The sequence below is a fragment of the Olea europaea genome, chromosome 8 (genome assembly GCF_002742605.1).
Source record: "Olea europaea var. sylvestris chromosome 8, O_europaea_v1, whole genome shotgun sequence".
NCBI classification, from domain to species: Eukaryota; Viridiplantae; Streptophyta; class Magnoliopsida; order Lamiales; family Oleaceae; genus Olea; species Olea europaea.
In genome coordinates, this window is record NC_036244.1 from 1,440,843 (window position 1) to 1,498,284 (window position 57,442).

The window sequence follows — 57,442 nt, forward strand, 5'->3', positions numbered from 1 at the left end:
GATTATTGTTCGTGGTTGTGGTGGTGGAAGAGAAGGAGAAGGAGAAGGGAGAAAGATTTTTTTTAATTTTTAATATTTTAATAATTTATTTGAACATATTTACAATTTTTTAAAAAAATTTGAGAGTATGATTGAAATTTGTTCTTTATTTTTCCTTTTTTTTTGTTTATGTAAATAGAATGATATATTTGTCATTTTATATTTTTAATTGAGAAATTGGATAAAAATGGATAAAAACGATGGTTTCCACTAGTAAAAGATGAAAATAAGAGTGAAAATGTCAAAAAAGACAGGTAAAGATGTTTTGCACAATGATATTGAAAGGTAGAAAGGTAATTACCCTTATATGGATCTCATACGACTTGGAATAATAATGACAATGAACCAGGGCAACACTCTATGTCCTCGTCTCGTCGAGATTTTTGGAAGGTAGAAATGGATAGGCAAGGTGGAAAGGAGATTAAAATATCTCAATTTTTTTTTAATATAATTTTCTATTTAAATAATATTTAAATTTAAAAAAAATAAAAAAGTAAAAAATAATATTCGACACGGATTCGAGGCGAATACATGTTCTGGCCCTTCCCCACCCATTTGCAATAGAACAATATATAGGGATGTAAATTGAGTTTGTCGGCTCGAATAGCTCGTGGCTCGATTGGGCAGGCTCATGGCTCGGAGGCACCGAGCCCCATTTCAGGTGTCAACTTGAGCCCGGATTGGCTTGATAAATAATAAAAATATAAATGACAGCAAAAAAAATAAATAAATTATACACCTAAATTTAAAACTACCTTGACAGGCAGCTTGTTAAGACAGCAAATTTGTTGCCAATTAAGGTGGCTACGACACATATTTGCTACCAGTTAAGGCATAGGCAGCTGCTTTGCTACCGGCTAAGGGAGCTATCTAGGAATTATTTGAAAAAAAAAAAATGTTTGGCTCGGTAAGGTTCGAGTCGAAAGCTCAAGTTGAACCTAGATTTTTTAGCCAAGCAAAAGCTCAGGTTCCAAAAAAAGCTAGCATCATTTTACTCGAGTCGAGCTTAAGTCTCGAGTTTCTGCTTTCGAGCCGGCTCAACTCGATTAGTTGACATACCTAACAATATATGACGGAACGGAATATCTTAGCATACCTAAAATGAAACACTTATTTAAACTAAAATGTAACATTACTCTTTCCTATATTCCTCTAATAATAACGGGACGTTAACATTTTATAATAATCTCAACCATAAAATATTTTATTGTGCTACTTTGCTTTATTTTCCTTGTATGAAAAACCCTTTTTCCCTCGTGGCAATCTTGATAGTCAGTTGTTGAGAACATCATTTTAAAAGTTAAAATAGGGTTGAACTCTTCAACATTTCAAGTAGCGTGGTTTGAGTTCTTAACTTTTAAAAAGTGTCACGAGTCCCCCATCTATTTAAATATATAAATGTAGATCCTTAAAAGAAGAAAACCATCAATATAGATGTTAAAATTGCATATCAATTCAGGTGATTTAATGCTGGACATTAAATGATTTTGACGAATTGTGAAAAGAATAAATAACATGTTGTTTTCCATTTTATTTTACCTTTCTAGAAATAATTAATGTTATACTTACAAATTAAATGACATACAGATGACGGATGTGGTCCCATATATACGAACTTGGCATCGATTATTTAATTGGATTGAGCTAATTAATCAAGCAACATTGTCTTGAGCTTGGAGCTCGGTTCATTAGCCCACTTAATGTCACCAACGCATTTGAACACCAAGATATTGTTTTATTTAACCCAAGACAAATCTCATTATTCAATCTCTTGCACTCATATCATATCTTATCCAATCGTTGATTGAACCGTCGGATTACAAACGGTCATTGGACTTTTTTTTTCAGTCGGCAACCTTTGTTTTCTAACTAGATGTTCCAGTGTGCTGGTGACGTCTACGTGAAGGGGAGATGGCCGAGATTCTATTGGTGCATTTTTTGAGGTCAACAACTCCTTTTTGATTTTTATTTTATGGTGACTGTATGAGTGTTTTAGATGCAAAGAGGCCATCATTTTGTCTCACTTTAATCAAGATGTTCTTTTCTAATCATGCTACCAAAAAATTAATACAAGTTACAGTTATTTTCAAACATTTCAAAACTTTAATTTAGGGGGGCTGGGCTGTACCCCCACCCCCACTCAGGCCCAAGAGCTTTTTTTTTTTTTTTAAGGTATTTTTTATTTATTTTTTTGGTAAAAAACCAATTTTTTATGTGTAAAATTATTTTTTTGGCGTAGTAGTCCGGTCTTGGATCCAATTCTGGATTCGTCCCTAACTTTAATCATTTTGGACATATCTCACAATGAATATTGAGGGATGTACAAAATTGTTTAAATATCGTCTGATTCAATAGATACCTGATCAAAATCGATAAGTTTTCGATTTGAATGGTTCGATTTAGTTTTTAAAATTAGCAAATGGCATAAATCAATTTGGCATATATACATAGATATTCATTTCAATTTTTGGAAATTTCTGTTAAACCTTGAAATATTGATCTAATATATACACACATTATAACTAATTAACTAAGCCTTATTCCCATCGAATTTCACTCATTCAATTCGTTGCCAGGTGTAAACCAATCTATGTAGACAATTTCGATCACCATGAACGATAATGTTAATCAACTCACTAGGGAAGAATAAATACTCAAACTCAATCCGTCTCCATGGTGGAAGATCAGCAAAATTGTGCAATTAATTTGAATCAATTTTGCACAACCTAAACCTAATCAATAATAGACAAAGAATTATAAATATTAAATAAACAAGAAAACTTATAAATCAAGAAGGAAAAATCTATGTATACTCATCACCATGCTCAATTCTGGGCATGGTCCGAGTACTAGATGCAGTATGAGCACTTATATGCCCTACCATTGAAACTTGCAGAGCTTCCTCTTCGTACGCCCTCCTTTCAAGTTCGTCCATTCTTGCCTTCTTCTTTGCGTTAACAAACATTGCGATCAGCAACAAACTCAGAAGAAACGCCCCTAATGCAGCCCCAATCGTGCTTCCAATCGTTATCTTCCACTTGCTTAAAGTCGTCTTTTTCAATGGTGATTCGACTACCAATCCAAAATGACCATATCTTGTTGCAACACAAATATTATGGGACGCTTGATTAGCCAGTGTCACTTTTCCATCATGATAAAAACTTGCACATAAGGGTATCCCTGATGTGATATTGAGCCTTGTCGTATTGCTGAAATCTATAGTTATTGGTTTTTTCCCGGCCTGAATCTGAAGCTCAGATGGAGTACTAAGTTTTATGCTGTCACCAACGTTATATGCTAGTAGGCCTAAAACAGGCGAAATAAGTTGATAACCTGATAACTCATAATTATCAGAGTATATAGATGACCAGTTAGATCCAAGATTTTGTCTAATTATCAGAACTCTTTCAATGCAAGGATTCACAGTTACACCTATTCCAAGATGGAATTCCTTAATTTTGGCACCGTACCTTTGAAGACTACCACAACGATATCGCACTGTATCGACTGTTATGCCTGAGAGATTTGCTGGTAACTTGATCTGGTGCAGTTCACCTGTTCTAAAGTATTTTTTGTATGATTTGAAAGTGTAATCTCTAATGACAAGATCGAGAAGCCGGGCCGATTTTATTTCTTGGGTTTGAATTTGAAGGGCTGATAAAGATGCAAATGAAAGAACAACCAAAGTGAAAGGGAGAAGGAAACCCATTTAAGTTAGTTTTCTTGTCCTATTTTCAGGCTCAAACATGAGAACAGCAGAATTTTGAATTCTGCGGAGGTTTTTAGAATGATCTGAGGTTACTTCTATGTTAAAATGAAATTATATGTTGTTGGTGGAAGCGAAAATTTTGGGTCAAAGTGTGGCTTTAGGCGCGAGGGAAGTGAGAAAATTTAATACCATTTGTTCAAATGATTTGTGTTCGAATGTGAGTATTTTTTATAAGTGCATTGATTGAAAATGCCATGATCAATGTATTCTAATATAGATGTGAACACTATAAGAATCATGATTAATGAGGCCCAATAACGTGACCTAAGAGAAAGTTTATAAATGAATTACAGAAAAGTTGGGAAATTTTAATTATGACTAAATTGGGAGAATCTAGCTTAATAAAAACTCGTATGATCAAGACTACTAGGAAGGTCGATTGTTTTGCTAAATTTTGCAAGTATGTTTTCATAGTTTAGTAATAAAGACTTAAGTAAAGTATCGTTCCACGAAGATTATGTCTTTAATTAGACTTCAATTTAGATTAACTTTAACCGAAATATCAAACCATGTTTTAGATTTATAATTACATATTAAACCTATAACCAACTAAATTCCAATCTAATTGACTAACTAAGATGCATTTATGTGACCCAATTAATGATAATCGCCAAGACTTCGAATTCTACCTAAATTTTTCAATTTTAATAATATCAATTCCATAATTTAACAACTCTTGCTTGAATTTAACTATCAACATTCCTATTTATTAATCTTTCTCGAGTAATATTAAAACTATCGTCACATACGATCCTAATATATATCTATGAAGGATACAAACAAAAGAAAATATATTAAATTACAAGAACATTCAATGAGATCGTACAGCGTATGACATTAAATATCTATTTTTTTATTGGACTTTACAATAATTGTTACTACAAGCTATAATTTCTATTCTTTCTTCCCGAACAAAATAAAAGTCACAAATTAATTCAATTGTCGGCCAAGTAATTTAAAAACATTGAAAACCTAACAATTATTCAAATTAAAATTTAGAATTTAATATTAAAACACCAAACTGTAGGATTCTCCGTTGTCCTAGCGTCTATACATTAGCTGAGCATCACATCACCCATAATTCACGTGTAGAAAGAAGAAATATAATCTTGATCAACTCTTGAATCTTTTGAAAAGGTCTTGAATAATCTTCTGGAACCATGTTCTCTCCGTCCCCCACAACCCCCGCCCCCCGGGAAAAAAATAAAATAAAATAAAAAAATAATAATAATCCAAGCAATTGTATGAAATTTACTTAGATTAAGAAATTAAATCTGGACAACCTCGAATAACCATGCTGTCGCAAGGTACAGATCTTTAAAATTGCATGGTTATGCCTTCAAACATGCTGACATCGTTTTTCATTGCTTGCATTCATGAGGTCTAAAGCCTGACGATCACAGGGTTCATTCTTTCTCTCCAGATGTTTAATTAGCTGGTTCCCAATTTAACCTTTGGTGGTCCAACTTGGTCATCATTTTAAGCCTCAATTATGATATTGAAAGTTCCAAAATACCCCACTTTTATCACGAAATGTTATAATCATTCGAAATTGATTCGTTTCAAGTTCTGAAAGTGTGCAATTTAGTCCAAGAACTTTTCAAAACTTGAATTTCTCCTTAGAAACTTATGATTTTCTTCAAGTAGTTCTCATTTTTCTTCTTATCACCCCCGTGCCATGCGATTAGTCATTAATAGCTTCTAATCAAATCTAAATTAAGCTCAAAATCATTTTTTTTGGCGATAATTTCCTCCAAGTCTGGGTTTCTCCTATAATTAACATAATTAAAATATAATAGGTAGATATACCCTCGGAGAGTAGTAATTAATAAAGTCTAAAACCACGGATCAGCATGTAAAATACCTTATCATTGATGATGAAAATTTACACTTATAAGTCAATGACTCAAGTGCAACAGATCAACCGACACAACACGTCACAATAAAAGTGAATAAACTTATAAGTTCAGCAAGAACTTAAGATGTGATCGACGATCAAGGACAGAGCAGATAACTCTTCATACCAAGCAACGATTGTGTTCAAATTCACACAACTTAACTAATGCTCGCATGAAACGAGGTCATAGTAGTGTGTAGGAATTGAAAGAAACTAAAATTTTACTAAATCCTTTCACAAAATACATAAATCCTCCATGTTGAAATCAAAGAGAAAATTAAAAGTGGAAGCGCATCTTGATCCATAGATGTGAATATTTTGAACAGGTTATGATCTTCCAATTGATATGTAATTTCTTGGAATTTTTTCTCTGTTGATGGGGATGCAGAGAAAATGAAATTACGAACAATTGGGAATCATGACCCCATTATAAATAAATGTATTAAGCAATTATTATCTTTGTGTTATTTCAAAATGGCCTCTCATCAATTTAAAATAACATTTTTTGGTCTCTACACTTTATTCACGTAGCATTTAATACTCATTAGTCCAAAAAATTGACGTTACGGATCACTTTATTTGACTAAGCTTAAAATAGCACAACACAATTTAATAAATATACATGTGTGGCCCCATACATTGAAATTTTTCCAACAATCTCCCACTGGACCATACATGTAATATTATAAATGTGCACCGCTTTATGAGCTCAAAATACTGCTATCATTTTTAATGGTATTTCCAAACAATCTTATCAAACAGATATATTGATATATGATCAAAGCGATTTTCGTCACATTTAGTATGACTAAATCCATCAATGGTCATGTACACCGATACAACCAAATGATATAAATCAATCATAGGAGTGTAACATGAAAATTACATGTTAAGTGATCCGAACATGTCTATTGCCAACTAGTCCACCCTTATTTCTTAAGTGAGATCAATACAGAACATAATAACATAGTGAAATGAACTGAATACTTTATTTTTGTACAAAAAAATCCAAATACACAAATATATCCAAAAACTAAACGTAATGTAATAAGAATACGAACTCCCACTAAAATATGATATCCTCAAGAAATACAGCACCTATACAAGCAGTGTGCTCATGAAAGATCTTGGGTGGCAATCCCTTAGTAAGCATATCCGCAATCATGGAGTTTGTCCCCATGTGTTCTATAGAAATCTGTCCACTCTGTACTCTTTCCTTCACAACTAGGAACTTAATGTTGATGTGTTTTGACTTAGATAAGCTATTGTTGTTGTTGGAATACATTACTGTTGAGCCATTATCACAATATAACTTTAGAGGTCTTTTTATGTCATTCAAAATGTGCAAACCAGTAACAAAGTTTCAAAGCCATATTCCATGATTAGATGCCTCATAGCATGCTACAAACTCTGCTATCATGGTAGAAAAGTTATGAGTGTCTGTTTGGCACTCTTCTAGGAAATAGCTCATCCAGCTAGCAAATAGATATAGTCTGATGTGGATCTCTTACTATCTTGGCATCCAGCAAAATTAGAATCGGAGCACCCTGTGATCTCTAACTAATTCGATCTACTATATGAAAGTATGTAATCATTTGTTCTCTTTAAATACCTCATAACCATTTTAGCTGCTTTCCACTGATCCATCCCAATGTCGCTTAAATATCTGCCTAGTATTCCAACAATGAATGCTATGTCTGGATGTATACAAAGTTGAGCATATATTAGACTCCCCACAGCTGATACATATGGAATCTTCTACATTTCCTTAACTTTAAGGTCATTTTGCTAGTATTGTTTAAGACTAAATTTGTCTCCCTTAGCGACAGGGGTGTCATATGGTTTACAGTTTTGCTTGCCTAACTTCTTAAATATTTTATCGATATAGGTTTTTTGTGACAATTCAAGAATACCTCGAAAGCGATCCCAATATATTCGAATTCCTAGTACAAAATAGGCGTCATCAAGATTTTTCATCTCAAAATTCCTTAATAAAACCCTTTGTTTTCGTACAACATGCCTATATCATTAGTTGCAAGAAATATGTCATCAACACACAAAGTCAGAAAAGTATGCTTACTTCCACTGAACTTGTGATACACACAATTATCAATGACATTCATCTCAAAGCCAAATGGTATAATGAATTGATGAAATTTATAGTACCATTGACAAGAAGCTTGCTTGAGCCCATATATAGATTTCTTTAATTTACAAACCATATTCTTCGGGACTCCTGACACAAAGTTTTCTGATTGCACTATATAGATTGTCTCATAAATGTCGCCATTGAGAAACGTCATCTTAACATCTATCTAATGTAACTCAAGGTCAAAGGACATAATTGTCCTAAAAGAATCTTTTGTTGAAATTGGAGAAAAAAGTCTCTTTGAAGTTGATGCCTTCCTTTTGGGTAAAGTCTTTAGCAAGACGAGCCTTATATCTTTTCACATTACCATTTGAATCCCTCTTGGTTTTAAAAATTCATTTACAACCAATATGCTTTAGACTTTCGAGTAATGGGACAATATCATAAACTTTATTGTCTTGCAGAGACTTATTCTCCCATTCATGGCATCAATCCACTTTTGAGAGTTAGAACCTTGCATGGCCTGATGGACATTGATTGGATCATCTTTCACCATTCCATTATTTTCCTCATGTTCTTGGAGAAATACTATAAAATCATCCGGAATAGCACTTTTCTTCTCTCTCATGATTTCCTTAATGGTATTGGTTCTTGAGGTTGTTGAGTTTGTATTTCTTGGATAATTACCTCATTTTGGATGGGAGGTTCTTCAACATTGTCTTGTTGAGATTCTGGATATACTTCTTGATCAATGATAGTTATAGAAACCTATATATCGTCAAAAGCAATAGTAGGAATCAAAATCGATCCTTCCTTAATTTTTTCTTTAAAGACAATGTCTCTAACCTTATTTCTCCCCCAAACTCAACATCCTAAAAAATGTTGCAATCCCTGTTTCAAAAATTGACTTAAGTGTAGGATCATAAAATTTATAACCCCTAGATTGCTCAAAATAATGAATAAAATAGTTGTTCACTGTTTTGGAGTCCAATTCTTTTCATGTGGCCTATAAGGTCTAGCCTCAGCTAGACATCTTCAATTGTGAAAATGCTTTAGATTAGGCTTTCTACATGTCCAAAGCTCATACGGTGTTTTGGCAATAGCCTTAGTTGATACTCTGTTCAGAATATAAGTTGCGGTTTTTAATGCCTCTCCCTAGAGTGGTTTTGGTAAGGTGGAATGACTAATCATACTCCTTACCATGTCATTATTCGTCTTTCAACTACACTATTCATGCTAGGCAATCTTGACATGGTGTATTGTAGGACGATTCCAAATTCCTCTAGGTATTTAGCAAATGGTCCTCGACATTATTCACCTGAACCGTCATATCCGTCGTTGTACTCACTACCATAGTTAGACCTAATACTCTTTATCCTTTTGTTGAGTTGATTATCAACCTCAGTTTTAAAAGCTTTGAACACGTCTAGTGACTCAGAATTTTCATTGTTGAGATATAGGTACCCATAAAATGAGTAATCATCTATGAATGATATAAAATATTGTTGACCATTCCAAGAAGCCGTTGGAAATGACCAACAAATATATGCGTGTATCAATTCTAAGACGTCCAATGTTCTCTTAGCACCTATCTCCTTGTTTTGGTCTATTTTTCCTTGATATAGACAATACATCAAAATTCGTGAAGTTAAGGGAATCCAGAATACCATCCGACACAAGTCGTACTGTAGCTTTTGAGATGTGACCTAAGCGCTAATGTCATAATTTTGCTGAATTCTCTTTATTTAATTTGTGTTTAGCACCAAGTGATTTCACATTCAAGGTCTCATTATATGATGCAAAAATATAAAGCAAATATAGGCTGTCATATGTACATAATGAACCAGTACCAATAACATTGGAACTTAATGAAAGACTAAATTGATTGTTTCCAAATGAACAACAGTTTATAGATTTGCCCAACGAAGTACAAAAATTAAATTTCGTCTAAAAGATGGTACAACAAAAGTGTCTTTCAAATCCAAATAATTGCAAGTTCCTAATAATAACCTAAAAGTGTCTATTGCATCAACTTCCATCGTGTCATCACCCACATAGATGTATCTTTCACCATCACTTGACTTTCGATAGCTCAGACAGCCCTGCATAGAAACACTTATATGAGTAGTAGTACCAAAATCTATCCACCAAGTGTTTCTAAGTACTGAAGCTAAATTATCCTCAAAACAGACCAAAGTAATAATTGTACTTTTCTTTGCACGCCATGTATGATATTTGGTACAGTTCTTCTTCACATGTCCAGTCTTATTGCAAAAGAAACAAGTTCCTTTATCTTCCTTCCATTTCTCTTGGGACAGCTTCATATTCCTTCTTTTTTTCTTGTCATTATCCTTAGAAGTGCTTGCCAAATGAGTGCTTTTAGTTCTTTCTTACTTTAGCATTTCTTCCTCTTGCACACAATATGAAATGAGCTCATTTAGAGACCATTTCTCCTTCTGACAATTATAACTGATCTAAAATTGACTAAACTGTGCAAGAAGCGAAATCAATATCAAATGTACGAGCAAGTCATCAGATAGCTCAAGCTTTAGCCCTTTAAGTTTAGAAGCAATGTGAAACATCTCCATGATGTACTCTCTTATGTTCTCCTTGCCTTTATACTTCATTGAAATCAAGCTTTACAAAAGCGTACTTGTTTCAACCTTATCATTTTTCGCAAAACACTTCCCAATTTCGGCGAGAAACTCCTTGGTATTAGTTACCCCTTCGGATTCTACACCTCTAAAGACTTCTAAAATGCCATGCTTAATGATCATTAGACTCGTACGATTCGAGTGATCCCACTTTTCAAAGTTCTTCTTTTCATCGGGTGAACTTTCTTTCGTAAAAGGGGTGGATTCCTCAATCCAAAATGCAAGGTCAAAATTCATGCAACCAAGAACAATCAAAATGTTCTTCTTTCGATCCTTGAAATTTGTCATATTAAGCGTGGGAATAGAATTAACATTTACAGATATAGTAGTAACAGATGAATTAGTTGTACAGAAAACAAAAATAAAGAAATAATCATGATCATATCAATATCCACATTTAATGAAATAAATTCAAATAAAGGTAAGCCCTATCCCAAGATACCTGGTGCAACATTTATATCAAGTCTTTGGATAGTAATATTAATTGCAAGTGGTAACTTGGTATAATGATCAAACATTAACAATAACTCTTGCTAAATTTTAAACCCATCTTTGGATGGATTTATTATTCACATGAAAACTTTATAATTGTCACACGTTTATCACCACAAGTGTATAATTCGGTCAAATATTAACATTCCTTTAGGCTGGTTACTACCCGCATGAACACACACACACACACGCACACGCACACGCACAAAACATCTAAACATCCCAAACAAACCAATCTACATGAAAGGGGTCACTTTGGTGACATGTTGTTTCAATTAATTTATTTAAAATGCTAGATAATCTTAATTTATCATAAATGATTTACCAAAATATTTGAATTTGATTATCCCACATAATTAAATCTCAAAAGAGTCCTTAGTACCAAAATGTGAGAAAGAGAATCATCAATTTTGCATCATTAGATGCATTTTGAACTTTAGGGACCTAAGGGTTAATAATTCAAAACTTTAAGGGTCGAAATTTGAAAAATTTAAAACTTTGAGGGCCAATTTGAATTAATTATAAACATTGAGGGCTTTAATTGTAAAATTCAGAACTTTAATGGCCCAAATTAAATAATTTTCAAACTTTAGGGATTGAATTATTAAACCTAGAGCTTCAAAGGTCCAACTTGATGTATTTCAAACTTTAAGGACTAAAATGTAAAATTATATTTTTAAATATAACTAACCCTAATCTTAAATTGCAAGCAAGGGCCTGAGATTATCAAAATTGCACCTTAGGCCACCGTCCCCAAAATCCATCCCAATCTTTCTCTTTCTCCCTCTTTCCCAAGCCCCATCAGCGCCGCCCCAGAACAGCAGCTCCCGGCGCTGCTGCACCTTAACACTAGTTTCGACTACAACACAAGCCAGAAATTCCCCCCTTTTTTTTGAAACTTTAAAAAACCATAAACCGAATTTCCATAAATTCTTAATCCTAATCTTTACAAATAACCATAAACAACATGCCAAATAATTTTCAAATTCAACAAAAACAGATCCCAAATTGTTAAATCTGAAAACTTGAAATATTGCAAGTAAATTCTATATAATCGTATGGTAGAAGATCAAATAACCCAAATATTCAGAATTGTTAGAACCTTAGTTCTTGTAATTTCTCAAAGATTCAAAATTGAGTGCTCTGATACCTCTTGTAGGAATTGAAAGGAATCAAAATTTTACCAAGTCCTTTCACAAAATAAATAAATCCTCCATGTTGAAATCAAAGAGAAAATTAATAGCGGAAGCGTATCTTGATTTATAGATGTGAGTGTTTTGAATGGGTTATGATCTTTCAATTGATACATAATTCCTTGAAATTTTTTCTCTGTTGATGGGGATGCAGAGAAAATGAAATCACGTACAATTGAGGACCATAATCCCATGATAAATAATTATATTAAGCAGTTATTACCTTTGTGTTATTTCAAATTGGCCCCTCGTTAATTTAAAATAATATTTTCCGATCTCTACACTTTATTCCTATAACATTTAATACCCATTAGTCCAAATATTGACTTTATCGGATCACTTTTTTGACTAAACCTTAAAATAACACCACACATTTTAATATATATACATGTGTGGTCCCATAAGTTGGAATTTTTCCAATAGAGTGACATTGACTCAGTACATAGACGTGTCATTCGAAACAAATGCATCTAAAGGTAGTCTCTGTTGCACTTTTGACCTGATTGGCCAAACAATACCTTTTCTTAATAAGGATTAAAAATTCAATTTTTTTTTCTATTTTATGAGAATTAAGATAAGTACTTTGAATTATCCATTCCATCTAATACAATTTATTTATTTGCATGCTTGCCTTCAAATGAATTACAAGGCTTTTGAGGGGGGTAGAATTAGATGAATAAAGGTATGAGTAATGATTTTGGAGTGTGGAGTCATGATGAAATGAAGTCAAAAGGAAATGAAATTGGGACGGCGTGCTTGAAGAAAATAGAAAGAAAGCAAAGAGACATGTCTCCCACTTCTATAATTTTGTGGGCTAGCATGCATAACAATTCATTCTTTACAATTTAGGGGCCTTTATATTTTTCAATAGACAAACCTTCCCCTTTTTTGAATCTTTTAGGGAACCACTGGGCAAGTCATTATGATGTGTGGTTTCTTGGGTAATATGAGAAAAAATTCTTTCTTTATTCTCTTCAAAGTCGAAAAGAATGTTCATCTGATGAGTGGTTCCTTGGATAATACAAGCCATTTTCTTTCCTAGAATTTGAGGTTACGAAATTTTGTGGTATGTTAGGTAAAAGTAGGTTGCCAGGAAAAAATAAGTTAAAAACCTATTAATCTAATAAAAAATAAAAATGTAGTTGAAATTTATAAGTTCATGTATAGAGATAAAATGTACTCACTAGAATATTTAAGGACTTTTTAAGTTGTTCTTTCTTATCATATCATCAAACTTTCATATGACACGTAAAATTGTCATATCTTTCATCCGACAAAGATCAGATACAATATCAATGTCAAAGAGAAGAAATTAGATGCCTTGGCTTAAAAAAAAAAAATGGAAGAAGGGAAAGAAAGAAAGAAAGAAAAAGAAAGGAAATTATATTCGTGCATTACATGCATATATCTCAATGGAAGTTGACATTACTACTATAAGTCAATCCCACTTGCCAATTTGAGGGGGCAACATTCCATGCAATAATAGTTTCATGGGATGTGTATGAAGTTATCTTGAAAGAAAGGGCTTGGCCTCCAAGAGTTGCAAATGCTTGATATGAAGCCCCCCAGTTGTGGCTCATGCTTATCCACCCTGTCTTGCTTCCCTTAACCCACATTTGGGTGATATCGCCACCTCCGGCGACGTTCATCACATACACGAGCAGCCAGTAGCCGTTTCCTTGGAAGGTGAATCGAAGGCCGCCTTTCCTAACACATGGCACTCTACAACAAGAATTTGACATGGTGAATGTGTTGTTAGAGATGACATAGCTTGTGTTTAAAAGTGTTATGCAATCTTAGTATGAAATAGTAAAGATGAAGTTGTGGATCGAAACTAATATGATTTATTGTGAAAGATTTAGTAGCATTGGGCATTCTAATAAGAGCGATAACTAATATCGTATCTATTGAGAATAAATTTTAATTTGTCCCAGCAAGATTTTGTCTACATCTTGTGATAATTTTGTAGAATATTTGACTTTAATTTATTTATTATTATTATTATTTTTATGGCAATTTGATATTTTTTCTATTGAAGTTTGTAGTGTTTCAATACAATTTAAGAATTATGTGATTTTCTATGCAAGTAAATGGGCTTTCATAAGATATCAATCTTAAGAAATCCAATTATAATTTGATGTATAAGTAAAATTATACCTGCGGAACACGATAGGTACAATACCGGCCTTCCACTGTGCAATTTTCATGAATGCGGGCTTAGACATGTCGAAATGTGTCCGAGGCGGGTTGCACCAGCCACCGTTATTCGAGTCCTTAGCCCAGTTGGGAGGGCAGAGGTTTGTGGCGGTGATGGTGGTGCTTGGTGAGCCTCTATAGCACCACTGCGACTTAGCACACCTTATCTGGAAGCATTGACCGCATCCATACCCATTGTTGAATAGTACAGAGCTCAATGCGGCCGTGGCGGTACCATAACCACTGTTGAACAAATTTCCATACCCGCATGCTCCACCTGTTGACGTCAAATTAATGAGACACTATATATATTTGTATTAAACTAATTGAAGAACCTAATGGATCCAACTTATAGATGGACCCGAACCCATGTTGGTTATGTGGTTTCATCATTTTGGGTGTAATAGCTTCAAAGTTAGATAGTTTATGAAGTCCCCTCATCAGACAGGTCCACGTCTCCTTTCAAAGGAGAGGCCTTGGCATTTTGCATAATTAAAAACTAGAAATCAAGATTAGGACCATATCGGGTGCCAATCTTTGTCGGGCTCCCTAGGCCTATGCAGCCCTGGTCTAGGTATGCCCAGGTTAGACAAGGATTGTGAGTGGAATGGCCCACCTCTATAGCCAAGTCAACACGGTCAAGCTATAGGGGCCGTAGACCAGTACACACAAGCCTATATTTTAGAAGGGAAAGAAAAACGAAACGGTCTCTTTGACATTTCTAGATCAGTAGGACGAAACAAACTTGTATACTACTGAATATAATCATGCCAACAAGTAATAAGTCAAAAAATAAGTTGGCACACACCCATTGTCTCGGCAGCAGTTTCGTCACCATAAAACGTGGCATAGGCGAGTTTCCATGCGGTAGGACGAAATACGGGCACATAATACGCCGCAGTTGCTTTGCCTACTACTGCTATTACCAAGAAGAAGATAAAGCACCATGAATGAAGAGCTGCCATGGCTGTTGTCGTAAACTGTTCCAAGAGTCGTTAAAAACTGTACAAAATTTAATGCCTATTGGAGTTGAAAATGATAAGCTTTATATAGTTTAAGGCTTTAGAATATGTCATAGTGTCTACGTGACCCTCACGAACTTGGGGCATCTCAAGTCAACATAGGAATTTTTAATTATAAGCAATATTTGTGTATGTCTGACTTTATCTTGTAACACTTGGTGAAAAAAAATGTTTGTTAAATCCTATAATTTATGAAAACGTGCTGGCAGCTCACTTGGTAAGCCATGGTATTTTTTTCCCTTCTTTTGGTACGGTATTTAACAATGAATAATGCAATGAATGGAGTCTACTATTAATAAATAATAAGAATTCATTAGTTTGTCAATGGTCCATGCCCAACTATCGAGCTATAACAAGAAAATTTACATAAAAAACAGAATGTTTTCCATCTGGTGAACAAATATATCAATATTTTTGTTTGATTGAATGAAAATTTGGTAGAACAAAAAATGGGGTCATTAAACAAAAAAGAAAATTCAAATAAAACGATGTTTATTTTTTATATCGAAAAAGTCGAGAATGTTCAGAAAATAGTTACATAAGAGATAAATAATGATATTTATCAGTTATCATATCCAGTCTTATAAAAAGTTCAACCAATTTCTTTGGTTAAGAAATAATATTGTTATTGAAAGCTTGATAGGTTTTAGGAAAAAAATAAGGTTGTACTCATGACCTTTTACGCAGTATGGTTACTGACCTAAGCCTCCAAAAGTGAGGTTCTGAGTCTTAAATCTATTAAATACGTGGAAGATATCCAAGTGATGTAAATCGTCAAATTGCACACAATTTCACGTAAGTTATAGTTGGATATTAAAATAGCTATTAATAAAATATTGATGACTTTCATCGCGTAAAAAGCACTTGTGATTTTAATGTCCATATAGATGGTTTCAATCACATGAGTACCCAGATTAAGAATTGTTTGAGTGCGGCATACCAAACATATTAAGAAAAGAAATCTAAAATCTTGTCCATCGTATTGACTCTAAACCCATTTCTTTCTGCATCATATAATGAAAACTAGGCAAAAAAAAAAAAAAAAAAAAAAAAAAGAGAGAGAGAGAGAGAGAGAGAGTAAATGACTAATTGTGCAAGAGACTGCTGAGAGTGCACAAATAGTATGAGATGATTGTACTTTTAACTAAATGATGTTCTTCAAAATAGTCAAGCATCTGTGTTCAACAGCGTACAAACCTGTATAAAATTTACAAATGACGTTATGAAAATACTCGAAATACAAATATCTATAGACATAAAAAGCCGTTATTCAGCAACCAAATTGTATCTACACTAAAAACTCTTCTCTGTGTCTTCAGACTCGCACCATTTCATTAGTTCTTGCATTCAAATCCATTAGTGCCTGCCGTATACCAACTCTCAACACAAGAACAAATTGTGCACCCATTTTCATGCAGATATGTTTCCAAGTTACAAATAATTAAAATTTAATAAGGATGATTTAAAGCCCGTTTGGCAAGATTTCTGCTTCCGACAATTTCTTAGTCTTATAAACAGCTTTAAACTTATCAAAAGCTTTGCCAAATGGACTTAATGCAAATTCAATGTAGTTTCCTGCTTCCTAATGAATAAAGAAAAATGATTAAGCTAGGGTCACTATAATGTCCAAGAAGTGATGAAGAAAAGAATGAAATGATAGAAATTCCATATGCATTAACAGTCGGCAGTTTAATGTATGCAATGGTGTACACAAGGCCAGCATGTGTTTTTATACGATTAAGTTCTTTTACATAATCAAAATTTTCAAAATACAGTAAGGTGTAGGCAACCTGTAGCTATGCATTTGTTCAAAATCATAGTCCCCTTAGATTATGTATAATTTCTTGCTGTCACTGGAAATTCTTGTACAAAATGACCTTTTTGTAAGTAAATAATCATTTATTACAAATAGTCGATTTTTTTCAGCTCTTTTCTGTGTTCAGTGATTTGTTTTAGTAGAATCATTATATTTAGATTTGTTGATCTACGTATTCCTAATTCACTTTAGTTCCTAAACTCTCAGGTTGGTCACGTCAATATCCACTTTCTCCATCCTACTCTATATATTTTTTGGTTGTAAACCATAAAGTTATATTACTCGGTTAAGAATGTCTAAAGAGGGTACATACCTCAACTCATGCTTCACTTCCTTCGGGCAATGTAATCAGTCGTGTACTTGAATCATACACCATTTCTGTCCCGCAACTGAAGAATAATTTACCAATGGTCAAGATTATTGCAATAAGTAAAACCATTAGATCAAATAGGAGTCGCCAAAATAATACAGCAAATGCCTAATGAATGCTTGATACTACTATCCTTACTTTGAGCATTTTACATTGTTGGTTGAACCACCGCTAGATATAGACAATATGGTCCCGAAGAAGGAAATATTCTCCGTGCCACAGTTCGGACAGGGTCCCTGAACCAATAAATATGATTGCTTGAATTTTTCTTTCTAATATATATATATATATATATATATATATATATATATATATATGTGCAAAATTGAAAAAATATTGTAAGTATCATCCTTATTTTGACTGTTTATAACAATCTTACCGATAAGATCAGGAAATCTTTGACGATAGTGTTTGTAAAGGTAAAAGATAACCACAGAATCAAAGGCAAAGCTGCAAACCATGTGAAAATGAAACCGAAGGGCTCGGGAAGCTGCAGAGATATTAAAGTATTGAATTAGAATATGACTAAAAGGAATTACTGAACTGAGAACATAAGCCAAAAATTCAACTACATTTTCGAATTCCTGTAACTGTATCATCAACTGTGGGAAAGAGGAATCTCAACAGGAATACAAAAAGTAAAGGGAATCAATTTTCACCTCCAATAGATAGGTGATTTCAAACCCAGTCAAATCATCAAGGAAGAAAAACCTAGAAATGGCATGGGATAAAAAAGCTGTTAGCTCAAGTATTTCTTTCCCTCAATGTGTAAAGTTTCTCTTTACATTCCTGAGGTTAGCCCTTTATGATGATCAATGAAACTATTTGATGTAATAGTATTTCGTAAAGGTTAAGTAGACTGATCGAAGAAACAACTTAAAGGAGCATAGTATCAATTAGTTTCTTTATCTTGAAGCTCGTACAAGTGTATTCATGCAAGTGACACTTACAATCCTAATGCAACAACTGCAGCTGGGACGTTTATGAGAAACATCTTGAGGTAGTCAACAGAAAGGTCACTATAAACCTGCAGGTAGGAGATCGGTCAAATCTTAGTAAGAACCTGTATATGCCAAATGTGAACTTGACTGTCCACACTCATTATATTCTAATAAAGAACCAATGCATATTCACAAATAACCAATACTAGAAAGAAAGAAGAAAACAATGTGGAAACAACCTTAAGCAATCCTTGAAGAACTAACATCATCATTCATTCCAAGAGTGCAGGCTAAGGCTTATGAAATCGTTATTTTGGAAAGGAAAATATATGACCTTGGTGTTTGAATGGCTAACTGGAAATCCATTAAATAGGAAGACTAAATATAAATTTATCCCACAAAGCCTTTCCCTCCTATTTCATCTGAACCTGCTCTTGGAAGTATCAGTTTATCTATATTCTACTTAAAGGCACTGATAACATTAATCACAAAGAAGCTCATCAACTAAGTTTTTCAATTACCTTTCACATGAAGAATTGAACCATCAATAAGTTTTCTTAGTGAACTTGGTCCTGATGTCAACGTCCCAGGACTAGATATGTGGCCAAATGTCAAATTTAGCAAAATTTTAAATCAAGTAAAACTTGTTCAAAGAGCAATTATATACAACAAAGATCATCGCTGATATCGTTTTTGAGTGGAGTGTAAAATATTGAATAACAATTCTATACTTTCATCCAAGTGTCAAATGTATGACATAAGTACTCCCAACACCTTCAAAAGGGTTAAAGAAAAGTAAATTTAAGAAAGAAAGATTGATATTCAAGCTCACGTGTTTGCAAAACATAACTGAGCAATGCATAATTGCATACGTAATAGAAGAACAAACCTTTCTACTTCGAAGGCTACAACGAGGACCCTCAACTACAATTTCACTCGCGTCCATCTAAGAAGATCAAAAGAAACAGGGTAGTAAAATGAGACGATTAAGAATTACATAAAGTGAATTACCACAAATGCTGATTGTCTTAAAATTTCACAAGAAATTGAGATAAAATACAACATATTTTACTTAAAGAAATGTTCTTCCAGGAATCCTGATTTATATGGAACAATCATTTCCAATGATTATAAAGTTGTTTTCTAAGTCGGAATATGTATACGACATCATTTCTCACAAACCTTGAGTTTCAGTTTAAGTTCATCATACTCTTTATCACTCATTATTGGATTCCCAGATACATAAGCCATTGAAGCTTCCAAAAACCTCTGCTCGTCTGCACCTGCAATACTAAAAAGCAAATTACTACCACAGGGATCTAGTAAATGTCACAAATGAATAGGATGAAAGTAAGAAGATTGAAATTCTTATTTACTTAGCATCACGACACTACTTCCTTCCCACATAAGTTCTTCCTTAAGATTATCAAATTCCTCATTTGACATGATAGATTTTCCTTCATAGTAGAATGCCTGTAATGAAGTAAAAATTCAGAACATATATTCTATTACAGAAACAATTAAGATTACATACGAATGAAAATGTACGAGAAGAGATGGGCAAGTTTGTTCTGTAGGGGTCCTCTGTTCATACTTGAAGTGCTTGGAGAAATTCTTGTTCCATCTCCCCAAGAGATTTTTTCTGTTTTTTATCTAAGCTACAATAGGGCAAGACATTGCTGTCGACCACCTCATCTCCTTGAACCTGACCTGAAAATAAACAAGCTGTCAATCAAAGCAACCCATAATGCAAGCGCTACCATGCGTTGTTTGGAAGCATTTGTGAGTACCAGGTTGCTGTAATACAGAGATGAAATCAATATTGGCACTCTCCAAGGAAAGAATAAACCCAAGTTAATGCTAATCCATGTTTCAAACAATACTAAGGTGTTAGACAGATTTCCAGGTTTGCATTTCCCTCAAATGCAAAGATTTTTAGCAATGATCGTGTAACCTCATCTTAAAGCTTAAAATGTTATGGAGCAAATGAAATTCTTCAATGAGATAAACCTTAACACAGATTTCCAGAAAATAAAATTTAGAAATAAACCATGTATAAAGCATTGGAGTTCCATTTTTAAAGGCCAATATTATCCTTTATTAAGAGAAATAGTCTTAAGTCCTCATATTGTTTATTGTTTGTATCTTTAGTTGACTAGGGATTTATCCTAAACATACCCATGATGGTACACAAATGGAATCCGTTTGCTTATTTCCGTCTTACTGAGAAATTGCTTGTTTCTCAATGAGTTCTTATAACTAGTTTGTTGTTTGCTTCTCGACAACAAGATGCCAATAGGGTTGAAAGCAAAGCAATTTTCTTGGTAGAAACGACTAGAAATCAATATACCCCCGTCTCAAAACTTGAAGTTTCAGTCACCAAAAAGGGTCATCAAGAAAAAAATTAAAAAGTAGTACTTAATTCAAATTCTGATCCCTGACCTTGCTGATCAGTAGAGGCCCGAGGAGAAAAAAACAACAATCTGCGTTTAATGGACAACTTTCTGCTGTTAAAATGAATCGACTGAACTCCTGAAGCAGAAGAAGGCAGAGAAGGAGAAGCAGACACAGAAATAATTGGTTTTCTGAATGAGGCAGGGACGAATCTTGGGTTTGTTATACTGAACCCAAGTTTGGTGGCCATTTCTGGCGGGGGAGGGGGTTGCGGTGGAAGGAGTGGATGGATTGCTAAGATTTTGGAACGGATTATGCATTATGTAATTGGGCATGGGAAGTCCGGTGGTTTTGGTGGGAAGAAGGGACAGCTCAAAGATAAGGCAACTGAAGAATGTGTGGAGGGGAATTAAGACACTGTTTGTCTTGATTTCAAGAAAATCTGTTTTTTCTGGGATGTTACAAAAACTGCCAAGTCAGCATCTTAGTCTGAAAAATCTGGGATCTTGTTAGAATGACGCGTAGATGGACAATCACATGAGTTGATGTGTACAGACTGCGACGGACAGCATATTTCTTGACGAGAGTGAGTGATGGAGTTCGAATTCGTACGGGAGAGAAATTTGTTAGAAGAAATAACATTATCTAAAGGGAGGAATTGTTTAGAAATATTTATTTTTGAATGATTTGTGAACAAATATAAGATAAAATGTCCTCTTCAGAGGCGATGCTGTGCTATTTAACGAGGTTTTCATGATCAGCCTCCTTGCCTCAGAGCCTCTGCAGTGGAAAAGACGATGGCCATTTGATCTTTCATTCGGGCAGCCTCCATCTTTAGTCCCTCCAACTGTTTCCTCGTGTCCTTCAACTCTCTCTCCAGAGTGCCGACAGAAGCAATAAAGCTCATCGATGGCCCTCCGACACTTAGCCTCCTCCATCAGGGAGTTGCCTAGCTACCAGACTACATGCTGACCTTACAATGTGAAGGTCCCTTAGTTTTTCTAAGTTTTTATCATTGATTTTCTTTCTCCAAAGTTGCCACTCCACTATCCAGGGTCCAATACATCTGGTTGGCCATGACAAGAATTGCAGGCTCGGCCAGAAGCATCTCCAGCACCTTTGGTTCCAGCTCCTGACGGTTTAACTTCAGAACAAAGGAGCCATTGTCCGAATTAGCTAGGCTTATTTCGGTGTTTCTTGCTTGGAGCCTCTCCCTCTGAGGTGGGTTCAATAGTTGAATGAGGTCTATGAAGTCCTTTTGTCTGATTGACTTGGTAATACAAAAGAACGAGTTCACAATATTATAGTCCTGGAAATAAAGAGAAAATGTGATGCCTATTTGAAAAATTGTCTTTTGAACTAATGCATATCATGAGCATAAGTGCATGATGTTTGCATATTATGTACTAGCACATTCCTTGTCTTTTCTCACTTTTCAAATGATGAGATTCAAGACGATAGCCTAGAGCAAGATGAGCTCAGTACAAATAAAGTAAAAAATTTACTTTTAGTTCGAATTAAAGTTAACTTAATGGTGTTAGGTTTAGTAGGTAATCATTTCTACAAATTATTGCCATTACTTTTATTAATGGTAGGTAACTGTAGCACTTCTAAGCCTAGTGTTAGATTTGCGGTGAACACACAAATGAAACCAGGTGGTATTCAAGGTTTAAATAGATACAAATGTTAGAACGAACGCTATTTGAAGGAATAATGTGTGGTTTCTATTATCTTGGTTTACAAAAATGATTAATAGCTCAAGGCATCGTGTACACTGAGTAGTTAAGTAAATTTGATAGATTCTCACTAGATGATTTCTAAAGTCAAACTATTGATCCAGATGTAGATTTTTTTTTTTTTCCTTTTTTTTGTAAATCCAATTTCTATTGTTGGAAATTGTTACTTTTGAAGATATTCAAATATAATATAATTTAAGAAGTTGTGTTGGATTAAAGAGTTGTTTCTTTTAATCTGAAAGTCTATTGGCAATAGTTACGTCTTGTAACAAAATTTCGTAAGAAGATATATCAAGAAATCTATGAAGATAGAATTAACATAGTAAAGGACTTATTGTCAAAGATTTGTATCCGTTCTTCTAATTGTTGGACCCTTTTCATGTTCATGTCTTTTATATTATAAGGCGCTGTATAAGGTGGATTCGTAATTGGTTTGGTTATTACTGGATGGAACACTGATGGCACTTCCATCAATGAGCATGAATGTGTACTCATTATGTTTCCATTGCCATCACTAATAGAAGCTCCAACGTTGATCATCGGCGAATCTATAGACCCCACTGCCCCTACTATTGACACACTAAAAGTGCAGCTTAAATCAAACAGCCCAAAGAGTGAAGTCCAATTGGGGAGTCCAGGATAAAGGTCCAAACAGGATTATTGATGAATGCAGTGGAAGCCCACGAACACAGTAACATCATCGCCCAAACTTGCAAGATGCCCAGAATCTGAGCGAATGGAGTGCCTTACGGTCGCCCAAAGCGATGACCCCGTTCTTGCCCAAACCTTCGAATCGTCCAAGATCTTAGCAAACATAAAATATTATGGTTATCCAGAATAGCAGTTATTAAGTAATCTTATCACATTCCACGATTCAAGGAGCCCAGTTGAAGGCGATTGAATGACAAAGAGTAATGGCAGCAGTTAGAGATGGCAGTTCCACGACAAGTTAGCCACCATAAAGAAAGTGGATAGTTATAAAGCGATCAAGCAGTTTCCAAGCAGTTTGTCACGAGATAATCATCAAGGGAATATAAAAAGGAAGAGGAGACATAGAGAAGAGGAGAATAAAAAACACTCTCAAATAGAAAATATGTAATTTCAATTTCTTAGTTTAAATTTAAACACTTCTTTTAGTACTCGTGTGCTTGCACCCCTTGGAAGCATTCTGTTTATTTCCAATTGTAAATCATCGCCAATAAATCACCCCTTTTTGGGACTTTGTCTCAGGAAGTTTGTTCCTTACACAATCGTCTAATCCCTTTTTAATTGTTAACGACTACCCACGCGAAACAATTTGGCACGTCCAGTGGGACATTAGTGTTTGGTGTTGAGGATACAAAAAGTGAAATAATATGCCTCACAAATCTGATAAAGAAGCAGCAAGTCAGGGAGGGGTCCAGTATGTGATTGAGCGATATGAGGAACAGCAAAGCTCTCCACAAACAGAGTGACAGAGTCAGAGCAATCACAGCTGTTACGAACCAATGACAGAGTTGAGTCCTCGAACCATGCGTGCATTGCTTTGAGAACTCACACAGGATGTCGTTGTACAGGTAAATCTACGAAATGTTCATAATATGAAAAGATTTACCCAGAATAAGAATGCACATTATGACAACATGGCCAAACAACTGAATACATTAAATGAAATAATGAATAAGTTAGTAGGCCAAATTTGTCAGCCAGTTGTGCCTATTGCAAGTCACTTTCAAGCTAGGACAATTGTATGACATAATTCCCCAGTCCTAAGTCCAAATCAAGGGATAGAACCACCTTTTGGTCCATCTACTTCAAACCAGAGGGATTGTGTAATGCCAAATCAAAATAGTGGTAATGGTACATCAAACTTGGGGGTAACCTAAATGTAAGAGACAATGTCCTAAATAATAGACAGAATACCCCATGTGTTAATGATAGAATAATTATTCAGGCTAATAGTAACAATGGCCCAAATCATAGCAACTTTGTTGCCAACCAAGGACCAAATATCAGGCCTCAGGCAAATCAACCGATGAACGAACCCGTAGGAATTCCATATGACCCCAATGTCATGTTGAGAAATCAAATTATGGAAATAATACAGGATCAAATAGCTTTCAGGGTACGTCCTGTCATTAGGCCGACTTACACAAAGACATATCCTGATTGGGTAGACCAAGCATATCCATGGCCTAGAGGGTATAAAGTGCCAGAATTCTCATTATTTATCGGTTTAGGAGAGATGTCTACTCTAGAACACATAGGACGATTCACATTGCAAAGTGGTGAAGTAACCGACTACCATAAAATGAGATTGTTCCCTAGTTCATTAACAGGAATAGCTTTCTCCTGGTTCATCAATTTGCCAACGAACTCTGTTCAAACATGGCAACAATTGGAGCAATTGTTCCATGCTCAGTTTTATAAGACTGAGTCTGAAGTTACTTTGGTCGATTTGGCGAATCTACGTCAAATGCCAAACGAATGGGCAAAAGGTTTCCTTCAAAGGTTCAAGACAGCAAGAAATAAATGTTTTGTACCTTTGCCCGAAAAGGAGTGTCAAAATCGCTCAAAGTTGTCTAAACTTTGATTTGAAAAAGAAATTCCAAGACAGGGAATTTCCTGATCTTTTCCAATTGAGCTCAAATGTGATTAGGTATGAACAATTAATAAGAGAAGAAGAGCAAATGAAAAATTCTAGCAAGGGGACTTATTATAGAGACCCAAATTTTGATGTTCATACCATTAATGATGAATATCACGATCAAACTGAAATGTATCTGGCCAAATTAATCAAAGGAGACACGTATACTTGTCCTATAATGGCTAAGCCTAGATCGTCGAGCAAGGATTGAAAACAAAAAGACTAGAACGTTCTCGTTCGATGTAACCAAAGCTGACCTTATATTTGATAAACTATATAAGGGTAAGCAGATAAAGTTGAGCGATAAACATAAGTTGCCAAGCCCTAAACAAATCAAGGGTAAAAAATATTGTAAGTGGCATAATGCATGGTCACATTTGACTAACAACTGTTTGGTTTTTCGCCATGTGTTACAGGACGCCATTGAATCAGGAGGAATTACGTTCGAGGATAAGAAGAAGATAGCAGTGGATGAAAATCCTTTTTCACGGCCACTTGGGGTGAACACGGTAACGACTGGTTTCAAAAACAGGTTGTCAAAATTCAAGTTGGTTATAGACGACGAAGATGAGGACCCTGGGCCACACCCCAGTGTCTTTGAACGTATCAAAGGGAAGGAGCCTAATAAGGATGAAGACGTCCTGTGTGCAAGATGTAAAGGAGAAGTGAGTGCAAATACAGAGAAACCAGGGATATGGCAGCATCACCATCGCCCTAGTTTGTTCCCAAACGCTCAGTTTGTTGGAGGGCGAGGTACATCATTCTATAGGGGACCGTCTTTTGAGAGGCAATTCAGGTCAATAAATAATGGGAGAACATTCAAGCCGCAACCTCGCCAACCAAATGTATGGCATTCGTTCCGGTATAATGCGGGAAGGGTGATACCCTTCAACGAGATGACTAGAACCCAACAAAGGCATTTTCAACGAAATTATGGACGAATGATGAGACAACAATAGGGAGTGTCATGTCCTAAGGCGCCTAAACTACTCGAGATAGCCAATCAAAATGTTCTCCAAGACAGTGAAGAGACTGGTACAGGTGAATTGATGGAAGAATTACCAGAGAGTTATTCTGGGAGATCGAAGTTTGGACGAGACAGAAGGGATGAAGAAGATCCAGATCAGCCTCTTACTATTCAGTTCGGTATGTTACCTCCTGTCGTGGCTAATAACTACTTACTAGCCAATGAGTTCAAGAACAAAGAGAAAGAAGAAGAGAAAATGGAGGATAACGAAGAACAAGCATGTGTGCTGATATGTGAAGAAGGCCAAACTTCTAGATGGGCCTACAATGACGAAGAGGTTGATGGTATGACGAACATCGAAGAGAAAATTAATCTGGAAGTAGAAAGAAGAAAGAGAGGAGTATCGCGCAATACCCTGTTGAAGCAACTACATAGAGAAGGTGTTCGTGAAGTGGATTTATTGGGAGAACCATCTGGACGTTCTTTCGATTATTATGTGTTGTATGGGACACCCAAGAGAAAAAGGAGAGTACCTCGCTCTGAAAAGTATGGGTCACCCCAAGAATATTGCCTCCTCCCACAGGTTGGGTAACCGAAAAAGAAGCATTAGAGAACAATAAAAAGGAAATTCAGGAAGCGGAAGCTCAGTACGACATACTGCACGTTGACTTATCACAAAAGGATAATTCAACAGAGAACAAGCAGGAAGTAGAAATAGATGCTATCAAAAATGTTATTTTTAAGAGACCAGCCATGAAATTAACTAAACACTTGAGGTCATTGTACATTAAAGCTTTAGTTAACGGTATACCTGTGGCGAAAGTACTTATCGATAATGGAACAGCTATAAACACCATTCCATCTAGGATGATGAGGAAATTTGCAAAGACAGAAAGTGATATGATTCCAACAGAAGTCATCCTTACAAGTTTCAATGGAAGAGCAACTTCAGCTAAAGGGGTTATGCCATTGGACATAATTGTAGGGACAACTACTAGGACCACAGTCTTCTTCGTAATAGATGGTCCTACTAGTTACAATGTGTTATTAGGAAGGGATTGGATACACGGAAGTCGCTGCATATCTTCATCGCTTCATCAATGCCTGGTTTTCTAGAATGACAAGGGTGAAGCAGAAGTGGTGCAGGCAGATCATAGACCTTTTGTCACAGAAGCAAACTCGGTGGAAAGGTTCATGTACGAAGAAAATTACGGACCTGCCAGAGTAGTCCAAGATGGAAAAAAAATTCAAATTGTTGCACAGAACGAAGAGTCGTTTTCAGTAGATGCACTCACTGAAATGTTCAGTCAAATGAGGCCAAACATAGTGGCCCTAGAAGAGCCAGTAATTGGCAAAAAAAAAAGTAATCAAGGAGTTTTAAATGAGTCGTAAGCAACAAAGGCAAATGGTCGATGTTCAGGCCTTTAAAGTCAAATTAATGGCTTTCAATAAAGAATGTAAAGACAAGACGAAAGAAGAAGAAGCATTGAAAGCATTGGGAGACAAATTGACAATGTTCGAGTTGGAACAAAGTATTGGCAGAGAAGTCAACAAGGTGGACTATTTAGAAGAAGAAGTGCCTATAAGGGAGATGGACGATGAAGTAATGAGGATCACAAGCCTGGATATGCTCAAGTACAAGACCCTCTGATTAAAGTGAATATTGGCAATGAAGGGGAAGATCGCCTAACATTCATCAGCTAGATGCTCGATCAAAAGGTTAGTAATAAATTAATCGCTTTATTAAAGGAATATAAAGATTGTTTTGCTTGGAAATATGAACATATGCCTGGTTTAAATAGAGATTTGGTAGAACATAGATTGCCAACCAAGCAAAATTTTAAACCTCATAAGCAACCTCCTAGGCGCTTTGCTCCTAATGTACTTCCTGAGATTAAGAAAGAAATAGAGCGATTACTAAAAGCAAGTTTTATTAAAACAACCAGATATGTCGAGTGGTTGTCCAATATCGTGCCAGTACTAAAAAAGAATGGTAAATTAAGGGTGTGCATAAACTTTAGGAACCTAAATATAGTCACACCCAAAGATGAATATCCAATGCCTACGGTAGATTCTTTAGTAGACTCGACTGCCAAACACGTAATATATTCCTTCATGGATGGGTATTCAGGATACAATCAAATTTATATAGTTGAGGAAGATATACACAAAACTGTCTTTAGATGCCCTGGATCACTAGCATGTTTTGAATGGGTAGTTATGTCTTTCGACCTGAAAAATGTCGGAGCGACTTATCAAAGGGCAATGAACTTGATTTTTCATGATATGATGGGAAAATTTGTTGAGGTGTATATAGATGATATAATAGTCAAATCCATTAAAGAAGAGGACCATTTTAAACAATTGAGATGTTTATTTGAGTGAATGAAGCAATATAAACTAAAATTGAATCCCTTGATATGTGTATTTGGTGTTAATGTAGGAAACTTCCTTGGTTTCTTAGTACACAAAAGGGGGATTGAACTTGATAAAAATAAAGCGAAGGACATTCTAGAGGCCAAACCATCTAGCAATAAAAAAGAATTGCAAAGGTTTCTAGGCCAAGTAAACTTTTTAAGACGCTTTATTTCTAATTGTGCAGGGCGAACTAAAACTTTTTCGCCTCTTTTAAAACTGAAAAATCATGACGAATTCGTCTGGAAAGAAGAGTATCAAAAGGCTTTTGAAAGCCTAAAAACATATTTATCAAGTCCACCAGTGTTGGTGTCACCAATCCAAGGATGGCCAATGAAAGTGTATATATCGGCTGAAAAAGAATCAATAGCTGGAATGGTCGCGCAAGAAGATCAATTTGGTGAAGAAATGGCGATTTACTACTTGAGTAGACGGTTAACGAAATGTGAATGTAATTACTCTGTCATTGAAAAATTATGTCTTGCATTGTATTTCACATGTACGAAATTAAGGGCTTATTTGCGGCCCGTAAACGTTTATTTGATTTCTAGAGTAAATCTGGTTAAGTATATGTTCTCTCGCCCTATTTTACACCAAAGTGTAGGCCTTTGAACTTTAACGTTATCAGAATTCGAAATATAATACATACCCCAAAAGGCAATCAAAAATCAGGCTTTGGCTAACTTTTTGGCCGATCATCCATGCCTTGACATGCCTGAAGAAATTGAATTAGAAATCGATTCATTTGAATTAAAACCTTGGGTGTTATATTTTGATGGGTCAAAAACCTCGAGTAGGAGTGGCATTGATAAATCCTTTAGGGATTTGTTACAAATTCACAATCACTTTGGAAAGGATGTGCACCAACAATCAAGCCGAATATGAAGCCTTAATCGTGGGTTTAGAATTAATGATAGATATGGAAATAAAAAATGTGATTGTTAGAGGTGATTCCCAATTGGTAATTCACCAATTGATCGGTGATTTGAAGTGCCAAAGTGATGTTATTATAAGTCAATATGAAATCGCCCAAGAATTATTAGAAGAATTCGATCAAGTAGAGCTTCAATGTATTAATAGGGTATATAATGACATAGCAAATCAGTTGGCCCAGATTGCTTCAGGGTATTCAAAGGCTTTAAATTGGAAATCTACTTGTGAATATGGAGTAATATTGCCCATGGCCCAAAGAAGGGCGAGAATGATTGAAATTCATTGCATACAAGATGGAGATGCAATAGATTGGAGGGCAGAGATTAAAAGGTTCCTTAAAGAACCTAATAAAGGAGGTAGTAGAAAAATGAAGTTACGTTTGCTAAACTATACATTGATAGATGAAGAGTTGTTTAAGAAACGCTCTGATGGTATATTACTAAAATGTGTAAGTTTGCAAGAAGCCAGAACAATCATCGCTGAAGTGCATGAAGGGATATGTGGAGCTCATCAAGTTGGCCAAAAGATGATATGGTCAATTATTAGGAATGGATATTTTTGGCCCAAGATAGGAGAATCATGTGTTCAATATGCGAAGAGTTGTCTAGCGTGTTAAAAGCATGGTCCAATACAAAGGGCGCCAGCAAGAGAGATGGCACCCATTATCAAACCCTGGCCGTTCAAGGGTTGGGCGATAGACCTGATAGAGAAGATTTATCCCCCATCATCCAAGCAACATACTTTTGTTATAGTTGCAACTGATTTTTTCACTAAGCGGGTAGAAGAGATACCTTTAAAGGAGATCACCCAAAAGAATAACATAGAATTTATCCGTGATCATATTATTTATAGATTTGGGATTCCACAAACTTTGATGGTAGATCACGAAACTTCTTTGAATGGAGATCAAGTGAAGATATTCTTGAGCGAGTTTGGAGTTAAGTTAGTGAACTCCACACCATATTACGTTCAATCCAACGGACAGGCAGAATCATCTAATAAGATTCTAAAAAATATCATAAGGAAAATGATAGATGAAAATACCAGAAATTGGCCCGAATGTCTAAACAAGGCCTTATGGGCTTATAGGACGTCGTCTCGGTCAAATACCAAAATTACTCCTTTCCAACTTACTTATGGACAGGAGGTCATTTTGCCTATGAAAATCAATGTGCAATCAATCAGAGTGTGTTTGCAACATAAGTTAAGTGATGGCGAGTATACTGAAACACTAGTTCAAAACTTATTGGAGTTGGACGAATTAAATCTGGACGTCCTAGATAGATTGCAAATTCAAAAACAAAGGATAGCTAAATTTTATAATAAAAAGGTTATAGTCAAGTCATTTAGTCTGGTCGAATTGGTTTGGAAATTAATACTCTCTTTGGATAACAAGGATCCAAAGTATGGCAAGTGGTCACCCAATTGGGAAGGGCCATATAAAGTAAATAGTGTGTTGCCTAATGGAGCCTATCATTTAGAAGATTTAGATGGCACCAAGCACATGAGGTTCATTAATGGCAAATATTTAAAAAGGTATGTTCCTTCCGTATTGGAAAGTGAACAAATAAAAACGTAATCAATATAATTGCGTTGAACGATCGAAGATAAATAAGGCAACGTAATCAATATAATTGCGTTGAACGATCGAAGATAAATAAGGCAAGAACGAAATACGTTCAAATAAATTCTTTTGTTATCAAATATTCATTACAAATTACGAGATACAAAATACTAAATGCTCTATGAGCTACAATTGAGAGCAAACTAATTTCTCGGTCGACCGCCAAATAAGAGGGTGAACCGGCCTTGATCACCGTCCTAATCGTACTGCTGCAAGGGCAAGCAGAGAGGCCGAGAAGCACTCTCAACAAGTAAAAAATGAAGAAAAGCACCCTCAAATCGCCTGCCTAATCGCATTACTGCAATAAGGGGCAAAGAGACTGAGAAGCACCTCAGCAAGTAAAGTGGCTTGAAAGGCATCCTCAAAAATCATCTTCCATCATTGAACTCCTTATAAAGAACATGGAGACGATGGGAAGACCTTCGCTGGCCAAAGAATATTTCTTATATCTCCCATATCAAATGTGACATCAAAACAGATAGCAAAATGGGCGAATCAAATGATCCATTTCTATGTAAGACGAAAATTTTGGATCAATTGTTGAGATGCCAAACGATGTCAGCAAATTAGTTTTTGAAGAAAAGAATGAAAATGAAAATAATAAGTGTGAAATACACGCGCATTTATAGAGGCATGAAGGCGAAAAGACAGAATATGAACGGCTACATTCGTGCCTAATAACTGAAATCAAATGGCCCAAAGTCTTGGGAAAAGAGACGGGAATACCAAGAAAGAATGTACATGAATCTTAGCATAAAGCAATTAAATGCTTTGGGGGGTTGACGATTAAGGACAATGTCAATTAATATGCAAGTAGACAATATAGTCGTTCATTAATGACTATAGCTGCTGTTATATTCAAAATTAGCAATAGCAATTAGTGCGAAATTACAAAAGGAAAGTTAAGGCATTGGATGTCTTAATTACAATTCACCCCAAGCCGAACGTATTCTTTCCCTAATCTTCGCTCTGTTGAAAAGAAGCGACATTTAGTTCAGCTACAAAATCGTTATCAACCTCCAGCTTTTTATACTTCTTAACCAAAGACTTGGTTCGTTCAATTCCTTGGGAAGCATTACGCTTTTTAGCAGCCATTCTCGCCCTACAGTCGTTCATCTTTGCTTGAAGCTCCTTCATCTCTGCAGCCAAGCTTACCATCAAAGAGTCTTCGATCATAACGTCGGAAGAGATTTCTTTCAATTCATCCTCGGCTTTGTTAATCTCTAGAAGTAAAGACTCTCTTTCGAATGCAGCATGAAGTTATTGAGTAATCTTGGCCTTCAGTTCAACATTTTTAGCTAGCAAGGAGAGGATGTTAGAGTGGACAATCTTCAATGTTGCTTTAAAGTCAGCAGAAAGATTTCCTTATGTTTAGTAGCACTAGCGTGGCCAATATCCATGTCTATAAAAGACACATACTCAAGTATCGACTACATGAGAGACTTCATATTTTCCTCCTAAAAAGCAGAAGGATGACTGGTTGAAGTAGAGCGAGACGTCTTGACTTGTCCCCAGGAAGTGAACAACTCCTGGATCGAACGCACAATCTCATCAGCATCCTGCGAAGAAAAATGTCAACATTGAGGGCTTTCACTACAATAAACGAAGCGAAAATGAAAGTGAGGTAAAAGGTTACCTTATCAGCAATCTTAGGAAGTTCAGGCATGTCACCAGCTGGCTCCACCACCTGTGGGGACTTCCCCTTATCTGGGCGAGAAGACTCTGCCACAACGGGCATGCCCATGGGAGCCTCTGCATAATTCAAGAAGCAATGAATGAGAAACCAGCAGCCCAAGCAAAGGTAAAATATCAAAATATGTATTTCCTTCTGGTTCGACATTTAGGGGGTCGGCACCCTGGGAAGAAGATGGCCCTTCTACTGGTTGACATGAAGATTTCGGGACTAAAGGTTTCTCTTTAAGCATAGTCCCTTCATCAGCTGATTTGGACGAAGCAGCTTCAGCAGAAGATGATGAAATAGGAGTTGCTAAAACCAAAGCCTTCGAAGAAGAGGCTGAACTTTTCTGAGAAATTCAGGTAAACCATTAGTACATAGAAAAGTATGTTTGTGAATAAACAAATTCAATTACCTTTCTCCTAAGGATGAGAAGAGCGTCATCATCATCATCATCATTATCATCCCGCAAAATGGGAGACGCCGAAGCTGGCCGTTTGCGGCTTAAGGCACCTTTAGCTGCAGTAGCCTTGGTAAGTGGAAAAGCAGATGGACGGATAGGATGTTTAGCGCGAGTAGAGGAGGAAGGATTCCTAATGGACACAGAATTGACCAAAATAGGAGAAGTAGAGGAAGTGTCTGGCTGATCCAATAAATGGAAGGCACGATTAGTATCAGTTGCAAACAATCTGCATTTTACTGATGGCCAAAGCTGTTCAAAAAGAGGATGGACGGCAAAGCTAGAGTTGAAAGGGGTTAATGAAAATTTGCTCGTCAAAAGAATGTTGCGAGCATCTACAACCTGTGCTTCTGCATTATTAATAGTGTGAAAACGATCTGTCAGATTTTTTGAGTAGCAATGAGGAACAGGTCAAGTTTGGCCAAAATCAAGTTGGCGAGCAAAAAATTGGGAAGCATATATTTCAACCCCAGCCTTGGCATTGGTTTCAGTTAAAATATCGTGGAATAATTTCTTCCCAATCAAAAACTGAAGCCAAACAAGTAGAGAGGTGCTCGCACTGTCCAGGGTGGATAGAGGTTGCACATAATCTGGAGTCAAGTGAGCAGGAAAAGGAAAGAAGGAAGGAACTGAATTTAAGGTATAAAAGAATGAAAAAATGTCTCTACTAGACATATTTACAGGTTTCAATGGGTCAATAGCTAGCCCATAGCAGTTAGCAGAACGAAGGGAAATGGATGAAGCACCAAGTGGTGGAAAGTATGCTCTCAACCACAGTTGAGTGAACCAAAGGGGTCCACTGCCGGTGGGAGATGCACCATTCGTCAGTTGAGATAAAGGCCTACCATGCGCCAATTCATGCGCTATGGGTAAATAGCTCATAGAATGTTTCATACTTGGCACGCAGAGAATATATTTACAGAGCCAAATTTGAAGAAAGACCACACGCTCAGTATGGGAAGGTTCAGCGCTTGAATGATTATAAAAGCCTTGCATGCTTGAATAGGACTCAGTAAGTTTCTTGTCAAATTTTCGGCTGACACTGGAAATCAAGATACCAGGAAAGATGGTATCGCCCAAAGGCGGAAGATTTACTCAGGCTTCAACGTCCCTTAAAGTAATAGAGATGGGACCAAGAGGGAAAACGAAGGTATTATATTCAGAAGACCAAAAACTCAAAGCAATTGGAAAAAGCACTGGATCAAAAATTGGGGGTTGAAGAGCGATTTCTAATAAGTCTGAAATCCTAACACGATCAAAAATCGCCTTGGTAGGGCCATGATTCACAAGACGTGCATGACATCTACGAAAAATAACATCAGCTTTGGGCCAAGTGCGAATACATTTTTCGCGAATTGGCCTTAATGGCAGAGAGTTCAGGAACAGAGGGTCTTGAGTGCAAGGGAACAGCAGGCCTACCGCCACTTGTCCAACGGCTTCGCCATTATTGAACGATGGACCCAGATAGAATTCATTGAGGTCAGTACTGGCTAGTGCAAGAAAGTTTGGATTTACATACGGCCTAGTAAGGATTTTCTAGAAATCTTCAAAATTAAAAGAATTATCAGATCGAGTTTGTGAAGTCGCCATTGGGTGCAAAGTACAATTTTGTTAAGATTTGCCTGAGAAACGTAGCAGAGAAGCAAGAAGATGAACAGTAAAATAGTGAGGAGGAAGCGCGAAATGTAGAGACGTGGTTTAGTGGTGCGATGAAATGGCGTGTCTTTTGAGTTTATAAGGGTTTGTAATGTTGCACCTTTTCAGGCTATAGAAGGAAATAATGATTGAAATTCTTGAGAATTTCAAATGCTGCTGGAAAATACAAAGTGAATATGGCAAAGATTAATAATTAGTATTAATCCTGCCATATTGGGGGGTAATTGTTGACACACTAAAAATGCAGCTCAAATCAAATAGCCCAAAGAGTGAAGCTCAATTGGGGAGTCCAAGATAAAGGTCCAAACAGGATTATTGATGAATACAGTGGAAGCCCACGAACACAGTAACATCATCGCTCAAGCTTGCAAGACGCCCAGAATCTGAGCAAATGGAGTGTCTTACAGTCGCTCAGAGCGATGACCCCGTTCTCGCCCAAACCTTCGAATCGCCCAGGATCTTAGCAAACATAAAATATTATAGTTATCTAGAATAGTAATTATTGAAGCAGTTATTGAGTAATCTTATCACATTCTACGATTCAAGGAGCCCGATTGAAGGCGATTGAACGACAAAGAGTAATGACAGCAGTTAGAGACGGCAGTTCCACGACAAGTTAGCCACCATAAAGAAAGTGGGTAGTTATAAAACGATCAAACAGTTTTCAAGTGGTTTGTCACGAGGAAATCATCAAGGGAATATAAAAAGGAAGAGAAGACATAGGGAAGAGGAGAATAAAAAACACTCTAAAACAGAAAATATGTAATTTCAATTTCTTAGTTTAAATTTAAACACTTCTTTTAGTACTCGTGTACTTGCGCCCCTTGAAGGCATTTTGTTTATTTTCAATTGTAAATCATCGTCAATAAAACATTCATTTTTGGGACTTTGTCTCAAGAGATTTGTTCCTTACACAATCGTCTTATCTCTTTTTAATTGTTAGCGACTACCCGCGCGAAACACCTACACTAAATTTGAAATCCAAAATTCTGGAATAGATTTTTCAAGATTATTAAAAAACAAAAAAAAAAACAAAAAAAAAAAAAAACTACTTATAATTTTTAATTTTGCCCCTATTTGCCTCCACAAATCTACTCTCCTAGTTCCACCCCTGATGGTGACATCCCATGCTATCACAGATGGGTGTTATCGATGGTTTTGTCAATGGCTGTCGATGAAAATATCATCAATGATGCTGTCACCATGACCTAGGAATTTCCATTGGAGAATCATGGAGAACAAATCTACTTTTTCTTATATATTTTAAATGCTTTGAAACAAGACTGCAAGATGTGTTTTTTAAGAAACGTGAAGCACCAATTAGGGGAAATTTGTAATATGCAGGTTCAAAAAATATTTATCATATGTATTCTCATTAAAAGTAATAATCCTTTCTTAGAGGTTAGGTTATTTCTTTCGAGTTTTCAAGCCCCTAGCCCATAATGTTAGTCAAATGGTAGTCCTCTTTCTCCAGTCTATAACTTGCCTTTAGGTTCTCAAGCTTTCTTAAGTTTCGGTAGCACCACTCTGACTATGCATAATGGAGAGATATGAGATTATTTTGGTTCTCTACTAGTTGATTAAATTGCCAACAATACATCAATTTGGTAACACGCTTCCAACAAAAGCATGTATAAAATTAAATTAAAAGGAAAAACAAATAAATCACAACAACAACTTATTACAGTGTGTCTAAAACTGTAATAGTTTTGATTATTAACATCACAAATCATGATAGCAAGTTATTTTGGTGTATAAATTTGAATTTGCTTGAGATTCTTTCTGGCGTTTCACCTCAATGAAACTGCTATAGGACTCCTTACAGAATGCTTTTGTGAAGTCCATTTGAGGAAACCTTGAACAACAGTACTGTTTGGAGCAGAGGGCAATCGGCTGAATGTCACTTCATATGTGGTCTTCTGATTCAGTTCTGAGAAGTTGAGCAAGCTGGGCTCAACACGTACATCAATCCCAGGTGGTGGCACAATCTCTAGACTGTAAGAGGACATAGGCTCGCCAACATTTGTTATTGTCCTTGTATAAGTTTGAGAAGACGATAAACGAGTAAAAGTAATAGCAAATGCAGGATAGTTCAGCTGTTCTTCTGGTATGCTTGATTCATTCGAGCAATTCACCTTGCGCTGTAAGATGACCCCAACTTGTCGGTTTGTGTAATTCAGTCCACACAGGTATGGAATGTAATCTACGGGTTGGATGTCATAAACCAGTCCTGGATCACTTGCTCTAGAAGGGTTGACGTGGCCTGCTCCTGTGGCAAAGATATTAGCAGGAAGGAATTTTTCGTCCTCAATTGGATCTAGGGCTAGATTTACAACATCAGCAGTAGTCATAATTGCAGATTTAATGGCAGCAGGGGACCAATCTGGGTGAGCGCTTTTGAGCAATGCTGCAGCGCCACTAAGGTGTGGACAGGACATTGAAGTGCCTGAGATTATGTTGAATGTTGATTTTGTATTCGTGTTGTTTTCTACGGAGACAGGCCAGGCTGCAAGGATGTTAACTCCTGGACCTAAAATGTCGGGCTTTAGGATTCCACGGCTTGCCCAGTTTGGGCCTCGGGAAGAAAATGCAGCAACCACAGGGGCTCGATCATCACCAATTATAGTTCCTTTAAATAAAATTGTTGCATTAGGAGCTGATGTTGAATTTATGAACATTTTGATTTTTAGTCCATCGGTATAACTGACGTGCGTTGCTGGAAGGACATGAGCTTCTGAAAAAGTCATGTTTGCATAACTATCAAAGTTTACAAGAATCATGGCGGCACCCCCAGCATTCTTCACTGCTATTCCTGTGGAAATTCTGCTTATCCCTGCACTTAACTCACATAACACTATTTTTCCTCTGATGTCGGTTTTGTTCAAAGAGCTTGCACTACATATTCGTAAACCAGAATCACTGGCATTAAGCATTGCAGGATAAACCAGAGGTAGGAGTTTTGAAGGGAAATCATTTGGCTGAAAAGCTGACTCGCCATGGAACTCTTCGTTGTTTCCAAGAAGGGCCGTTGCCCTTATTTTCCTGTCAATGGTACTGGCACCAACTGTGAGAATCCATGGAGCCTCATTTGATAAAGAAAAGTTAGATGGACCACTATTTCCTGCCGAACAACTAACCAGGATCCCTCTTTCCATTGCACTAAATGCGCCTAGTGCAATGGTATCTCCATAGAAATTGATGGACAATCTACCAAGAGAAAGGGAAAGGACATCAACGCCATCTTCAACAGCAGCGTCCATTGCAGCAAGTACAGCACTTTCGGAACAGAAAAAAGAGCAAACTTTGTAAATGGCCAAATGAGCAAGTGGAGCAATACCTGCTGCAGTCCCATTAGCATTGCCCAACACATTGGCACCATTCACAAAGTTTCCAGCAGCGGTACTTGCGGTGTGTGTGCCATGGCCATCATCATCTAGTGGCGTTGTGTCTCCTCTGATGAAAGTCCTAGCTCCAATGAGTTTGTTATTACAAGCAGTAAAATTGAAATCACACTTTCCCTTCCATTTTGCAGGTGGAGGTGGCATCCCTTCATCACTAAACGAAGGGTGGTCGGGGAAGATTCCAGAGTCTATTACACCAATGATCACACCTTTACCATAATTGGAGTCTTTCCAAAATCCCATATTTTGGTTTAACCCCAAGAAATTGGGACTGTGGGTCGTGTGCAAAGAATATTTTTCTTCAGGACGCGCTGAAATGAAACCTTCCTTCTTTTCCAGGGCTTTCACGTTGTCTGGTGATAATCTAACAGCAAAACCTTTGAACACAGAGTGGTACGAATAAATAATCTCTGGTGCCTCACCTGAGCTAGACGTGGTTGTTGGCAAAAATGAATGATACCAACTGTCTAGATCTTCAGATTGAGTAAAAATTTGGCCATCGGATGCTTCAACATGAACGATATAAGTTTCGAAACTGTTTTTTTCAGGATTATCATTTGCAAGTGTTGCCAATGAATGAAAATTTAGTATGCAAATGGCTGTGAGGAAGGACAAGACTCCCATGTTTGGTAATCACACAAAACTTCTTTCTTTGTTTCTCTATAAATTTTATTTTGAATTCTGTGGCATTTGTTTGAATTTGTAACCTGCTTATATAAGTGATATCCCTTATGTTATCTTATGATTAATGTCTGTTTCGTGTGTTGTCATAAGCTACTAAAATAATGAGAAACCAACATTCTGAAGGAATCAACTTGGTCATAAACACATGAAATCTGGTATGAATATTCGTCCGCAGTTGCTTCCATGATTATACAACTTCAACTGCAATCTCTTATTTGTGCATTCAACACAAATGGGGATTTAATGCATATTTATCAAGTAGACGTCCGAGGATTTTTCACAGTACTGATGGATGGAAATCATGTTGTAAGAATGGTTCCTATATAAAATAAGAAAAATAGATACGAAATTTTGATCCTAAAGTGATGGATCATCCCTTTAGTTACATAATATTTGAAATCAATGTCCCAAAAATAAATAAATTTTTTATATTTGATAAATGGTTCCTGAAAAAATTGAAGATGTTAGTGCCACAGAATTTTACTTATTATATATTTTCTCAACTACATATCTCATCACATAGAGATGGCAATGGGCTGAGGCACATGTACCCACGAGCTCGTCTAACTTGGACAAGCCAAGCTCAAGCTCGTCCCACGAGCTCATGAGCTCACGAGCTAAGTCGAGCCGAGCCCACGAGCTCCAGTTTTTTTATTTTTTTACTTTTTGTCCACATTTTTTACAAGCTAGTGAGCTTGACAAGCCGAGCCTTGCTTGGCTAGCCGAACGAGCACCCCGCTCAGCTCGGGCTCGTTTCTTCAACTAGCCAAGTAAGCAAGGCCCTTTTGCCACCTCTCATTTTTTGTTATCAAAGGCTTAATGCATCATAAAAATATGTTGTACTACAAGCCTAATCATGCCTTAAATGTATGTTTTTCACTGTGGATTTACCTCATATTCTACTATATAAATGATTTATTAGGGAGTCATTTTATAGCATGTTTGGTTTTACAATATAAGGTGCTTTTAAGCACACCCAAACATGCTCTTATATGCAACAGAGATATGATGAAAACTTGTATTCTTCTCTGATATGGCGAAAACTTGCAGTAATGAGTACACGTATATAATTCTAAGTTAAGAATGAATCACAATAAATCTATGCTTTACATTGCTTGTTTTTTGATGACTTTTTGGCTTATTATTGCTCATAATAATAGGGATCAGAACGCAGTAATCAATAACAAAATGGATAACACTAAAACTTTTATTTAAGAGATGATATTAAACTAACTCGTTCAAAGGCCTAATATGTTAAAGAAAGATGAGTTTATTATTATGTATATTTTAGGTTGAACGTCATTTGTTCTTTTTGCTCAGAAGAATGTTGGCTTATTCTTTTGTTGAAACCTTCAAAGAGAATGGAATTTTCTCAACGTAATTGCTTGTTGACATTGCAGGTAATTGTAATCACAAAGGCTAAGTCAAAGTCAAAAGAATTGATAGTTGTACCATATTAATGCTAAACTTCTTGATAATTAACTATTAATCATCATGCCATTGATTCCTTCTTCGTATTTTTCCACTCTTTAATTTTATCATAAAACTAAGATTGTCTCTGTGCATTTTTGTATGATATTAAACAAAATTCTCTCCATGAACGAAGTACACGTAATCGATTGCTTGAGTTTTGGCATCTTTATTTTTTTTCCAAACTTTGGCCTTTTCAGTTTCAACAAGGCGTGGAACAAGTTGAATTTATCCTTTCATAGATGTCCTCGATGGAATATGTCAAAACGGATGGACTTCTTTTAGAAACCCAATAAAAGATGGAAAAATAAATGAATAGCTTTATTACTTTCAATATTAATGTCCTTAATAGAATATTGCTTCTTGATGTTTTTGCAACCATCAACTTGACTACGAGTTCCGAACCGAAAAATGTCGCAAAAGTAACATCCCAGGACGACGACATTTTTCGTGGCGGTTATATATTTGGAAAAATAAATAAATCATGGCATTGTTACATTCATTGATTTTAAAATGGGTATATCAATTAAGTTGATTATATAAATACTATTTATTACGTGTCGACACACTTGGCCGATCCCCTGAGACCCTTGGCCCACTTATGCCGAATCACATGGCATCTCAGCCGAAGCCCCCAAGCCAGCAGAAGTAGACCAACGTACTTAAACAATACCCATGACATGGCATCCCACCTTGAAGAGGTCTTGAAGCCTTAAGCAGCACTCCTCTCCAAAGATCCGGTCTTACGCAAGGATCCATCCTAATTGATTGATGGGACACCCATTATAGAGTGCAAGTGTCTTATTTTGTCAGTGTAGCAGCAGAACCGCCAATTAATAAATGTGCAGCAGGTTAGGAAGTCAAGTGTGATATCTATAATTTGACATGTAAACTTACGAGATGAGGTCGCGTGTACTCCCAACCGAAAGCCACGATCTAAATTGTAATACTATAAATGCTTCCCCCATGAATCTCTCACAAGATAATGCAAGATTCAACACAAGAACAAATACAACATTCTTTACATTTTACTCTCTTGCAATATACACGAATTCCTACACGCATTCTAAAAATATCGATTGGTAATTATTGTACAATCATTATGCAAACATCTCTCACGCCCTTGATCAGTTCATTTGAGACCGTCCATATGTCTTAACGTGTTGGACTAGGTTCACGTGTGCATGAGTGGATCCGGTATCTATTGGCAACATTTTTGTGGTCAACACCATTATTGCTTTGTAAACTATACTAAGCCAAATGGATTTGTGAAAAGTCATTAACAGAAAACTCTTAAAGCTTATATTTTTCTAGTTAATATAACATGCTCTTTATATGCAACAGAGATATGATGAAAACTTGTATTCTTCTCTGATAGCCAAGAAAACTTGCAATAATGAATACACATATATAATTCAAGTTAAGAGTGAATAACAGTAAATCTATGCTTTACATTGCTTGTTTTTTGATGATTTTTGGCTTATTATTGCTCAAAAATCATAATAATAGGGATCAGAGCCTAGATAGAATGTTGGCTCAATCTTTTGTTGAAACCTTCAAAGAGAATGGAATTTTCTCGACGTAATTGCTTGTTGACATCGTAGGTAATTGTAATCACAAAGGCTAAGTCAAAGTCAAAAGAATTGATGGTTGAACCATATGAATGCTAAAGTACTTCTTGATAATTAACTATTAATCATTATGTCATTGATTCTTCCTTCCTATTCATCTACTCTTTAATTGTGTTTTTATAATACCTAAGACTCTCTCAGTGTATTTTGTATGTTGACAATATCTCTCTTTATGAACAAAGTATAATGGATCGCTTGAGTTTGAATTATGCCCTAGGTACAGGAAGTTTTCACAGATAATCCACATGATTTAAAAAATTGCTGACCTAGCGATTCTTTTAATTTACTGTTTATTCTTCTTCTTCTTTTTCCCTCACCCAAGTCATTTGTTTTGAATTCCTGTACAATTTCTGTGAAGTGTTTTCTGTACCTATAGTAGCATTGCTTGAGTTTAGGCACTTGGACTTTTTCCAAATTTTGGGCTTTTCAGTTTTAACAAGGCACGGAACAAGTTGAATTTATTTCTTTCATTGATGTCCTTAATGGAATATTGCTTCTCTTCATGTTTTTGCAACCATCAACTTGACTAAGAGTTCCGAATTGAAAAAGTAACATCCCAGGATGATGACATTTCTTATGACAGTTAAATTTGTACAACTGAAAAAATAAATAAATCGTGGCTTTAATACTTCTCGTGTTATTTGCAATCGATTATATAAGCTCTTGTAAAGGCCGTACATTAATTGATTTAAAAATGGGTATGTCAATTTAGTCAATTATATAAATAATTTTATTGCTTTTTATAATATATTAAGCCAAAAGATTTGTGAGAGGTCATCAATAGAAATAATATAACGGCTTTGTACTTGCCACGTTTATTCGAAATTAACTTTATTTGTGACAATACTACACGCATTGATCTAAAATGAGTAGTCTTTCATCATTTTATAAACTATACCAAGTGAAGAGAAATTGTAAGAAGTCATTGATTAAAACGAATAACCTTAATTTATAATTTATCCCTAGTTAATATATTGGTTTAATTAGTTGATGAATTTTGTAAGGACACAAAGGAATTGAAATGGTACCATTTTTAATTCACTAAATATTTGCATTCACTTTATGTTATAAATTTTCAGATAATTATGAACACATCGTTAAAAGAAAGTAGGTGTTAACCGAAGATGGCCATGAATTTCCTTGGTTTACTATAGTTGATGTTTCTTCAAGAAATGACATTTACATACACCGACGACAACAACACAAACAATTTTCTCTTCATCTCTTCCGACGTCCATGTTGATTTAGATATTTTTTTTTGAAAAATGTGAAGGTAAAAAAGAAGAAAAAATTTTGAAATTACATATAATATATATTTATTGGAAAATGTATTGTTGATAAGAAGAGTGGGAAAAAATAAATTATAATTTTAATGAGGGCCAAGCAAGGACTTAGTATGAGTAATGAATACCACTTTTTTTTATTTTTCTACAATACATAGATAGGGTTAGAGTACGTCTAGTGCATTCTATGAATTGTTACTAGATGACATGCCAGTTGAAAGACTTGCTCACATGAAAATGATGTCTAATGAATAGAAAGCTGAGCTCCAAATTGCTGCGTGCAAAATATAAATTTTGTTCGATAAGTATGTTTGATCTTCTAATCTAGATGGACTTCTAAACAATTGACAGTTTTTTCGCTGGCCACATTAGCATTGGAGGGTAATTGTTTAAATCATTGTTCATCTTGCACGTGTGACATTTTCTAGCAATACATTGAAAAATTGGAGATGCTAGTAGAAACTAGTTTGCACACAATCAATATTTGGACATAAGACTCGTTGACAGTGAACTATTTCATGCTCCATGGCGGTTTATAGAACGCTAGGTATTGACAAATATCAGTGTTTTGCGCTATAATGCTTAGACTCTTCAAAAATATCCGTTGGTCGCCACAATGGATCCTTTTTCTTCGTCATTTTCATCTTCGACCTCGTCCCAAAAGTGTATGTCGAACGAAATTGAGATCCAAAAGCAGAGGGACCGAAAAGCTTAGCAAGAAGTGTGAGAGAGAGGGGTTGCACTTTGTAATGGAGATATTTAGGAAACAGTAATGAAACCCGTTCATGAACAATTAGATGAAAAATGATATGTCCTTTTGGAGTCAACAATCAGATACAAACAAGTCTAATGAGAACACAGGGGTCCACAAATGAACAGTGCAATTACATCCTCTCTTTAGAGGGAATGTAGGATATATAAATGAAAATAGGTTTGGGGATCAGGGAAAATGACAAAATTAAGGACATGAGAAAAGCTATTGACTGTTCTCAACAAATTTCACCGAAATGATCAGACTGCACAGATCCTCTGTCCATCACACATTTCCTCAATTATAACATAAGGAAAAAGATATATGTACCGATAGGGATAACCGAACCGTGTCCCCCCTCTCACGAATCATGTGGGCCCCACGTGTATTTAAAAAATCCGAGCCGTGGTTCCCATCCTATATTATGAGTATTGGGTAAAAGATTAGGTAAAATTTTTATGTACATGTAGCATGGTCCATAATATAAGTGGGTTTAATTAACTAACGCATTTTATTTAATGGGGCTATACACCCTTTTAATAAAGGCAAAAGTCCCATTTTCTCCATTCTAACGTAACGTGTTTAATTAACTAAGACAATTTATTTAAAAACTGAATTTAATTAAAGTAAAACGGCACAGTGTGGACTTAATCAAAACAACGTTGCAGGCAATTTCAATTTCAGCGAATGAGATATGCTACACCTGACACTTAGGCCGGGATGAATCCAGGAATCTTTTCCATTGCCTTCACTTCCTCAGGTGATAATCTAGCAGCAAAACCTTTAAAAATAATATCATAGGCATGGATAATGCGAGATTCCTCATCTGCTGTGGTTTTGGGCAAAAATGTTTGATACTAGCTAAGCAGATCATCTGAAGAATTGGGAGGCGGATCAACGCGAACAATATATGGTAGCAGATTACTGTTGCATAGGAGAGAGAAGAAAATACAGAAGAAAGTAAGAAACTGCAAGAAACCCATCATTCTTTGTGATTACTGCAAAAGAAAGTAATATGTATGGAATGCAATGAAGCTCACATTATAGGCGTGCACTATAATGACAGTTTCCAGGATTAATAACAGAAAACACCCCAGCAATTGGCTGCCAAGACTTTATTTTTCACCAGCCATCATATTTCCTTACTCCACCTACTGCCCTAAATTCCCAACACACAGTGCACATGTCCACAAGAAAATACCAAATAGATCTGTACTGTCTCTCCATAGATTTTAAACATATAATTATTCAAGAAAGGGCCAAAATCCCATAATTTTATGTAAAATAAATAAATAAAAATTGAAGGGATTTGATCTAGTTTTCATACACACGCAACTAGAGGAAAAAAATGTTAGAATCCCATAAATTATCGAGGAAAAAAATGAGGAAAATTGATCGGATAAACGCCCTGTTACGGACGAGTTAATTTTGAAAATTTTCCTGCACATGGATCCGGAGATGGTGCTCCGGGGGCTCGGCGGCCATCCCCTCCATTTAGGTGCCTCCGCCAGTCCCATCTCAATTGACCTCCGCCGGTTTATCCATGTTCATAACAAGTTCTTCCACAAGAGCATCTCAGTCTCGCCCCATGTCCAATCTGTAAGGAACCAAAATCAGACTCTATAGCTTAGATCTCATAAACATAACCCAAGAAATACACAAATTTCATCGCACTAATACCCCAAAAAATCATAATTGAATGAATATCAAAGAGTCCAACCAAACGAGTAACAAGGGCATCACAGCCATTGAGAGAAAGCACAATTCAGGTTTTAACTAATCGGCGAATGAAAAGGAGGAAACGGTTTCCACAATGACTTTTGACCCACATTTAAGAAAAAATGCTTAAAATGTAAATAAAAGACAAATGGGCTAAAATACCCACGAAGAAAAGAAAAGAGAAGAGAATAGAAGAGAAAAAAATAATAATAATAATTTGTGTAGTGGCTCTAAATTGTGTAATCTGTAACGAAAATACAGAGCTGACTCTTAGAAAATTGAGGCCCTAGGCAACTAATAAAGCAACAAATGATAAACTAATAAATTTTAAAAATGGCTAATTAAACATAATCATCAGTTAAACTATGGTATATATTCTCTACACAGTTCCATCTTCACCAGATAATACTAGATGATGATGATAAACCAAGGGTTTATTAGGATGTTTATCATGCTTCAACCTTTTCATTCCTTTTGGTAAGTATAAAATCTATTTCCCCGCAATTACATTTGTAAATAATATAACTTCATTCTTTTTGTACTGTATATACATCAAGCAATGAAAGTTAAGAAACATATTCTTTCATTCGAGCAGGAAATTTCCTTAATCCTTTCCAAATTATTGGAACTCCAATAGAACCTGAAGGCACACAAGTACGTGCACCAAGTATTCTCTTATTTATTTTGCATTTTCCTTGTCATCCCAGTTTAAAATTCAGCCGTTAACATTAGAAAGTACATATAAGCAAAGCTATTGTACCATTAGCTTAATTTTAATAGACAAACGGTGTCACAAAATCCAATGTAAAATTCAATATCCCAATGTTATAGATCAGATCTATTATAGAATTCAATGGATCGATAAACCTATAAAAACGACTTTCATTCATTCTGAAATTAGAAATCTGCATTTTACGGCATTCACTTCTAAATGAACAATAAAGAAAAATACAATCTTGAAAATAATACATGAGACGAGAGAAATTAATGAACATGAAACGATTACTTGTAATTTCTTCTGCAAATCTACTTCTGTGAACTTTATAATCGAGAATTTTTGAATCTTTTCACCGTCCATCTTCTAACCTATATAAAAAAGGGATTTACTCTGAGTAAGTGGGTGGATTTTGGACGGTATTGGGGGATGTTTCGGTTGCTCTTCATTTTGTTTTAAAGCCCCTGCAAATCTAAGGCCCAAGGCGGCTACCTTGTTCACATTGGGCTAAAACCGGGCCTGTGAAAATACCATTTTAGTGGCTTTGATTGGGCCACTTTTTTTTTTTAATATTTATTTTATTTTAATATTTATTATGGTTTAATTTTTTTCTTGCATTTTTAATTTTGTTGACAAAAAGCTTTTTATAATTTTTTTTCTTCAATTTAATCCCTTTTTTTCATTTTTTATAATTTCATTTTATAATTTTTATTTTTATTTTTTATATTATTTATAATTTAATTTTATTCTTGAATTTTTTATTTTGTTGAATAAAAATAAATTTTCGCTTTTTATAATTTTTTTTTCAATTTAATCCCCTCCTTTTTTTTCACATATAATTTCATTTCTTATAATTTATTTTTTATTTAATATTAATGATTTTTTAATTTTTTGAATTTTTAATTTTGTTGAGAAAAAATAAAGGTGATAACTCTTTACAAATGGATATGTCGTGCCTAATGTGTTTGTTTAAAATTTCTATCCTTTCACCTATGAAATAAGTAAATCAATTTTTTTTTTTTCAAAAAAAAAAAAAAGGTTTTAACCTCTTCACCTATAGTCAATCTAATCAAGTGTGAAAATGCATAGATGGAGTAGTTTACCAATTGTACGACATTCATTTTGTTAAGAATTTTGTGTTTAAAAATTAAAGCAAGTAATGTTTGACATTTATTTCGTATAGTTTGTCATGGTTCTTCCAATTCCTTGTTTCTTCGAATATTCTCGAAAGGTGAAATGGGGATAAAATATCTTGTTTACTACTCATTTAATTAATTTTAATATAATTTTATATTTTTAAAATAAGATTAAAGTTTAAAAATAGAATTATTCTCCCACCAGAATCCTATTTGATGTGATTTCTTCATCTCTCTCTAATTAAAGTTGTAGTTTTCACTTCTCTCCCGTGAATTTGGCGTCTGAAGAGCCAATTTCAGTTTTTGTATATCGAAGGCAAGCTATCAATACTTTCATGTCCTTCGTTTTTCCTTATTCTCAAGCCATGCGAAGCAAATCCTAGGGTTTTAGGCTTTTTCAACTCCTTGGTCTTTAAATTTCTTATTCGTTGTGATGTTTCGAATTTTATTTTTGCAGTCACATTGAAGGTCATATGATTTTCAGGACCCGAATTCATTGAAACTGGTATGCATAATTTTTTATTTTTTTTATATATTTGTGCAATTTTAGCAATATTGAGCATTTTATTGCCTTGATTTTTATTTTTGTTTGGAAAGTGAAGGATAAATATATACTCAGATACTGAATTTCCCACAAATATTTCGAGGTTATGGGTTTATTTGAGATAATGTTTGACTAGATGGGCAACTAATAGGATTAAGGTTTGAAGATTTTCGAACTGGCCAGCTCTTAACAAGTTTTCATCTTCAAGCAGTGGTTCATTGTAAAAGTTTTTCGACAACACTAAAATGCTGAGGTTCTTGAATCCTATTAGGAAGGAAGCCAATTTGAAATTTGCAAGTTTATTTATTTCATTGATTGTATATGATCTTATTGGAACATGATTGGATTCTACTGTCCATGAGTTATTAGTCCCTCTAATTGCAAGCAGTTTTCCTGGGTTATTAATTATTACTTGCACAAGGGAAGTACTTATTCTACCAAAAAAAAAAAAAAGGAGTATAGTACTAGAACTGATCTATCATAGTAAATAATGCAAATATATTTGCTGGGGGCCGGTTTCATGAGAACGGTTGCTTTCATCTTCATCACAAGATCCTCATTTGTTAAATTCTTTGTTGTATTTAGGTTAACTATTAGAATTTTTTTAATGAATATACGTTGATGAAGTGAACATTCTAGTTAACTAATGGCACTAAACCAAATGTGTTTTAAATAATCTAACTTAAGAATATTCATTCCAGTAGCTTTTTTTGGTTGACATAGTTCGTTGTTTTAACTTAAAATTACTAACGACATATTCTCTTTTGTATGATTTATGTGAATAAAGTGAAATACATGATATACATATTCTCTTTTGTAAGATCTTGTAAATTATGTCTATCTAGTACTTGTAGCTTATCATCTTGTTTTTTCTTGATCTAACCCAGAGGCTTCTCCTCTTATGATTGAAAAGAAATGATTCTTGTCTTGTCTGTCTAGTACTATTTGTCAATTAATGTTTGGTTTTAATATTTGTAGCTTTCTTTAATCAGACTGACATCCTCAACAGCCAGAGGCAAAGCCAAGATCGAACTACAAGCTGAGCTAACATGTAAAAATATATATAAATTTACACAAAAAAAAAAAAAAAATTTTGCCCTAAAAAACATTAAGTGGGCTGGAGAGGGGACTGGGCTACAGCCCAATCCAATCCCCCCTTAGATCCGCCTCTGTCGATCGCTGTGTTTGTTTTCAATTTCTGTTTGAACTCCCATAATTAATGGGTGTAGGTTCCACTTTTGGTGAATCAAGTATGTAATTTTATTTATTTCTCCTATAACCAAGAAGCTTAAAGTTAATTTATTTGACTTTCACCATTTTCCTGCACGAATCTGAGTGAACGTATTTAAAACGCTTTATTCTTTAATTAAGTCTCTTCAATGGATTTAAAAAATTAAAATTCAAGCATATTCGCTATAAATCTGGCTTATTCCTTATTTTTTTGACCCCCTTCTTTCAAAAGAACATAACTATATTATATTAGTCACCAAAAATCAAGTATGATCCTTTTGCATCTTCTGCTTGTACAACTAAATCTGCTGCAGACATATTTGCTGTCAGACACAGCCAACTATCAAGAAATATCCAAGTTCGATTTTGTAGTATATTTGAGTGACCTTGTATTGCACATCTTCACCTTGCAATGTGTTGTTGATAATTGCTCCTTTGTCATCTTGTTAGCTATTGATACATGTTTTTTGAGATTGGTACTGATGAAAGCGAAACGTTCCAATTCTCAATGCATCGTCTTGGTTTTTATATGTAACTAGGACGCAAAATGTCCAAATCGAACCGAACCGTGTTGTTTTTTTAAGTTAAATACTCGAACGAGTATCTAAATCGAAAACCAATGGGTTCGGTTCGATTCTTGGTTCTAGACCAAAAATCGAATAAAAACCAAGTCTCCTTAAATTTTTAAATTTTTTTAGATTGGATAAATCAAATTATTTTAATTTTTTCTAAATAAATTAACTAATTAACTAATTAAGTGATTAATGTTCCAATTTTTAGTTTATTTATGTTTGTTAATTGTGCTTTTTCAAATTTTTCTTGTAGAGTTTCTTTATAGTAAGTATGGCAAGTCAAGCAATTGATAGCTAATTCAAATAGTTGGTAAGTATTAGCAATACTTTAAAATATTTTATCTCTATGACTTATAATTTATATTTCATTTTCCATGCAGACTTAAAGGTTTTAAGTAAAGGAATCATTGATTGGATCATTGAAGTTTTAGTATTAGTATCTACTTTTTGGTATTTGTATGCATTGGTAAATTAATCTTGTTGGACAACTAATTATTTATATATTATTAAATTAAACTACGTTAATTTGTAAAAACTACGATCGAATGTGTCATTAGTTGTATTTATATAATGTCGTTATGAATGTTAAAAAATTCAATTATAGTATGGAATCGAACCAAATCGAATGGAACCGAACCCAAATAGTTTCATAATTATATTTGGACTCTATAGTTCCACTTACCAGATACCCGAAAAATTCTGGTTCGATTCGATTCTCTTTAAAATCGAACTAGACCGTGCCCGGGCTTATATGTAACGCATGCATTTGGATGCCAAATTATATGTGATAATGTTAAAATCCACTAACCTAAGGTAAATGCATTGTATTGAATGTAGTGGTGAAAATGATTCAAATAGGCACTTAAGGTAAATGCACTGTATTGAATGTAGTGGTGATAATGATTCAAATAGCTGACATATATTAATTGGAATCAAGACTTTGTTTCGTTTATCTTCTAGTCTGATCCAGTTATTAGATTTTAGTGTGTAATTCATTCTTATGAACTCCCCTCCTTATCAATTTTCATTATCTTATACGTGCATAAATTATATTGGATAGCAGGCACTCGTTTACATTACCACGATGTCGTAATAAAGTGAAAATTGTAGTTAACTAGCGGCACTAAACCAGATGTGTTCTAAAGAATCTAACTTAAGAATATCCTTCTAGTAGCTTCTTCCTCCTCTTTTTTTTTTTTTTTTTTTGATAAAAATGACTAACTACATATTCTCTTTTTTGTGATCTATGTGAATACGTGATACACATGATGGATAGGAGTTGGTCCAAATCACAATCTGAATTTTCTTACATAGTATGTCTTATCTAGTAGGTTTATTTATGTTCAAATTCTCTAGTGCCTAGTAGATTGTATGAACTCAATTAAAAAATTTCTCTCGTGATGTAAGAATAACTTCAAACTAACAATTTGGTTTTCTTGTACATTGGGTAAAGCTTGATTTTCTAGTACCAGAAATTAATGTCACTTAACAAAGAATGTACGTATTACATAAATAAACTTGGTTTAGCTATTACATATTTAAAAATATGTGCTTTACTTATAGTACTATTCTTTTGCTAATCTCTATGCGGGTAGTAATATCGTGTAAATAAAAAAGGTTGAACCCCAACTTTGAGGGTCCCCCACCGCCCCTACCCTGGAGCATCGTGAGGGAGGTAAATCGCAGGTTATGCCTCCAAGGGTACAAGGTGGAAGGCTGTTTGTACACTTACACTTACCCAAAAGCCAAATTCATATTTCAGGATTCGAACCCTTGACGCGACAGCTTCAAGTAAAATTGAATTTTTCCACCCTCCCCTTTTACCACTTGGAGATGTGCCCTGGGGACGTAATATCATGTAAATACTTAACATGATGGGTTGCTTTCCATGTGCAGAAATGTAATATACTTGCATATTTCTCCATTGACAAAATAGTTACATTTACTTATCATAGCGTGTTCCCTCATGCTTTATATGGTCTCACTATAGTAATAGGGGTTTAATGTTTCTTTGCACGATCAGCTAGATGCTAAGTGGAACTGGGATGTCTTTTCTTTCTTTTTACATTATTTGAACAGTGACCAATTGGCCTTGTAGCTTTAGGGTGTCCGTAGGCAAAGTCTTTCTTTCTAAGTGATATATTGTTATTATAGCTAACTTTAACAACTTCTCATATATTCGCGTGACTAAAATTGTGGGATTTTTCCTTACAGGAATGCTTATTTAACCAAAGAATAAATTGATGGTGAGTCGGAAGCATATCGTGGCGTCAAGAATGTTATTTGGGTGTCTCGTGAGTTTTTTGCTATTTCTTACATACTTTTAGTTCTATTTTCAACATTTCAAGATTGGTGAACCATCCTAAGTAGTTCGACCTTGAAATTACTAGCATTATACTTTATTTGTATTTGTTTTAGTTTTGGAGTTAATTATCTATTTTGTTAACAATTATGTGATTTTTTTTTTATTTTTTTTTTGTATTTTGCTCAAATGATGACACGAAACTCTCTGTGTTGCAAAATAAATTTTATTTATAACATTACTTGTTACATAATATATTGTACTATAAATGTTGAATATCATAAAATAAAATAAATTATGCGACATAGCAAATGCATTGTAAAAAATATTTTGTTTCAAATATTGCTTGTTATTAAAGTTTATTACTACGAACGCGAATTGTTGCAAAAATAAATAGGTGACAAAGTTGTACCTTTGAAAAAATATTCGCAATAAACATTTTTTTCGTAAAAACTTTATTATAATAATCGTTGCGACAAATTGACTTGTTGCTGTTTTAATTTTCCTCAACATATATGTGTTGCAATGACATTACGACTGCAAATATCGTGTTGCTATTTCGTATTTTGTGTCAAATAAATGCTGTTGTGATTTGGTTAATGCGATGAATGGTCGAAAGTTGTCGCAAAATACATTTCGTGACTCAACATTCACAACAAACATATTTTTTGTAAAAACTTTATTGGAATATTGGTTGTGATAGACTGACTTGTTGCCCTTTAATTTTTCGTGACACATATACATTGTGAAGATATTATGGCTACAAATATTGTGTTGCCACTTCGTAGTTTCTGCGTTAAACAAATAGTGTTGCGATTTTGTTAATGCGATAAATGGTCGAAAGTCGTTGCAGTCTGTGACCAATATAACACGACCATATTCGTAAAAAATATATCGTCGTCGCTAAATTACTTTTGCAACAAAATTTCAATTTTTGCATGAAATCAGTTATTTTTTGTAGTGAATATTGATTATTGATTTTTTGCAACCTTTAACTTGACTAAGAGTTTCGAACCGAAAAATTAACATCCTAGGATGAAGCATTTTTCGTGACGGTTAAACATTTGGAAAAATAAATAAATCATAGAATATTACTTTTCGTTTTATTTGAAATTGACAACGTAAACTCTTTGTAAGGGTTGCGCATTCATTGATTTTAAAAAGGATATGTCAATTAAATCATTTATAGGAATACTTTTATTGCATTATATACCATTCTAAGCCAAATGGATTTCTGAAAAGTCATTAACAAAAAAATCTTTGAAGTTTATACTCTTCTAGTTAATATAGCGGCCTTGTACTTGTCATGTTTTTTCGAAATTGACTTTGTGAGCTCTTTGTGAAAATGATGCATGCATTGATTTAAAATGGGTAGTCTATTTTATAACGGGACAACTTTGAAAATGGCTGGTAGATTCTTCCTATTTTTCATAATAGCCTTTCTTATTAAAAGTACTATATTGCCCTTAATGAAATTATTTACAAGATCTATTTTATATCTATAAGGAATTGTCAATCAGGTCCTATATTTATGTTTTTCAATCTTTTGATCACCTTTAAATATTCTTTATGTTTTAATAATTCTTCAAAGATTATAGGTTGGCATTTCTTAGTTATATATCCTTTAAATAATCCTTCTGAGATTTTTTCTTGTATATCCGTATGTTTAGTTATAATATCTTCTACTTTTCTTATTTCTCTATGAGTTCTCACAGAATCAAATCCTATATTATTTTTACAACTATAATCTATATCTCTATATATTTCTTCAATTTTTTCTTTATCAATAGGGAATATAACATCAGATTTTACATCTAATTTAAGCAGAAAAGAAACATCTTCTTCATCTAGAAATAAAATGAGATTTTTATCATTATTAATAGTAGAAGTGGATGCTTGTGAATTGCTCATCAAAGATAATTAAAGCATAAGCATGTAAAGATGAGTAAATAACTTACAGTAATCAAGTGGAAATAAACAGGTTTTCCCTCCAGTATGCTCTTATAGATGCTTTGCATGTACTTAATCAATCTTCTGAATCAAGTAAAGATTTAAAATGTTTTTGAAGTCATTTGGGTCCACAACTGCTTCTACAAAAGAATTTTCAATTAAGGTTGCATTTCTCATTCTAGAGAACTAGCCGTGTTTCCACAGACGCTATCTCACAGTATCCAGAGTCTCTGTTTTCACCTCTATCCAAACTCTTTTCAGAATCAAGTTCCTACTTGGAACGAAATTTTAAAAGATAACTCACACACAAGGTGCTACAATTTTTTGTTAGAAAACAGCCTTTTTCCCCTAAACCATTCATCAAAGACGGGTACTTTAGCATGACTAACATCCATTCAAAATCAATGTTTTGAAAATATTTTAAAATCTCTATCTGTACTGTCGAAGAATCATGAGAAACTTAACGAAATACTTTTATGAAAGCTTTGTTGAACATAACAAACTTTACTTTGATATTCATAAACTGAAATTGTACATACTTACAAACTATATTTACGTACCTTTGGTACTCACCTTATGAAGTTTAGAACTCCATAAGTGATTACCTTATTACACGCTTTCCTATCTTCAAGCTATCTAATATTTTTCTGAATACAAGTGGTGTATACAGATTACAAGAAATTTTTCTCTAATGTGTTCTCAGAGAATAGAGATAGGTTTTTTCCCGAGCTCCTTTCCTCCTTTCTTCATGCCTCCTTTTATAGAAGATTTTGGAATCTTATCTTGGACAGGTGTTTTCTACCTTTCTTTGTTGGGTAGCTGGGCTATCTTATCGCCACCGAATTCTTCATTGTCTTTTTGATGGGTGGACCTCTTATCTTGAAATTGGATGCCTTATCTTTTATCTTTGTCTGCCACTTGTGACCATTGGTAGGAAGTAGTCACAATTATAGAGACTTTTCTTGATTTATCTTCTGTCTTCTAGTAGCCACAGTTTTTCTTTAATAAATTTCTTTATTAAAGTAGTGATAAAGGGCTACTTTAGTCACCATCACTTCTCCATTTTCGAATCAAAGAATTCTGCAGGGAATTCTTCATCATTAAGAGATGCTTGACTCATATCTTCAACAACACAGTATTCACAATGGTGATCACTGTAATTCCAAAGTAATTTGCATAGTTCTTTAGCCATATCTTCTGATCCGTGTACTTGGTTGGATATAATTGCAGATAATAAATGATCAAGATAACAAATATCTTCTTCTTTGGTATCCATCCTTGCATTGGAATAAATAATATGATCTTCAGATGGATAAACCCATATTTTTTCTTTCTCAGTAATTATTTGAGTTACATGTTCAAATATCTCTTTATACCCTTTGGCTCTTCTATAGGGCATCATATTAAGAATATCTTGATATCCATTTTTAACAACCTTTTGATTGGCTGGTAAAAAATGTTGATTTGTTAATCCCATTTTGATCACATGGAACGATGGATGCATATATTCAAGGATAGGATCCCATTCCATTGTTGCTGAATGGAATCTGATATATATATTTATTATTTTAACAACTTCAGTATATCTTTTGACAGCTTTCCTAATGTTGGCTGGAAGCTGAGCTATCTCCTTGAGATCTTTACTAGGATATATACAAAGTATATTTCCTATTTCAAAGCAATTTCGAACCCAGTTGGCTGGAGCTCCTGGATAAAAATTTATCTTGTTGTATTTAGAGTAGTGGAGAGTCTTCATCCACTTTCCAATCTCCAGATACCAATCTGATAATATATTGAAAATAACAATAAAGAGTGTTACTTCTTCATGGTTATCTTTTTTGGGCATTTTTGCTTCATGGCATATTTTGACAATATTTTTGGGATCTATCCTTTCAATAGAAAGTTTAGATTGAGTTTGGCTCTGTGAAGAGCTACCTTCTTTTTTGATATCTTGAATATCTCTATTACCAGTAAAAAGTTTAAGTATTCCCTGTGAAGGGGTTCCTATTACCTTCTTTTCTTTCCCTTTATCCTCGGGGAGAGCGCTAGTATTCACAAATCCCTGTGAAGGGATACTAGTCTTGGTACAAATAACTTCTGCCTCATGGACTAAATTCTTGCCTCTAAGACTATCTTGGATATTTTGAATTTGGGTTTCCAAATAGGAAACTTTTATCTCAAGTATCTGGACTTTCGTCCTTAATTGTTCTAGCTCCATCCCTGCTAAGATAATCAGGAAGAAAGTTAGCTTTTTCTTTAATATATTCAATATCAAATTTGAAGTATGAAAACCAAATCTGTATCCTAATTATGTATCTATTAGTCATAGATGGATCAACATTATTTTTCAAAAATGCTTTAACTTGAGTATTATCAGTTCTGATCAAGAACTTCTTTGGCAATAAATAATCTTCATATTTCTGAACTCTTCTTTTTACAGCAATGAGTTCCTTTCTATTCGTCTCATATCTTGTTTCAACTTCTTTGAATGTCCCTGATGTATAACCTGCAAGTATCTCAGAGCAAGAACAATTTTTTTCACATTTATATTCTTTATGATTCTTTTTAACTTTTAACACTGCTCCCCAGTAGTAATCTGAAGCATCAGTTTCCAGGATAAAAAAATCTTCTTCTTGGGGTATTACAAGTTTAGGCAATACCTTTAATTCTTCTTTTACCTTTCTTATATTTTCACAATCTTGCTCTTCCCAAGACCACATTATATTTTTTCTTAATTTTGGAAGAAAATAATTTTTCAATTTAGCACAGTTTTCAATGAATCCTTCAGCATAATTTAATATTCCGAGGAAGCTTTGTAATTGTTTTTTATCTTTGATTTCTTCAGGAAATTCTTGAAGTTTTTCTCCAATATGGGATTGCAATTGCAATTCTCCTTCTTTTATAAATAATCCTAAGAATTCTATTTCTGTTTTATCTATCTCGCCTTTCTTTTGAGAAAGTGTAATACCATGTTTTTTCATAATATAACAGAATTTCTCAAGATGCTCAATATGTTCATAAATATTATTTGAATGAATAAGTAAATCATCTACAAATGCAATACAGAAATGAGTAATTGGTTTGATTACC

General features: G+C 34.8%; 5 protein-coding genes across 6 annotated transcripts; all 5 read right to left on the bottom strand.

Annotated features, from left to right (window-relative positions):
* Window positions 1-2,651: 2,651 nt before the first annotated feature.
* On the bottom strand, window positions 2,652-3,947 carry LOC111399202. Its single transcript, XM_023026470.1, has one exon. It carries the CDS (start codon window positions 3,746-3,748, stop codon window positions 2,843-2,845), a length of 906 nt encoding a protein of 301 aa, XP_022882238.1. The 5' UTR covers window positions 3,749-3,947; the 3' UTR covers window positions 2,652-2,842.
* A 6,321-nt stretch (window positions 3,948-10,268) lies between these two features.
* On the bottom strand, window positions 10,269-10,736 carry LOC111399190. The gene is made up of 2 exons (XM_023026457.1): window positions 10,518-10,736; window positions 10,269-10,415 (listed from the first exon to the last, which is right to left on the bottom strand). The coding sequence occupies exons 1-2, from the start codon at window positions 10,734-10,736 to the stop codon at window positions 10,269-10,271; spliced, it is 366 nt and encodes a 121-aa protein (XP_022882225.1).
* A 2,763-nt stretch (window positions 10,737-13,499) lies between these two features.
* Window positions 13,500-15,665, bottom strand: LOC111399203 (expansin-A7-like). Its single transcript, XM_023026472.1, has 3 exons — window positions 15,138-15,665; window positions 14,291-14,606; window positions 13,500-13,855 (listed from the first exon to the last, which is right to left on the bottom strand). The coding sequence occupies exons 1-3, from the start codon at window positions 15,292-15,294 to the stop codon at window positions 13,543-13,545; spliced, it is 786 nt and encodes a 261-aa protein (XP_022882240.1). The 5' UTR covers window positions 15,295-15,665; the 3' UTR covers window positions 13,500-13,542.
* A 759-nt stretch (window positions 15,666-16,424) lies between these two features.
* LOC111398468 (PGR5-like protein 1B, chloroplastic) lies at window positions 16,425-21,240 on the bottom strand. 2 transcript variants are annotated; one of them, XM_023025382.1, is made up of 11 exons: window positions 20,921-21,240; window positions 20,073-20,188; window positions 19,855-19,951; window positions 19,661-19,761; window positions 19,368-19,424; window positions 18,488-18,564; window positions 18,197-18,248; window positions 17,917-18,027; window positions 17,676-17,773; window positions 17,481-17,556; window positions 16,425-16,548 (listed from the first exon to the last, which is right to left on the bottom strand). In XM_023025382.1, exons 1-10 carry the CDS (start codon window positions 21,120-21,122, stop codon window positions 17,487-17,489), a joined length of 981 nt encoding a protein of 326 aa, XP_022881150.1. In that variant the 5' UTR covers window positions 21,123-21,240; the 3' UTR covers window positions 16,425-16,548; window positions 17,481-17,486. The 2 variants fall into 2 exon arrangements, with proteins under 2 accessions (XP_022881150.1, XP_022881149.1); XM_023025381.1 differs by having other exon boundaries at window positions 16,425-16,714; window positions 20,921-21,239.
* Window positions 21,241-36,529: 15,289 nt separating this feature from the next.
* On the bottom strand, window positions 36,530-39,037 carry LOC111398469 (subtilisin-like protease SBT1.7). Its single transcript, XM_023025383.1, has one exon. It carries the CDS (start codon window positions 38,987-38,989, stop codon window positions 36,755-36,757), a length of 2,235 nt encoding a protein of 744 aa, XP_022881151.1. The 5' UTR covers window positions 38,990-39,037; the 3' UTR covers window positions 36,530-36,754.
* Between the last annotated feature and the right edge of the window lie 18,405 nt (window positions 39,038-57,442).

Bases quoted from the DNA above. Each gene is read 5' to 3' on its own strand.
- LOC111398469 (XM_023025383.1), bottom strand. From the start codon at position 38,989: ATGGGAGTCTTGTCCTTCCTCACAGCCATTTGCATACTAAATTTTCAT.
- LOC111398468 (XM_023025382.1), bottom strand. From the start codon at position 21,122: ATGGCCACCAAACTTGGGTTCAGTATAACAAACCCAAGATTCGTCCCT. The intron at 20,189-20,920 runs GTCAGGGATCAG...GTTTATTTTCAG, and splicing joins GGCCTCTACTGATCAGCAAG to GTCAGGTTCAAGGAGATGAG. The intron at 18,565-19,367 runs GTTTGTTCTTCT...TCCTACCTGCAG, and splicing joins GTAGCCTTCGAAGTAGAAAG to GTTTATAGTGACCTTTCTGT.
- LOC111399202 (XM_023026470.1), bottom strand. From the start codon at position 3,748: ATGGGTTTCCTTCTCCCTTTCACTTTGGTTGTTCTTTCATTTGCATCT.
- LOC111399203 (XM_023026472.1), bottom strand. From the start codon at position 15,294: ATGGCAGCTCTTCATTCATGGTGCTTTATCTTCTTCTTGGTAATAGCA. The intron at 14,607-15,137 runs GTGTGTGCCAAC...TGACGTCAACAG, and splicing joins AACTGCTGCCGAGACAATGG to GTGGAGCATGCGGGTATGGA. The intron at 13,856-14,290 runs GTATAATTTTAC...TTCTTGTTGTAG, and splicing joins GTACCTATCGTGTTCCGCAG to AGTGCCATGTGTTAGGAAAG.
- LOC111399190 (XM_023026457.1), bottom strand. From the start codon at position 10,736: ATGACAAATTTCAAGGATCGAAAGAAGAACATTTTGATTGTTCTTGGT. The intron at 10,416-10,517 runs GTAACTAATACC...ATTTCAATGAAG, and splicing joins GAGGTGTAGAATCCGAAGGG to TATAAAGGCAAGGAGAACAT.